This window comes from Miscanthus floridulus, chromosome 12 (genome assembly GCF_019320115.1).
Source record: "Miscanthus floridulus cultivar M001 chromosome 12, ASM1932011v1, whole genome shotgun sequence".
NCBI lineage: Eukaryota > Viridiplantae > Streptophyta > Magnoliopsida > Poales > Poaceae > Miscanthus > Miscanthus floridulus.
This window is the reverse complement of record NC_089591.1, coordinates 38,842,673-38,914,761: the sequence shown is the minus strand read 5'-3', so window position 1 is coordinate 38,914,761 and position 72,089 is coordinate 38,842,673. Positions and strand designations below refer to the sequence as shown.

At 45.6% G+C, this 72,089-nt stretch overlaps 1 protein-coding gene, 1 long non-coding RNA gene and 2 pseudogenes across 10 annotated transcripts; 3 read left to right on the top strand and 1 right to left on the bottom strand.

Moving 5' to 3' along the window:
- The first annotated feature begins 19,944 nt into the window (after positions 1-19,944).
- LOC136495738 (uncharacterized) lies at positions 19,945-23,216 on the top strand (annotated as a pseudogene).
- A 440-nt stretch (positions 23,217-23,656) lies between these two features.
- On the top strand, positions 23,657-27,640 carry LOC136496916 (uncharacterized). Of its 9 annotated transcripts, none has more exons than XR_010769155.1 (6): positions 23,658-24,107; positions 24,665-24,762; positions 25,155-25,395; positions 25,494-25,603; positions 25,918-26,954; positions 27,273-27,638. It is a non-coding gene; the product is annotated as an uncharacterized lncRNA (long non-coding RNA). The 9 variants fall into 9 exon arrangements; XR_010769160.1 differs by having other exon boundaries at positions 23,661-24,107; positions 24,665-25,395; positions 25,918-26,111; positions 26,767-26,954; positions 27,273-27,635; XR_010769159.1 differs by having other exon boundaries at positions 23,661-24,107; positions 24,665-25,395; positions 25,918-26,111; positions 26,740-26,954; positions 27,273-27,635.
- Positions 27,641-30,767: 3,127 nt separating this feature from the next.
- On the top strand, positions 30,768-43,812 carry LOC136495737 (DNA cross-link repair protein SNM1-like; annotated as a pseudogene).
- Positions 43,813-45,590: 1,778 nt separating this feature from the next.
- On the bottom strand, positions 45,591-50,742 carry LOC136496915 (potassium transporter 19-like). The gene is made up of 10 exons (XM_066492696.1): positions 50,587-50,742; positions 48,765-48,947; positions 48,442-48,664; positions 48,086-48,334; positions 47,953-48,003; positions 47,604-47,864; positions 47,473-47,525; positions 47,220-47,334; positions 46,883-47,137; positions 45,591-46,794 (listed from the first exon to the last, which is right to left on the bottom strand). Exons 2-10 carry the CDS (start codon positions 48,879-48,881, stop codon positions 45,851-45,853), a joined length of 2,268 nt encoding a protein of 755 aa, XP_066348793.1. The 5' UTR covers positions 48,882-48,947; positions 50,587-50,742; the 3' UTR covers positions 45,591-45,850.
- Between the last annotated feature and the right edge of the window lie 21,347 nt (positions 50,743-72,089).

The following is a 72,089-nucleotide window of genomic DNA, read 5'->3' as shown; positions in this document are numbered from 1 at the left end:
CTTTACGAACTCTTGGAACCAACCCCATGCCTTTCGACATCTCTCGACCAGTCTGAGCTGCAGCGTCCTTGGTGCTTCCTCTGTAAGTGCTAGGTCGCTAAGGTCGAGGACGGGCAAAATGCCAGTTGCCACCTCCTGGCACCGGTTCTTCCATGTGTCTCGATCCTCGGTGGTCTCTAGGCATCGCGCCTTCCAGCCATCACGATCTTTCATCACGGCCTCCAGATGTTTCTTGGCATTTACTTTTAAAACTGCAAACCGTACAAGACATCAAAATGTAATGGCACGACAAGATAAGGCGGGCAATAGAATAAGCAAGGTGGTCTGGAACACTTACTTTTCAGTTCCTCCGTCATCTTGGTTGTGTGGTCCCGTAGTTGAGACTGGTCGCGCACCAGTTTCTCGTTGTCCTCCTTCAGGCGACCACACTCTGCGGTCACATGGCTATTCTCCTCTTGGAGGCGGGTTACTTCGGCTTCTAAGCCTGCACTACAGCAGTCACTACCAATAATGCAACAACACGTGTCATGCACTTGCTGTGATAAAATGACAACTTACTTGTTTTTTCCTGCTCTTTGTTACTGAGCTGGACGACCAGGTTCTGGTTTTGTGCCTCTTGCTCCGTCCTCTCCTGGTCGACAGCTTCAAGTTGGTGGCGCAAGCGTTCCACCTCGGCCGCCGGTTCTCTATTGTTTGCCGTGATTCCCTCAATCTGGTCGAAGCACCTTTTTCGGTACTTTGCGGTCTTCATCAAGTCCTGCATATAAACAAGCTAAGTCAGACAGTTCGACTAAATAGCAGGATCAAGTGGTCAAGCTGTTGATGCAAAAGTGGATCTGCAAACACAAAGGGCTAATACCCGAATCGATATCCAAAGCGTGCCAGTCGATTTGACCTGTTAATCGACAAGGATGAAGATACGAGCACTTTGGTCCTGACAACAGTGATACGCCCGGAAGTCACGGCCAAGAGGTACTCACGCGGAACTCGAGAATCGCCGAAGGTTGCACTGAAGCGATGCAACTCGCCGAATCAATGAGAACTCGTAAAAAGGAAAAATATGCAAATTGATGAAGTCGCCGAAAAGTAAGTAGATACAAAATAGGAGTAAAAATTGGTTTTGATATTGATTCTTTTTTATTACATTGCCCCTCAATCTATATTTATACCCTGATCTAAAGAGACATAACCAAATACGACTAGGGCACCAAGTCCATATCTAAGGAAACACGTGACTCTTACATGAATCATACTCTAACAAATATAGAAAAGGAAATCAACTCCTATCTATTTCCCTGTCCGCCTCAATTACGATGGAATCCTCACCGACCTCCTTTCCATCGGCATACTTCCTGTTTCATCGGCAGTAGTTTTCAAGCCTTCCTTCATTGGCATCGACAATAACATCTCCAACCTTATCGGCAACGCCCGAGTCTACATCAACCTTTCCATCAATCACCACCATTCATCGGCAACCATCTTTACAAGCTGATTTTCATCGACTGTCAGTGTATACAGTAACTTTCCTCCTGCCGATTAGCCCACTCTGATCATTTTGACACGTGCAAAAAACGGTGTCAACACATGCCCCCCAATTTCAGAGTATAAAACCATTAATGCTCCGAAATTTACTCCAGATAACATTTGCCTTCGCCCAATTACCGTAACTCATCCTCCAAGCCAAAACTTGATCTGTTATCAAATCTAATCAAATCTAGTCCTGATTCACGCACCTCAGTAAATATCGCACAATTTCCAACCACTCTTGCCCTGATTATGGTTAAGATACCGAAACAATAATCCATCGGCAAGATCCTAACATAATAATGCCGCCATTTCAGAATTAAAATATCCTGTACCGAGATCTCTTCCAAGTCATGATTACTTGCCATCAAATCATCTGTACAATCCCTTGATTATCGTGTGAACAGTTACCATATCCATCTGAACCACCTCGACCCACATGCGCGCGGCATAGAGATAAGTCCAGAATACCCCTACTCCAAGCGGCTTATAAATAGATTTCTCCAGAACGCTCGTCTTCTACCCTCAGATTTCAATCTTTGGCATTCTCTCTTTCCAGCGGTGACTCCGACGAACAACTGCGCGACCTCAACCAACAAGAACTTTTCTCCAGCGTCAACCTCGAGTCTCCACCTCGTGCCCCCATCTACCTCAAGATAATGGCAATCAACTTCGACGTCCCTGCAGTTCGTTCCACTTCCGTTACTTTTTACCTCGATTCCTCTGGTCTTTGCGAGTTCATACAGTTGGTAATTTTTTCTCTTTTTCTTTGTTCTTCGGATCCTCTAAACTTAGGAACTTCGCAACAAATTAGTTATTCCAACCGATCAGCCGCATTTCCAATGCCTTGGACCAATGGGTAACCTAGATCCAACTGATCTGATTAATGCAGAGGTTAACAGAATCCCTTTTAGAGCCCAAAATTTCTCTCTGAATTTATGGAAAGATACATTCCGATCTTGGCCCAAAACCACCAAAGGGTGGAAAGATTGGTACTTGAGGGTCAACAGGTCGATGCAAGTACACTGGGCAGAACGGAAGCTAGACCAATGCATTAGGCTATCCATTGCCGATATGCAAAAGAACGAGTCAATGATGATTGCAGCTGCTTACTTCTGGTCAGACACAACAAACACTTTTATGTTTGGACATGGCCCAGCTACTCCCACACTTGCCGATGTCTACATGCTCACTGGCTTGGACATTTCAACTACCGATGAAGGCTCCATCTATGGCAGAAAATCTGAATATAGGGTGAATACCCGCAACATCGGCAGTTGGACAGGATATATTCAAGAATGTCAGAGGACCGGGACAGTTAACCAGAAGGAACATGCCACATTCTTGAATATGTGGTTAGAAAAATTTATCTTCTGTGGTCAATCAGTAGGACCAACCAACGCCTTCCTCCCCACGGCTGAACTCTTGGCCAATGGTGTAAGGTTCCCTCTTGGCCGATACCTTCTGAGCTCCACTTATCATCTTCTTCATCAAGTGTCTCAGAAACTTTTGCTTGGCGAACCCATCGGCAACTTAGGAGGCTCGTGGTGGTTTATCAACATGTGGCTGAATGCCCATATGCACAAACGTTTGCAATGGGACTTCTTTGCCCAACAATTCCCATGAGAAATTGCTGAAGACCACGTGCTTGGGGATGAGGAATCGGCAACACGCTCACCCCTCAATTTTGGTGAAGCCATAATTGTCCTCCCTGGAACAGAGGCCAATGAAGACCAGATCGGCACATTCTTCCAAAGCTTCTACAATGGTCTTTCTCGTGATCATAGGGCCTGGGTACCTTATATTGACGAAGAAAACATATTCCCCCTTCTTTTCAACTTTGCCGATGACACTCTGAATCAGGATAATGAACTCATGATGGCCATCATTACTCCCAGGGCAATCCCAGTAAACACATTCGGTAGCGGAAAAATACCAATATCACGTATGAATTTTACAATCCATCGGCAGTATCCTGTCAATTGACTTTTGGGCAACTGCCAATCAAACTTTGTTTTGCCAATGTGATCAAACCCAGAGAAACAATCACCTGCGGAACAGATTGGAGCAGGGTAGTGCGACTCTCCCCTGATGCCGATACTACAGATGTCGATCTATCCATCTGGACGCCAGCATCTTTCATCACCGAATCATATAAGCAATGGTGGTGAGAGTGGAGGGAACAATTGTTTGCAACATCTGCTCACACATATCGGCACATGATCGACCCTGAATACGCCATTCCCGATGACGCGGTAAGTTTCTTTTAACTCCCTTCTGCTTTTTCCTTTCATATATCGGTAACTAACTTTCTCGTGACAGGTTAACAACACAGCACCATCTATGAGCAAAAGTGGGAAACCCTTCGATCTTCGGCCTGTTTCCCCGATATCACCAATCGGCTACAACGCCCCCACCTTAGCTGCTTTGACTCACCAGAAGACCCGTGCCAAGACCATCACCTCCAAGTCCAAATTGGCTACAGCTAGGGCCACTCCATTGGCTGCTGCTACAACCCTGATCAAGGCATTCAAGGTAACAACCCTGTTTATTTCTACTCATGCCGATCACAGACTGTATTAACATTAATCATCAGGGTGTAAGAGCCGCTGCTGGATCGTCATCGGCAATTCCTCCGACATCAAGCACCACTACCTCTGACAAACCTTCAGAGGTATTCCTTTGATTTTACATTTTATCTGTTAAATATTATACCTTACACTTGTTTTGCAGCAACAAATGGGTACATCGGCAAGCGTACCAGATGTTCAAGCTCCACAACCAACAAGTGCCGATGCCCCCAATCCAACCGTTGCTGAGGCCTAAGCAAAGCACAAAGCCTTAACAGATGCCGAGGCACAGCCAAAATGATAGAAGTCCATGCTGATCCCCACATCTGCCCCAATGTCTGCAAGCCGGCAAGAATCAGTCGATGCAACTGAGCAAGCAGTTAATCCTCTTGTACAGGACATACCATCGGTCATCATACCCCAAGGGCCAACCACCGATGAGGCCACAGAGGAAATCCCATCGGCAAGCTCAGCCGATCCTCCACACGGCAAACTCCAGGTTGCTTCCTCCAGCCAAGTACAGGAAATTGCCTTGAAACAGGTAAGCCAATTGACCTAGTCGATTTATAACATTCATACTTATCCTTAACTGACCTCTTTTTCTTTTTCTCAGGAACAAGACTCCCCAAACAGCCTATTTTCCTTTGCCATTGACGTTTCTGATGATGATGGAGAGGAAGCAAGTTCTTCCCTTGCACTGGGAACAATATCGGTAGAAATTAAGTCCAAGTTGGAAGCTCTCCTGGACTTGTTACAGCAGGATACCGCCCAACTGGTAGATGACTCGGACCCCACAAAGGCAATTTTCAAAACAATCCGTGGCCAGGTCCCTGCCGATGTTGAAGAAGCACTCTTCCCAGCAGCCCATTTAGAAAGCCGCCAACTGCAATATCAACGGGCTGCTCAACGCATTGCCGATAGAGCAGCTCAGGCTCAACTCAAAGAAGAGATGCTACAACTGAAACAGATTGCCGATGAGAAACACAAGGGCATCGGCAACTTGCAGACTTCGGGCGCCGAACTTAAGCAGAAAATCTTAGATTTATCGGCAAAGAGGATGGCTCTATTGGCTGAATTGAAAGAACTCGAGGCAGCCTTAACTCATGCCCAACAAGAAGAAAGCCAGCTACCCGATGCCATCAAGGCCCTTCAGCAAGAAAGAGACATCCAGGCTCGCAAAGCCTTGGCCATGAAGAAAAAACTCAAGCCTGTGGAGGGTGCTGTCGATGAAGACATCAAAGAAATGAAGGAAGCCACCCAGATTCGCCTGCGTGCGATATTGGCTATCCAATCCTTGTTAAACTTATAAATCTTGTCTATTGCATCAGCACTTTATGAGACATTGACATCCTTGTATAATTCTAGCCGATAGGACTGTTATCAGCACTTATACTTTTATGCATCCATCCAGATACTAGGGTAATATTTCTTTAAATATTTTCCATTTAATGCTCTGGGAAAGACAACCCCTTCGAGGGTTTCTAGAATATATGCATTACCAGGAATAGACTGATTTATCCGATATGGACCTTCCCAATTAGGAGACCACTTTCCAAACTTTAAACTTTTAGTCCCAATCGGTAAAATCAATTTTCAGACCAGATCTCCATCGGCAAACTCCTTTACCTTCACCTTCTTGTCATACCATTTGGCTACTCTTTTCTTATTTTCTTCGATGCTAACTAAAGCCCTTAACCGATGACCCGCCACATCTTCCAACTCATCCTTCATAAGAGTATCATAATCATCGGCTGTCAGCTGATTTTTAGAACGTATTCGCCTAGAGCCAGTTTTAATTTCCCAAGGCAATACTGCATCGTGTCCATATACTAACTGATAAGGCGTTACTTTGGTTGCACCATGACATGACATCCGATATGACCACAAGGCTTCATTTAATACTGTATACCACCTCTTAGGATTTTCTTTAATTTTGCGCTTAATGAGTTTGATGATCCCTTTGTTAGAAGCCTCAGCCTGACCATTAGCTTGAGCATAATGTGGAGAAGAATTTAAAACTTTAATTCCCATACCTACAGCAAACTCATCAAATTCTCCCGATGTAAACATAGTACCCTGATCGATAGTGATAGTTTGAGGAATACCAAATCGGTAAACAATATGCTCTTTCACAAAATCGATCATATTAGCCGATGTCACCTTTTTTAAAGGAATTGCCTCAACCCATTTTGTGAAATAATCGGTAGCAACCAGAATAAATTTATGTCCTTTGCTCAATGGCAGATAAATCTGACCGATGAGATCGATAGCCCATCCCCGGAACGGCCAAGGTTTAATTATAGGGTTCATAGCCGATGCAGGCGCTCTTTGAATATTACCAAACTTTTGACACCCCTGACATCCTTTAAAATATTTAAAACAATCTTCAAGAATAGTCGGCCAATAGTATCCATTCCTTCTGATCATCCACTTCATCTTGAAAGCCGATTGATGCGCTCCACACACTCCTTCATGAATTTCACCCATCAAGCTTTTCGATTCATCACTGCTAACACATCTGAGTAAAACTCCATCTATAGTTCGATAATATAATTCATCATCGAGGAGCACATACTTGGTAGCTTGGAACCTTATACGTCTTTCAACCTTTTTATATGGATCCTTTAAATAATCGACAATCTCCTTTCTCCAGTCATCGGTATCGACTGCCGATGTTAGCACTTCCTGAATAGGCTGATACCCTGAAGCATGCTGAGCTAGTCGATTAGCCTCTTCTTTATGCAGTCGAGAAATATGTTCATGATGAAAATCTCTAAACCCTTTCAACAATTGCAAACATCTTTCATAATACGAAATTAAAACTTCACTTCGGCATTCATAAATCCCAGCCAATTGATTTATAACTAGCATAGAATCACCAAAGATTTCAACAGCATCGGCACGTATCTCCTTCAGCAATTCTAACCCTTTTATCAAGGCTTGGTATTCAGCCTGATTGTTTGTCGATGTAGCAACAATCGGCAATGAAAACTCATACTTCCTTCCTTGAGGTGAAATCAACATAATGCTGATACCTGCTCCTTCACCACATGTGGACCCATCGAAGAAAAGTGTCCAAGGAGCAACCTCCAGAGAGTCCACTATATTACAATGCTGAGTGACAAAATCAGCCATAACCTGCCCCTTAACTGCCTTAGTCGATTCGTAACATAGTTCAAATTTTGATAATGCTAAAATCCACTTGCCGATTCTACCACTTAATATCGGCATCGACAGCATATACTTGACTACATCGTCTTTGCATATGACCGTACATTCGGCAGATAACAAATAATGTCTTAATTTGACACAAGAAAAGTATAAACACAGACATAATTTTTCGATGGCCGAATACCTTGTCTCAGCATCCACTAATCTTCTGCTCAAATAATAAATAACACGTTCTTTCCCTTCAAATTCTTGAATAAGAGCTGAACCGATAACGGTATCATCAGTTGACAAATACAATCTGAAAGGTTTCCCGTGTTGAGGTGGAACTAGCACTGGAGGATTTGTTAAATATTTCTTAATTTCATCTAGGGCTAACTGCTGCTCAGCTCCCCATACAAATTCCTGATCGGCTTTCAATTTAAGTAATGGACTGAAAGCCTTGATCTTACCCGACAGGTTAGATATGAATCTTCTAATGAAATTAATCTTACCGATCAAAGATTGCAATTCAGTTTTATTAGCAGGAGCAACCACCTTGTTAATTGCATCAATAGACTTCCTACTGATTTCGATGCCCCGCTGATGCACCATAAAACCCAAGAATTGACCTGCCGATACACCAAATGCACATTTATTAGGATTCATCTTCAATCCATGCTTCCTTGTGCACTCCAGTATCTTTCGTAGATCGGCTAGATGTTTTATGATATCTCCAGACTTAATCACTACATCATCAATGTAGATCTCCACTAATGTGCCGATGTATTCATGAAAAATAAAGTTCATAGCTCTTTGATAAGTAGCGACGGCATTTTTCAAACCAAATGTCATGACTATCCACTCAAACAACCCTACATGACCTGGACATCTGAAAGCAGTCTTGGGAATATCTTCTTCAGCCATGAATATTTGATTGTAACCTACATTACCATCCATGAAGCTGATAATTTGATGTTCGGCTGCAGCATCAATCAACAAATCAGCAATCGGCATTGGATAGCCATCCATCGGTGTGGCTTTGTTGAGATTCCTGAAATCAATACAAACACGAAGTTTTCCATTTTTCTTATAAACAGGAACCACATTAGAGATCCACTCTGCATATCGACACTGCCGAATAAACTTTGCCTCAATTAATTTAGTTATTTCGGCCTTAATGTTAGGAAGTATATTAGGGTTGCATCGGCGCGCTGGCTGCTGATGTGGCCAAAATCCAGATTTGATAGGTAACCGATGTTCAACTATCGATCGGTCTAATCCAGGCATCTCAGTATAATCCCAAGCAAAACAATCTTTATATTCTTTTAACAAATCAGTTATTTGCTGCTTACACTTGGAATCTAACTTAGCACTAATAAAAGTAGGTCTTGGCCAATCGCCATCACCAATATATACTTCTACTAAATCATCTGCCGATGTGAACCCTTGACCTAATTTTCCATCATCGGCAAACCTATCCATTAAAACTCTTCTTCAGAACCGACTGCTTGGATCGGTGGAATTTCATAATCAGCAACTCTAAGGAACTCTTTTTCCCAAACTTCTCCTGATATGCATTTAGTTCGCTCATAAGTATCTGATTCTGCCAATGCGATGATATAAGAAGAATCACCAGGGACAAACTCAATCTTATCCCCAATCCACTGTACGAGGCATTGATGCATTGTAGAAGGAACACAACAATTAGCATGAATCCAATCCCTCTCTAGAAGCAGATTATATGCACCCTTGCCATTAATAACAAAGAACGTCATCGGCAAGGTTTTGCTGCCGATGGTCAATTCAACGCATACTGCCCCTTTAGCCGGTGACACATTGCCTTCAAAATCCTTCAGCGTCATATCGGTTTTGGTCAAGTCTTGATCTCCCTTACCAAGTTTCTGATACATCACATAAGGCATAATATTAATCGCAGCCCCTCCGTCGATAAGTATCTTAGATATAGGCTGCCCATCAACTCTGCCTTTCACAAACAAAGCCTTAAGATGCTGTCTCTCGTCATCGGTAGGTTTCTCAAAAACAGCCATCATTGGATCTAGTGTCAACTGAGCTACTTGATCAGAGAGAACAACTTCTTCCTCATTATCAGATAGTGCCAAAAACTCCATCGGCAACATGAATACCATATTAACATCTGCCGATGGACCCTTATTTTTGTGTTTTACCTGCCACTGCTGATGACCAGACCTCTCATTGGAGGAATTTTCCTCTCGGTATAAATCCTCCTGATGCTCACGTTGCATCCTCCTTTTCTGTGTCTTTGTCAGACCCTCCGGGCACCATCGAGGAAACTTGTTTTTCCAAACCGGCTGATAACAGGTCCCAGTTGATTCTACACGGTGTATATTAGGGTCCCTGTAGAATATTTCTTCATCGGGAACTCTTGCGTTTGCCATCTCCTCAAGCTCCTCTTGATTCCTTGGAAAATATCCAGCGCGTTTACCAAGCCTCTCATGTACACTAAGTCTGCCCCCTAGCCGATCATGCACTGATGCTCTGTCTCTGATCGGCTCATTGATAAATAAACCCTGATTGCCAGGTTGAAACCTCCTTTCTGACCGATTGACCCCATAATAACCATTGCACTCAGGGCAATTTTCAACAGTTGGCAATTTAATACCTTCTTCCCAGCAATGGATGAAAAACGGGCACCTCCAATGATCTTTATGCCGATACCATTCTTCCCGACGTCTCTCTTTTTGCTGTTGTCGATATCGGTCCTTACGCTGACACCAACCCTCCTGTTGCCTTTGATGGGTAATCACATTGCCAGGTCGAGGAGGGTTTTTGGAACTACTGCTTTCTCCCAGCAAACCCTTACTTTTTGCATCATCGGTAGTTATCCGATGTTGGGGATCCACTGATGCGTTTTTCTCAGCAGCCTCTGACGTCAATACCTTGGTCTTCCCTTTGGCCTCCAACATATTTGCTGGAAAAGGGTGTTGATCAATTTTCATCGGCTTCTGGGCCTTGGAAGTACCAAACTTAATTCTCCCAGATTCAATAGCCGATTGTAGCTGTTGCCTGAACACCTTGCACTCATTTGTACTGTGTGAAGTTGCATTATTGATGTATCATCTTACCTAGAGAATTTAGTGAAATCTGGTACCTTGTGCCGATTTGGGAGAGGAATTAAATCATATGCAGGAGGGTATGGAGTCCGATAAGAATAAGTATTGACCTTGGGCTTTATCCCAAACTGATCCTTCATAATTTTTGCTATCTTATCGGCCCAAAAAGCATCAGCCTCCTGCTGACGAACTGGCTAAATTTCTACAGGAGGTGCCGGCTGATATCCCTCCACATATCTTTGTGGCCCACGATCTCCAGCAATCAGCATATTTGCCATTACTTGTGGTCCATTAACCTGTTGGAAAGGATTCATCGGCTGAGCTGCCGATGCTTGATTCTAGAAACTAGCTTGCATATGACCTTGTTGAATCCCTGCAACCTGCTGATTTTGCTGAACTATATGTTGAACAGGTAACTGTCCTGACCAACCATTATTAGAACTCATCGGTACAAAACTTACCGATGGCTGGTAATTTGCTGACATTGTTGGATAATTATAACCAGCTTGAGGCATGAACTGAACCCCAGTTTGACTCATAGCAGGGGCTTTCTGCTGCATCGGCAGTAAGCTTGCCGATGGACTTGAATTGGGTGTTTGAACCAAAGGCATCTGGAAACCTCCTGGAGTTGGTTGCACAGTAGTTGCTGTGGCATATTGAGGCACTTGAGCCATCGGCGAAACAGCCGATGGTATAGGAGCTTTTCCTACTGCATCAAACACTTGAGGTAACCCAGGATTGAAAGCAGATGACTCTGGAGGCATACCATATCCCCACCAATTAGCAGGAATCTGGCTATTCTGAGACACAGGGCCTGACATAGCTAATGCCGATAGATCTGTATTAAGCTGAACTCGTCCTCCTGGTAGTACCGGATCTGATCATATCGGTGTAGATTGAATATTAGGTAAGCCTGCCGATACTGGAGGAGAAGTAACTTCTGTACCCACAACGGCCGAGGGAGCCGATGGAGTATTGACAGATGCCGGCTCTGGTTGGTGATAGGCAGGCCCAACGTAATGCGGTGACGCTCGTCCTTCTTTGAGAGTTCGAACCACAGCATTATGAACAGTATTGGACAGCACATTGAAATGATTAATCAAAGCATGATTTACTGCAGAATTAACCATCTCTTGAAGTTTACCAGGATTGGAGTCAAAGGTAACCTACCGAGGCAACGACAAATCTTGCTTCTAGATGACTTGTCCACTCTTGTTCAGGCTAAACGATTTTAGACAAAGCTGTCTGTATTCTTCTACAGCCTTTTCCATAGCCTGCCTCTGCTCTTCCTTAAGATCTTCTTCTGATACCGCGATAATGTTCCCTGAATTGATCTCGGGATTGAACATATTGATCGGATTGATTTGTCCCACTGGGCGTGCCAAAAGATGTGTTGATGCAAAAGTGGATCTGCAAACACAAAGGGCTAATACCTGAATCGATATCCAAAGCGTGCCAGTCGATTTGACCTGTTAATCGACAAGGATGAAGATACGAGCACTTTGGTCCTGACAACAGCGATACGTCCGGAAGTCACGGCCAAGAGGTACTCACGCGGAACTCGAGAATCGCCGAAGGTCGCACTGAAGCGATGCAACTCGCCGAATTAATGAGAACTCGTAAAAAGGAAAAATATGCAAATTGACGAAGTCGCCGAAAAGTAAGTAGATGCAAAATAGGAGTAAAAATTGGTTTTGATATTGATTCTTTTTTATTACATTGCCCCTCAATCTATATTTATACCCTGATCTAAAGAGACATAACCAAATACGACTAGGGCACCAAGTCCATATCTAAGGAAACACGTGACTCTTACATGAATCATACTCTAACAAATATAGAAAAGGAAATCAACTCCTATCTATTTCCCTGTCCGCCTCAATTACGATGGAATCCTCACCGACCTCCTTTCCATTGGCATACTTCCTGTTTCATTGGCAGTAGTTTTCAAGCCTTCCTTCATCGGTATCGACAATAACATCTCCAACCTTATCGGCAACGCCCGAGTCTACATCAACCTTTCCATCGATCACCACCATTCATCGGCAACCATCTTTACAAGCTGATTTTCATCGACTGTCAGCGTATACAGTAACTTTCCTCCTGCTGATTAGCCCACTCTGATCATTTTGACATGTGCAAAAAACGATGTCAACACAAGCCAAACATACCTGGACTTCTGTCACCAGACATTTTGCCGCTCGTTCAACTTTTAGGGTCTCTTCGACCTCTAGGATTTCCTCATGCATAACCCACTCGTTGTTCCGCCAGCGCGACACATATACATGTTGTCTTTTGTCTTAGGGATAGCCCAGGACCTCTTCTACTTCGTCCTCTTCGGCCTCCTATTTAGGAGTCGGCGCTGGTCTGGAGTTTGTAGTCTCTGCGACCACTATGGCTTTCCCACGAGCCGTAGCATTGGCAAGCGTGCTCTGTGCCACCTCCGGCTGCTGCTCCTTGGCTTGGTCTGGTCCCCTTGGCGCCGAAGTATCCCCCTCAGTAGGGTTAGTGCTCGGAGCACTTGTGCTTGGCTCAGCTCTCTTCTCGACCAGCTGCTCGAGGACTGTCATCTGGCCACTCGTCTGCTGAGGTTCTGGTGGATTTTCATCTACAGGTTCCTCCACAGCCGGCTGTTGGGCAGTTCTTTCCACCATTGCTGGCGAAGCCATTCTGCACCCGGCTAGCTGGTCGGGATTTTCGGTGGATGCCGACCTAATATATCAGAGATAAGTTCAGAAGACAATAGTATTCAATACAAATTGTAAGCTTACATCAAGGTTACAAATACTTACAGCTTGGAAGCACGGAATGACGTGGCAAAGGAGCGCCTCTTTGACCGCGCTTGCTCCACGTGCTCGGCGGGTTCCACCAGGTCTTTTTCCACGACCGGTACCGACGCTGGGGCTTGGTGCTCGACCCCTTTGCCGCTTGTCCTCTATGTTGTAGTGGTCAGTGGTGCGATCCCTGCTGGCATAGAGGAGCCACCCTGCTCCGTCGACTCTAGTTGTCTCCTCCTCTTTCGAGGGACGAGTCGGAAGATATCTGCATCCTCTGTTTCATCATCTGACAGTGGGAAGATGGCCTGACGACATTTGTTGGCCGCCGACCTCTTGCCAGCAGCCCTGGCCGTTGCCTCCTCCCCAACCCCGAGTACGACCCAGTCGACATCTTCGGCCCTGGCACTGGTCTGAGCGGTTGGGCCGGCAACTTGTGGCCAATCCACACCAGGGGGTGGAGACACGAACACTGCTGCCCTGTCACGACCATTACTCTGGGAAACATAAAGGCGACAACAAAGTCAATTTTTGTTACAACATAACTTTACAGGTACAAGGAAGCATAATTTACCTTTGGGGGAGGTTGGGCCAGCTTGAAGGCGTGCTCGATGTCGCTTAACCTGACATAATTGGGATCGGCTAAGTTGAATAGCTCCTCAATCCTGGCCTTGACTTCGATCTTGTCAAGCGCCTCTTTTCTAGTCCTCGTTGGATCTGCGCTCCCCTGGTATTCGTAGCCAGGATGTACCCTCCTCTGGTAGGGCTGAATCCTTCGGCTGATGAAGTTCCCGACCACGCTTGGACCGTCCAGCTTCCCCCATGGGATCATCCCGAGCAGTTCTGTGATCTGTTCCAAGTGCTTGGGCTTCTTCGACCAGCTTTTCTTCTTCTCCGGAACGAACCCCACGTCGCACAGGGTGATCGTGTTCGGCTCTTCGTGGATGTAGAACCACTTCTTGTACCATTTGTCCAGCGATGTGTTCCAAGGGCAGTGCAAGTACTGGGCCTTCATCCCATCACGCAGATTGAGGTATACGCCTCCGGCTATCTTCAAGCCGCCACTTCCTTTCTTCCGTAGACAGAACAGATGGCGAAAGAGGTCAAAATAGGGCTGGAAGCCACCATATGCTTCGCAAAGATGGATAAAGGTGGAGACAAGAAGAATCGAGTTGGGATGCAGATTGCAAATCCCAATCTTGTAATACAAATAGAGCCCCTGAAGGAAAGGGTGCACTGGAACCCCAAAACCCCGCTTGAAGAAATCCTCGAAAACCACAATCTCACCTGGTTGTGGATCAGGGTAGCTTTCTCCTTCTGGCGTGCGCCATCCCGCGAGTGCCTTGTTGTGGAGCACTCCCATGGCGACGAGGTCTTTGATGGTCTGCTCGTTGCTCCTTGACTTCCACCACTCCTTCGCCATGACTCTGGCTTTCTTCTGGGCGTCTCTCTTCGCCATTAATCCGACCTTGCTAAAAGGGTGGATACGGTGGAGGGGTGATTGGTGATGATTTCAGAGGTATAGGGTTTGGCAAGAGGAAGAAGAAGGCTGCGGCGGCGAATGATAATGGGGATCGGTAAAAAGTAACTTACCAGTTCTATATTATAAATAACTAAGGGTTCCATCGTTTCGTCTGCCCGAGATTCTTGGGAGATGTGCGCACGCGCCGCAGACGATTGTTTTCACAACCTCGAGATCTACACCAATAAACGCGCCCCTTCATCACCAGTGTACGCGCCTCTTCATTGCTAGTGTGAGAGGGCCCACACTGACGCACTTCTTTACAGGTGCCAAGTGACTGTTTGCTAGAAAGGGCAAGAAGACAGTATGACGTGCTATATCTGTCTGCTTTTTTGACCAGACGTGTCAGATTGGACTTGACAGAGTAAGGAGATAAATAAATACACCAAATAATAGTACAAGTGGCGTTCGTTTCTTCGCCGCATGTCTTGTGCTCAAGGATGGTGTAGACCACTACCGTGCTCGGGAACTGCTCCGACCACTACAATACTCGGGGACTGCCCAGACCACTGTCGTGCTCGGGGACTACTCCGACCACTGCCGTGCTCGGGGACTGCTCCGACCACAAATGTGCTCGGGGACTGTCCCGACCACTGCTCGGAGAATGTTCTCCTCGGCTACATGTGATTTGTACTCACATACAGCTGAGAGACATTTATTTAGACCTTGCTACAAGGCTCATACTTCGCCTTCCAGCAAGCTCGGGGACTACATCGGTACGATGCACCTGCCGGTGCATCTCGTATCGCCTGTACGATGATTGGATTCTCAACTTAACTAGGAATTCTTTTTAGACCCTGGCACCACGTGCCTACGTCACCTACTACCAGCCTCGGGGACTAAGTGGGCACACTTCACCTTGCGGTGAATGCGTTTATTTAATCGGACCTTATGCTTTGACTGATTAAACGGATTACTATCGTGCTCGAGAACTGTCCCAACCACTGCTCGGAGATCGTTCTCCTCGGCTACATGTGATTTGTACTCACATACAGTTGAGAGACATTTATTTAGACCTTGCTACAAGGTTCATATTTCGCCTTCCAGCAAGCCCGGGGACTACATCGGTATGATGCACCTGTCGGTGCATCTCGTATCGCTTGTACGACGATTGGGTTCTCAACTTAACTGGGAATTCTTTTTAGACCCTGGCACCACGTCTACGTCACCTACTACCAGGCTCGGGGACTAAGTGGGCATACTTTACCTTGCGGTGAATGTGTTTGTTTTTCGACCACTACGCCTCTGATGATCAAGGATGCTACGCTTCAAGATTCACTTACATTTCTTTTCAGAAATACAAGTGGGCAAACTTCACAGGATGGAAATCTTTTTCTTTTTTCTTAAGAGCACCATACATTCTTCGGACAACCTACTTCTCCGGCGACAACGGTGGTCAGAGATGTCAAGGACTCAATCCTTACTTGTCGGAGAAGGTTAAAATGGCGTGTCGCAGCATAATACATGGTGCTCGGGGACTAGCTGTGGGGGTATTAACCCCTATACCCTTACAGCTAGGCTTGGGTCGGCCCAGATCAGAGGGTCCGGTCCATCAAAAGACGACGCGCGGCCCGGCCAACCTATTTGGAGTCCCACGCAAGGAGTCAAGGCAGATTTGGCGATCAAGAAAGATCCTGGTCGGTTAGAATAGGAATCCTTATCCGGCCACATATGGCAATTGTAACTGGCTAGGATTAGTTTCCAGATCTATAACCCTGCCCCCCGGACTATATAAGGCGGGCAGGGGACCCCTCTAAAAAACATCTCTCATTGACATACAGCAATACAATCAGACGCAGGACGTAGGTATTACGCCTTCTTGGTGGCCGAACCTGGATAAAACCTCGTGTCTGTCTTGCGTCACCGTCTTGTTTGTGGCTTGCGCATCTGTCTGCCGACAATCTACTACCTTGGGCATACCCCTAGGTAGACTGCTGACCATATTTCGTCGACATTCACCTTGTGTAGTGCTTGTAGCTTGTGTAGCTCTTTAGTTGTAGTTATCTAGCTTGCTTTGTTCACCTAGGTGTAATTTAGCGACATAGCTCTTGTATGACGTACTAGAGATCATAGAAATTAGAATTGGGTAGGTGGCTTGCAACCCCAAGTGTAGTGCTAGCGTAAAATTCGCTTCGCCATCTTATTAACTAATCACTTGTTGTAGTGTTGTTGTAGAAATTTTTAATAGGCTATTCACCCGCCTCTAGCCATTAGGACCTTTCACTTTGTGACTCTCTTGGTGAAGTGCTTGAGGCATCTATCGGCGGAGGTCGTCTGTGGGGATGGAGTGTTGTTGGTGGCTTCTGCGGTAGCCACGATCGTCATGTCTCCTGGGTGGCACAAAAGTGCTCTTTGTTTCACCAAATGTTAAATTATAATTTCATAGGAGAGAAGAACAACTGTTGGCTATGGCTAAATCTATCAGGAAAACATAGCTTGACTCTAAAACAATCAATGATTTTATATACCCATGGTGCCTGCATAGGTTATCAAAGCCACAGTATTTCTTTACTGAAAAAAGCATGGGTGCAATACCTTAGCAAAATTCTTTGCTGGTTTTCCGCGCATCTGAGGATAGTCAAAAGTGCAAATTCAAAGTTTCCAGATGTTTCACTCTTGATAACCTATCATATATAAAGGGCACCGAGAAAAATTCCTAAGAATAAAAAAATGCTTATTCCAGAAGTGTACTAAAGAGAAGTGTTACCGTTTCTAATTTCTGGTCATACATATGATAAGCAGATGAAACAGATGCCAAGTGTGCCCAAACAAGGACTCAAAACCACCGCTAATATGAATCCTAAACACAAAGATCCCTCATATAATAAGCGAAAATCCATCAACTCCGTCTAGAGGCAGATACGAAGAATAAAAAGTGAGATTTGCCAGCGATAATGGTTATACCTGTGGTAGTCGCCCTTCATCTACCACAGGTGCGGGAACTCCATCGTAGATGCGGGCGAGCTCGGCCTCGATCTTGGAGCGGTAGGCGTGGATGGAGGCGGCATGCGCCTCGTTCCCGCGGCCCTCCTCCTGCTAGATGGAGATGATCCGCCACGAGACCCTACGGGCACCGATATAGGATCTCCGTCGACAAAAATAGTAGAACAGTAACTCATAGACATATCACACGTCTTTGCTCCAACTGAGGATGACAAGCTCCTTTGAACAAAGATCTGCAATAAGTGTGAGAAATAGAAAATATTGCTATGGCCCAGTTTAGTTCACAAAATATTTTGGCCAAAACCGAAATTTTTGGCGTTTTGGCATTTGGGAACTAAACAGGCCCGAAAAATTTCGGCCCAAAAACATTTGCGAAATCGGCCTGCTATGGCCTGCGTGCCCAACCCTATCCCTCTGTCCCGCAGCCGACGCCGAACCCTATCCATTCACTTGCTCGCCCAACCCTATCCGCGCCTCTCTCGCCGTCTCCATCACAACACCGCCGCTCTCTTCCTCGCCATCCCAGCGCCGCCGCACTCACTCCATTCCACCGCCGGCATTCAGATCCAGCACCTCCACCTGTAGATCTACCCCGGCGTGGTCCAGATCGACAAGTTCCTTGCGCGGATTCGATGGCAGGACATGACGACGACTTCAATGGCGAGCCCGCCGCATATGGGGCCGCCGACGCCGGCTTTACTCTGGATTTCTTGGGTAATGTCGGAGCCAGCCTCGTCTACAACGACGCTCCGGGTTCTAGCACGTCACACGCCACCGTCGGGTCCAGCAGCCACCACAACCCCAACGAGCAGATGGTCGGCTTGACCTAAACGGCGGCCTCTCCGGTGTTTACCAACAGTACGCGAAGCACATTCAAGGAGGCCAGGATGTCTTGCCTCCTGTTCGCGTTCCGAGGGGCGGCGTGTCTCGGAGCCTCAGTTTCCGGGCGCCTAGCCACGTTAGAGTAGGTGGAGCTGCAGAAGGTGCTGCCTTCGACGGTCCATCCGCATCCGTCGGGGGTGCCTTCGTCTCTCCTCTACCGCGTCCAGGAAGCAGTTCGTTCCGTCGGCGGGCCGGCCGCCCGCGTGCATGGGGGCCGGGGCCAGCCATCCACGGCGACAATTTCGACGGCTCCTACGCTGTCCCTAACCAGGCAAGCACCTTCTTTGATGCGTGTCTATTGTTCAAGGATGATGATGTATGTTGATGTGTTTCACGCTCAGTTAGATTCATGTTTGCTGATGTGTTAGAATCTCAGTTTATGAGTTGTTCATGTATGCTGATGTGTTAGAAGCTCATTTTTTGAATTGTTCTTCTATGCTCATTAGTGTTACCTACATGTGTATTATTCATGTATGTTTGTTAGAATCTCAGTTTAGCAATTGTTCTTGTATGCTTGTTAGTGTTAGCTGCAGGTCTATTGTTATAGCTTGTCAGTGTTTATTGTTCAATATTGCTGTCCCTCTTCACCGTTTAGGTTCAGAAGCATAAAGCAAATTGGTTACCAGACAACATAGAGAAGTTCTGTGACTCCTACCTTGCCGAGATACATGCTGGGAACTGTCTAGGAGGACAGATGAACAAATTTGGGTGGAAGAACGTTGCTCGGAGGTACTATTTAGCATCAGGCTTGATGCATGACAGAGAACAGCTTCAAGGCAAGCTGAGGACACTGAGGAAAATATGGACATTGTGCGACAAAGCACAAAACCACACTGGCTTAGGTATAGATGCAGATGGAAAGATTCATGCTTCTGACCAATGGTGGAATGACAATGCTCAGGTAATTTGTTATATAGGTTGCTCTGTTTTTAACAAATGTTAATTCCCTAATTGCTTGACAACTACATCGGTCCATATTGTACAGGGTGACACTGATTTGCTGAAGATTAGAAGGGATGGTGTGCCTGCATACTTGGACCAGCTGCATGGCATGTTCAAAGGAAACATAGTTGATGGGACAACCTCCTTTGTTCCTGCTGCAAGAGAGTCCATTGACTTGAATGATGATGATTCTGATGAAGAAGCAGGACAAGAGCAGGAAGATGAACTGACCCCTATGAGTGTTGGGAACAAGAGGACTAGCAGTACAAGCACAACTGCATCCAGCCCCAGCAAGAGGTCAAAGAGCCCAGCAGTGAGGGCAATGACCATCCAAATGACCACACACAATGACTTAAGCAGAGAGAGGCTACAGTTCTTCAAGGATAGAGAAAGCAGAAGGGAGGAAGTGCTGCAGAGATTAGTTAAGGACAAGTCCTGGAAGATAACAGAGTGCACCAGGATAGCTCTGCAGGAGCTGGGCATCAGTAGTACAACAAAGACCTTGTGTTTCTGGGTTGCACAAGCTAGTGCAATCAGAAACTGAAATGGACTTCTTCCTTACCCAAGACACAAAGGAAGGGAAGATGCACGTCATCGAGCTGAATATCCCGCAGCCTGGCCCGGTGGACAACTAGAAAACTTAGCCTTATTTGCATGTAGGGCATTTGGTGGAGGGCGTAGGAACTGGTTGTGTCCTGTTGTGATGTGTCAGTTAAAATTGAACTTGTTATGTAGTACGATGGGTTTATTTGTTGTTTTCGTATATTAACTTGTGGAATGGATATATGTGCTGTTTTGAAACTTGATCATGTGAGATGGCAGGGAGTGATGCATGGGATTCATGGACTATTTGATGAAATGACTGACTTGCTCTTGTCTCTGTCCATGACAGGTTGGTGATGATGATCAAGATACAAGAAGACAACAGTTGCTGCAGATGATATTGGATGATGATGATGAGTTGATGGAAGAGCTAATGAATGATGACGAGGATGATGAGTTTGTCCATGGTATGTACCAGTTTGTTGTGCACATTGACAAGTATATGAATAAGGCTCAGTATAGGACTCCAAGAGTGAGTGGTTTGCAGTGGGTGCATGATAAGCTTGACAACATTAATTCTTGTTACAACATGTTTAGAATGACCCCAACAATGTTCCATATCCTTCATAACTTGTTAGTTGACAAATATGGGCTCAAGTCTACCACTAAGTCCACATCTGTTGAGGCTTTAGGGATGTTTCTTTGGATGGTAGGAGCACCACAGTCTGTTAGGCAAGCAGAGGACAGGTTTGAGAGGTCATTGGGCACTGTTTCAACATTGTTTACCAAAGTTTTGAGGTGTCTGGTCAGGCTTGCTGCAGACAATATTAAGCCAGTAGATCCACAGTTCAGAACAATGCATCATACACTAGGAAGTAGTAGATTTTATCCCTACTTCAAGAACTGCATAGGGGCTATAGATGGGACTCATATCCCTTGTGTCGTGCCAAACCATTTGTTTATTTAGCACTTGTGCCGCAAGAGCATCACTACACAAAATGTAATGGCCTGTTGTGACTTCGACATGAGGTTTACATTTGTTAATGCTGGCTGGCCTGGATCTGTTCATGACATGAGAGTGTTCAATGATTCTACAACAACATACTCCGCAGTCTTTCCACATCCACGAAATGGTACGTAGGTACACATGAGTGCAATTCTTCCTTGTTGGTTATGTACCTGTTGCTCATAATTCATTTGCTGTTGTAGGCAAATACTATATAGTGGACTCTGGGTATCCTAACCGGCTCGGTTATCTTGCTCCATACAAGGGAAGTAAGTACCATCTCCAGGACTTCCGCGACGGCCCCGAGCCACAGGGTAAAGAAGAGCTCTTCAATTACACACACTCTTCTCTTAGGAATGTTATTGAGAGGTCATTCGGGGTACTTAAAATGAAGTGGCGGATCTTGCAAAAGATCCCTCCTTATTCACCTGAGAAGCAAGCGCAAATCATTTGTGCATGTATGGCTCTTCATAATTTTGTGAGGACTAGTGGCTTACCCGATAAGCATTTCGGTAGATGTGACCGAAATGAGGACTTTGTGCCGAGACAAGCTTATCAAAATCAACCTGAACCCGAGGTAGTGGAGGATGAGGAGTGGTCGTGCATGAATGCCATACGTGATTCGCTTGCTAATGCTTTGATGGATCGTAATTGACAGTTTTGTGTGGTTCATTACATGTATGTACAGTACAGTATGTTACGGCTTATGTGAATGCTTGAGCAGTATGTCATGTAATAGGGATGAATAATTGTTGTGAATGTTGCATGAGATAATTCTGTTCATTATGTGTTTGAAAATTCTTCTTTTGAAAAATCTGCATGCAAAATCTGCATGAAAAAGTCTGCACCAGCAGTTTGCATGGAACACATTCAATGCAACCGAAATCTACTATTCATAGCTGATTTCGATGCAAAATTCTTGGAAAGTAAACAGCAAAATGCAAAACTTTTGGTGTCAGCATTTTGGTGTGCTGCTACCCCTTTTTGGATTTCATGTATTTGGCAAAATATTTGGGGAACTAAACTGGACCTATGAGGAAGCATAGGGACCAACAAAGTAAGAAATCATGCTTGTTTCAAAATGCAGCCACATTAAACATTGAGAATAGTTTGTTTTTGAGGGAAACATTGGGAATAGTCACCTCTTTGTTGGCAAAGAGGGTCCAGATGCATATGGTCTAGCTGTTGTTGTTGGGGCAAGCAAGGACCCTCACCTGTCATCTCGTGCTATGCAGTAACACTTTTTACTCATCAATCCTGCCAAAATATGATGATGAGCTATATCACGATCAGATCTGAAACAAAGGCGTTCGTTCAAATAAAAAGAATCTAAAACAATAAAAAAAAATAATAGATTGGTGCTAGTGTGGAGCGGCTCACCTGCATAGACTGCATACCTTTTTCTTCACAGCTGTTCGTCGGAAGCTCGGAGCAGTGCGGATCAAGTCGTCAAGGCTACTTCCTCGGTGGCCTTGAGGCTCCGCGCTGGCAGCACCAGCCGCGTGCTGTCTCTGACCTGATCCCCAACGTCGCGTTCGTGGTGATGGTGGTGATGTGGCGGAGGTCACGCCCGCCGGCGGCCATGACCTCCTCAGCCGTGGGGCACGGTTGGCGGAATTGGCCCCGGCGTGGGATTTGGGAGCGCTCTGTCGCTTTAGCGACGTCGACGAGCGCTCCCTCGGCCAAACCCTCAGGAGGCGGCCGGCGCAATAGGAGGCACCCTGATGCCGTGGTTAGGTTATACAGTTGATGAAGAATATGAGGGTGTGCTAGATATAATTAATGAGGATCAATTGTTCTGTCTTCTAGGTGTGAGAACTGATGATGATCAGCATGATAGGCCTAGTGAGGCTGAGGCTCAGGCTGCTGCTGAGAGGGACAGCACAGCTGAAAATAGAACCACTGACATTGATATTGACACAATTGGTGCTGCAATTCTTGTTGATGATCATGTACCAGGGGAAAGACTCTATGCTTATGATCCTAACCAGCCTTGTATGGATATTGGCACCGTGTATCCAAACATGAAGGAATTTAGACGGGCCATGAAACAATTTGTAATAAACGAGGAGTTTGAATTTCACTTAGTCAAAACAGATAAGAAGAGGTACATTGCTTATTGCGCTGGTGTTGATTGCCTATGGCATATTAATGGGCGAACACAACTTGATGGGACGACCGTGAATGTGTATAACTATTTGCTAACTGTATATCACCATTTTTTGCTGTAAATATCTAATATTTTGACTATTGGCTTGTTGCAGGTAACAACTTTGATTGCTCTGCATACTTGTACTTCTAGCGCAAGGACGAAGACCACCACTCCATCAGCTGCCTGGGTGACATCAAAGGCCATTCATCACCTCAGAAAGAATTCCACAATATCTCTACAACTAAAATATTTGTAATAGAATCATTGACAGGCATGCCAAACAAATCATGGCTCGCCCTCGCTCCCTTCATGCGACACAATCCCCGGCCCAGCTCCCTCTATCGCCCCCTCTCCCTTACCGACGTGGAACCGCCGCCCACACATAGAGGCGGATCTGCCAGGGGGTTGCCGGGGCTCAAGCCCCCCTACCCTAGCTGCGCCATTGGAGCCCCTTAGCCTCTCTATGAATTTTTCAGCCATTAATAATAGGGAAAAATGTGCTAGAGTGCTCTTATGGAGGTTGAAGATGAGTTTTGTATTAGAAGATAAGTTTTCAGCCCCGTCTAAATGTATTTTCAGATCCGCCGCTGCCCACACAATGCCGACCTCGCCCCCGCGGCCCACGCATGACACCCAGCTCTCCCCGGGGCCTCCTTTCCTCTCGCCCGCACAACCGCAGACTCCCGTGCGCTAAGAAAGAGGCATATCGGCGTCCTAGCGGAGGAGACAGATCGGCGTCCCAGCGGAGGAGACAGATCGGCGTCCCAGCGGTGGCAGCCCGGAGGCGGAGTGGCGTCCGAGTGGAGGAGACGGCGGAGGTAGAGCGGCTTCCCAGCCGCAGAGGCAGAGCGGCGTCCGAGCGGAGGAGGCGGCGGAGGCAGAGCAGCTTCCCAGCTGCAGAGGCGGAGCGGCAACGACGACGTCGGCGAGCCTGCACCACGAACAGGTGGTGCTCCTCCGCTGGACGCTGGAGCTGGTTCTCATCGGAGTCAGGTGCCCTGTCCCCGGTGAGCTCGATCCTCTCTCTCTCCTGCCTCTGTCTTTTGATTGTCCAGATCTGCCAACCTATGCTCCTGTGCTGTGCCAGAGATTGATATTTGTGTTGATTATTATGGATGTGAAAATATGGAAAATGAGATTGGGATTGTGTTTATCGTTGATTTTTAAGGGGGAAGTGCTTATTAGTTGTTCTAAGCTACGACCCTACCACTTCTCGTAGTTTAGGTGTTTGAAAAAATGTCTATTTTAGGGCAGATTCGGTTTTCATTTATTTGATCCGTGGGGAATATTTTAGGATCCATTGCACTCTTCATTCATGGATGCATCTTCTTTTTTCCCTTCTAGAATCTTAGAGTTTCCAGATTGTACTGTGAATTCAAATTGTGAGATCCATTATATCGAGGTCCCTAACACTATTTCTTACATTTTGCAAATCAAAGAACAACTCATATCTGGAAGTATCACCTAATACCTACACACATGAAAAATGTGGATGATAACCTACTGCTCTTCACTGAAAAGAACCTATTTGACCTTATATTGTACATGCCACAACATAATCCAGGAGAAGGAACGCCGGCGTCGGCGGTGACCCTGTCCCCATGGCCGTGATGTGCAGCATTTGGTCCAAAGCGCTACGAGCACAATGCAACTGCCTAAGAGGTACATCTTCCTTACTCTGACTTGCTTTAGAATATCTCCCTTCTATCAAAAGCTCTGCCATATCCTCAAAGGAGAGGATGGATGGACAATTGAACAGAGTTTCCTATGTAGTCCACCAAATCTTCTTAATTGATGTGCAGCAGGAGTAAGGCACACTAACCTCCACTCTTTTTTTCCAATTGGATCTTTTTTTTTTTTTTGCAATTGGACCTGTTGAATACTGTCCCCTGATTCCTTTCCCTGAAACAAATAGATCTGCAAATATTGGCTGCACACCAAGTGCTCGAGAAAATGCCTCACTGGAATTAATTGAATATGAATGTCAAGCCTCATGAGATTTAGATTTTTTTATTTCTTATTTCCTTTTCACGTGGTGTGGACAAGCACACCAGAGCGAGAGAGCCTTGGTGGTGTGGAGTGGACAAGCACTAGCTGCTGCTGCCCTCACTTGCACAAGACAAGACCAGGGGCATGGGAGCGGCCGCTGCTGGGAGCCGGAAAGCTTGGAACAGAAGAGTACAGAGTAGAGAGATAGTGTGATCGTCTTTCTCATGTAAAGAGCGTAGAAGGGGAGTTCTTGTTGTGTGTTGATGGTGCATGGTGCGTTAATGATCTTGTGTAATGCAGATCCAGGTAAGGAAATTACCTCTTCTCTATATGCATACAAGCACTTATCCATATCTCTTTTGAAACCGAAGAATGTGTGATCAATTAACTACTGTGCTTTTCAGTACATGTTATTTTTTGCTTCAGAAGGCCATGCTTTCAATTAGTGCTTTTGGCTTGTGAGAAATGGACGAAGTCTAGATGCTAACTCTTCGTGCTTCTCTTTCGAACAAAGGTCAGCTCATAAGTCAGAACATAGTTTCTTCAATAAGGAATGTTCAATCCAGTGTGGAAATTATGCATGCTGACAGTAGTAGACTGTCAGATTCAAGCAGCATGAAATTCTTTTTACGTTGTATGATGTCTAAACTATGTTTTCATCCTTGGAAATCTGGTTCATCTGCCAATGCCTACATGTGCCAACTTAGGAGGAACTAGGTGGTATTTTATTAAGATTAAGAAGAAAATAGGCACCCAAATTCGCCTCGATGAGGATTTGAACCTAGGTGGTCTGGGTATACACAATTGATCTAGCTCAGCTTTCTGCAGTGCGGAGAGCTTACTGGACTAGATGCCGAAATTGGTGACATCATCATGTCTAGCCATGAGAAGGCTGGACTGGTCGATTTTTTTTTCTCCCCATCTATCTTCATCATTTTAGTGGCATATTATTGAAGGTAAGGTCACCTAGATCAGTTCCTCACCTGCGGTTTGCTATCACCACACTACTCGACTTCTATTAGGTAACTATGTAAGCACTTGTTTTTTGTCACTTTGCTTTGAATGTCCACTGTGATCCATTACTGAAATGCGTTCACGACAATGACCACATACACCTCTGTTCCATATAGGATCACAAAAACTTAAAATGAAATACACTACAAAATTAGACATGCTCACCTAAGAAGTGAATATGAAAACAGTCGGTGTCAGGAAGATCAAAACTCAGTTTTCTCTATTGCGTCTAAAGTTTTTTCCATCGGCTGTATCTTTTCTCAATCTGACCAGTCTTTAAACAAATTGAATTGAATGTCGAACCATTGTTCGATGAATTTTTTTTTTCCTAGGACAAGTTATTGCAGAGTGTTGGGCTATAGGCTCATGAATCAACTGATGATTGAACATTGATCATGGCTGCACACACTTTAATTTACTTTGGAAAAGAGAGAATCTCTTTTTTTTGTTGAAAGCATAATTGGTGCACACTTTATTGTGGTGTATATGTGTAACTTTCAACTTCAAATGTCAGCATATCAAATATCTATGGAAATCTATCTGAAACCTGTGAAAGGATAAATACATCTAGCATTTCAGTTGGCAAAAAATGTGTGAACTTTGGCATTTTCTCACGACTAACTAAATGGTTTATAGACTGCTTGTCTGCTAATTTCTTGTCAGGTCTGATCCATCACAAATACTGGGATATTTGGGTCTAAAAGGTTTATGCTGCTTTGTCCTTGTGGCTAGCAGGGGAGATGGAGATCTCAGAGAGAGAATGTGGAGGTGAATGAGTGAGAAAATGTTACCATAAGATGGAGGGATGATTATTGGAAGTTAATCATTTGCAGGTGCATTCCTGCTTTTAGGTACCTCCATTCTAACTACATATTTGATTGGATACGCAATATATCTGCATGCAAATTGCTTTAGGGGTGTTTAGTATCTGAGGCTCATGATTTTTTTCTAAAATATTGTGACTGATGTGTGTGTTGGCTGTGGGATCTTGGACGCGGATCCAGCTACCCCCCCCCCCCCCCCCCCCCCCCTCTCACTCTCACCCGATTGATTTTAAGCTACTCACAAAATTCCATAAATCGTGACTTATATGAAAGCCATCCCATGCTATTATATGATACTTTTAAATTGCAGTACTAATTTTTTGTGTTGCTTTTTTCCCTTGACAGATGGATGGAGACTATTGGATGCTATTAAATTGGTCATTGAATTCAAGGAAACCGTGCTGAAACTTGATGTTTATTGTTATCTTATATTGGTTGACTGCCTTGGTTAGAGTGAAGGATGGCTCAATTTCTAAGCTAGATGCTGAGAGCATGCACAATATTGAAAAGTGTTAGACAGATTTGTTAAGTGATGGTGTTCTTTTATTGAACTAGGCAGTAAGCATAAACGAAGTTCTAGGACTTCTGACATTGTCATTTACGTAAACCAAATATTGATCTTTGACTTCTGACATCGTTTAGACATGCAAGATCATATAGCACAAGTAAACTTTGACATATCCTTTACCTAAACCAAATATTGAAATTTCTGCATGTATGTTCAGTTGATAAGGAAATGTATAGAATTAGTGCTTTGCTAACTGCACCTAAACTGTCCACAAATTTGCATTTGCATCGCTATCGATTCTACATAATTGAATTGGGAAGCCGAAAATTGCTACACTGATTTTTTGGAGCCTCTCTGAGCTTCTTTTCCTTCTCATGCACAATTCTGAATGTATCTATTGTATCTGAGCAAACTACCATTGCTGAACTCCGTTAGGTCCAGAGCTGCAGTTTGCCGCACCAATCAAGACAGCATTTCAACGTTTGCAAACTCATGGGCATCTAAACTAATTCAGTAATTGTTCCAGTGTCTTCGCTTTCTAGATTTTCATGCAGCATAACTTAGGACCTAAATAAATTACTCATTCATAGGAGTACATAATTATTGTCCCGCTGCAGCGCACGGGCACTCAACTAGTGTGTGTCTATATATATATATATATGCGCTCCGGTTGGTCGAGCAGCTAATAAAGTGTGTACCTCGCTCCTCCATATCGCTGATCTCTGTGTGCACGCGCGGGTTTTACTCGACGTACAGTAGCTGGTGCATATATATAGTACAATACGGAGTATATGTATGTTATAGGTTGTCCGATCGATCTAATCCATGTATAAGTTCCCTATCATATACGTGAAATAAAAGCTTGCACAAGTCGTGTTAACTTCGAGCTAACTTCGAGCTTGATCAGTCCATGATATGTCGTCATGCATGCGTGGACAACCAGCTAAGGACAGCAAGGACCCAAAATGCTCATATTGTTGTGTTTTTTTCTGCAGGGAAAAGTGAGCTTTAATTAACTAGACGAGAAATTACAACCAGCGTTGATGAGGTCTAGAACCCACGCAGGCGCGTGCCCCTACATCATGTTGCAGTATGACTATTCCGTCTAGTTAGGGCAGTCCCAATGGTACATTGATGATGGTTTCTATCCTCATTAAATGACTTGCCACGTAGGCAAAACGCTGACATGGCAACGTAATTAATGAAGAAAGAGAGCAAAAATCATAGAAATGGTTTCTTCATGAAGAAATCAGGTCTACTCTTGACCCAATGCACCAAGAAACCATGAAATCGTCATTGGGAAGAAACCACCAGTTTCTAGGGAGCTCGTGTCGCACTCCCATTGGAGGAAGAAGATAGAGTTGGGAGAGAGAAAGAGAAAATAGTTATTACTCATAGAAACTATGGGTTGGAAAGCAGTACTTTTTTGTGCGGTATCCTATGTTATAGAAACTACTAGTTTCTTTCATTGGGACTGCCCTTAATTGGACTAATTTATGGGGCCGTCTTGTTGCCTTTTCGCTTTACCTTCTGGTGTCCTGTTCACTTAGCTGATAAGCCATGGCTGAAAATACTGTTGGCTGATTTGTTGTGAGAGAAAAATATTATTCGTTGACTGAAAAAGTACGGCTTATAAGCTAAGCGAACTGGACGCCAACTTCTATTCTACCAGCAGCTGCAAATATTCTTTTGCCTCCATAACAGTTAGCCCGTTCGGCTGGGCAAAAGCGGCTGGCTGGGCCGCTGTTCGCTGGGCTGATCAGCCCAGCCGTTCGGCTGGCCCAAGTCTAGCTGAACGGCTGTAAAGCCAGCATCCCTCCGCGTCTGAGCCACTCGCTCACTCACTCCGTAGTCCTCCCTCCCTCACTCCGTCCCCCGCGCCCCCACGCCTAGGGTTTCCGCCGCACGGGTCGCCGCCGGTGTGAGCTCCGGTTCTCCATTCCTTCCCCGGCGCCGTCGAAACCTCCCACACTCTGGACTCCACTTCATCCCCGCCGAGCCCTCCCTCTCTCTCCTCACTCCTCTCCACAGCACTGCCTTTCTCCACCACAAGAAAAAGGCGAAAAATCATACGCAAATCCGTCGTCCTCTCCACCGCCGAAGCTTCTGGGTCCTCGCCGCCGCTATGCGTTAGATTGGCTCGCCGTGTTCGGTAAGCAGCCCAAAGATCCCTGCTTTTTTCCCGATTCTTCTTGTCCCCCGTCCTTGTTTTTGTTTTACCGTTTTCTTCGAGGCCGTGGGGGGGGGGGAAATGCTGTGGCCGGTGGCCGCGCCCGCGATTCCTTGGTCCATCCCTGTTTTCCAGGTAGCTGCGGGATTGGCGCTTGCTCGGCTGGCATAGCACGGCGTGGTTGAAGCAGTTAGGCCTTTAGCCTTTACCCCGCAGGTGGTTTCTCTATGACCCGCCTTGCGGATCCGACGCCGTCGTCGTCCCCCCCACCCCACCCCCACTGGATCTGACACCCACGTGCTCCTATTGCCGCTAAGGCCGCCCGCCGCCAACGGATCCGCCTGTCAGTTCGCCGGATTCGGCAGCCTTCTCGTCGGATCTGACACACTGGCAGCATCGTCCGCTTCGTCCTGCTCCTCTCCTGAAGGCAGGCACTGCATCCGCCGTTCAAAACACGCGAGGACTTCTGGCAAGGCAAGTCCCCTTGTATTACGACCTAACTCCCCTGTTTGTCACTCTTACAATTGCTGCAAATTTGCTTGTATGCTACAATCATCATACCATACAATTTTGAAATGCCAACAGATGTCCACTGACCGTGCTAACTGGGATGAAGCCACCTTGAGGATCTTTCTCGAATTAGTCATAGAACAGAAAAACCTCTTGCACTGGAGCCAACGAGGCCTCACGACCGTCGGGTGGAACAATCTTTACCCACAATTCGAAAACAGAACAAAGTTGGGTTATGACAAGAAGCAGCTTTAGAACAAGTTGAGTGGCTTGAAGCGGTCATATTTCGCTTGGCGTGACCTTCAAACCCACACTGGCCTGGGCCGTGACCCGTTCACAGGAGGCGTCGCAGTTGACCCCTCATTTTTTGAGGATGGCAACGGGGTACTTCCTTCAACCTTTTTCTTTCTAACCCACTGACTACCAATTACTACGGACGCTCCTATTCTATTCGGCCTAACTTGTGGAACCATGGCACGTGTGCAGGAAACTAGCCACTCGGCTGTGCAGCGGACCAAAGTTCTCAAATGCCTTGACTTACTAGTCACTCTTTGGGGACGCACCCCCCGTGAAAAGGGGCACCCTGCTCGCTGCTGGTGGCCATCAAGGCAAGAGGACACCGAGTACTCCTACCAATGCAAGTCCACACGACATGTCCCAGGAACCTGTAGGTACACACAGTGTCGGCCAGTCCTCCAAACGAACCCATAGAGAACATTCCATCAACAACCCCCCCAGTAAGAAAACTGTTTCCATTGAAGAGTGCCTTGAAGACCTGACCCAATTCATTAAGAACCAGCAGCAGCAGAAGGCGGGGTCAAGCAAGCAAGAGGAGGAGATGGCCAAAGTGAAGCAACTTATGAAACAAGATGGGGTCGCTGAGTCTGATCCTGCGTTTGCTCATGCGTTAGTTGTGTTCAAGAACACAGTTGACCGTAGGAACTTTCTGACCATGGAAACCAAAGAGGGCCGCATGAACTTGATTGAGGCCTGCTGGGAGGTTCTGAGAGCTAGATCCAAGTAGTCGTTATCCCAACGAACGTTCCTACTGCGCCAATCTATGTAGTTTTATGTTCGAATTGTGCATGTTGAGGATGTATGTTTGCCCTATGTTCGTTTCGTTTTTTAATTGTAATTGTAATGTTCCCTGGACATTGTTTGCTTAGTTGCATCGATGTGTTGTGGCCTGTGGCCTGAACTTTGTGTACTCGTTTTTTTTCGCTAATCAAATAAATTGTGTACTGTCATGTAAATGCGTTGGTTGTAGGTTCACCTACAACTTGTAACAAGACAAGACTCTATTAATTGGAGTTTTATGTTATCTTGCTAACTCTCTTACTGTGACTTCTCACATTAACCTACTTTTCCAGTTTGTAGCGGTGGTGCTGTTTTTCTGGGCAATCCCATCGGCTGCTGTGGTCACTTTGAAAAACTAAAGGTATTTGTGTCTGCAGTGCCATTCTTATACAAATCCAAAGTATTTCAGTTTAGTTTCATTGTTTTCATTGCCTTTTAGGTCAGTGGCAGTGTGGTTGACAGGGAGCACATTTAGGTATGAGTTCAGATCCTTGCTTTTCTATTTGCCTTCTTTGTGTTTCTGTCCATGTTGCAAAAACTACATTTTTGTGATTTGCTCTCTTTTTTTAGGTCATCAGTTCTATTTTGTTTTGTATGTTGGCATAATTTTTATTGGCCACCATGTGTCTTCAGTGTTATGTGTTAGATCTGCTATAAGCTAAGCTATGAAGCTTGAGTGCTTTCTCAGTTTTCAAGATCTATGGTAGATATGAACTGGACGTCTACAGAAACATATTATGTTCAGCTTTATTGTCTTAATTAAGTTCAATTGTCAGTTTTATTTTTTATTCAGTTTCATAATTTTTAGTATTCAGTACGTCATGCACTGAACCTAGATTGTACTACTTAGTCAATACTGCACAGCTTAGTCAAAACTTCTAATGGGCTTGTTCGCTTGTCTTAAATTTGGCTTGTTCGACTTGTTTTTTCAGTCGGAACAGTGTTTTTCTCTCACAACAATTCAGCCGGAACAGTATTTTTCAGCCAGTTTCAGCAAAAATTCAGACCAGCGAAATATCTGATCTATCGACGTTGCGATTATACATTGCCTTCACAATCCTAGCACTGTCAGACTCCACAATAACCGGACCCGGGCACCATTAATTGTGAAGCCAATCAGAGGCCCTCTCCACAGGCCAGCGCTTCGGATCCATGCTGTCAGGACTCAGGATCACCTCGCCCATCATATATTGTGTTGTGTTTGATTACTCGCTCTCTCTCTTTCAATAAATTAGGCTTCGTTCGGCTGGCTGGCTGGGCTGACCCTGGCTGGCCAACTCATTCACAGAAATACTGTTCACATCTAGATAGAATAGTATATTTCTTTCACAACAATTAGCTGGGATAATATTTTGGCTTATTTTTTAGTCCTGCCAAACAGGCCCTTAGTTCTTAGAGTTACCTTAAGTCAGACTTTTAAAAATTAACTAATTTATAGAAATAATGTCAAAGTTTATGACATAAAATTAATTAGTATAATTAGATACACCAATAGACTATTTTTATAATATGCTCATTTAGGCCCCGTTCGTTTGTCTTAAAAATGGCTTGTTCGGCTTCTTTTTTCAGCCGGAACAATATTTTTCTCTCACAACAATTTAGCCGGAACAGTGTTTTTCAGCCAGTTTCAGCCAAGTTTCAGACCAGCGAACGGGGCCTTAGTGTCAAGAATATTTATACTTATTTCTTTTCAATTTGGTTAAAGTAAAAAAATTGACTTAAGATAACTCTAGAAAATAATTTATTCAAGGATGGAAAGAGTACTTAATTTGAGGCTCTAGCTATATTCTTGTACATCTTTAATTATTGTCAACCAAATATACAGTGCGCAAACTAAACCAACCCAATAGCCAAAGCAACATTTGGTTAGCGTCTTTTCGCTAGTTTTTTTTTCTAGCTTTCTGTTTATTTTGAGTACTCCTCCCTCCGTTCTCCCAAAAATTATGTTATGGTACATATACTGGTCAAACTTTCTCAAATTTAACTAGCTTTATAGAAAATACTAACAATATTTGTTTCACTAAAAAATGTTATAAAAATATATTTCATGATTTATCTAATGATATTAATTATACGTTATAAATATTAATACTCTTTTATATATAATTAGTGAAAGTTAAGAATGTTTGACTTCTCAGGAAGTGAGGAAGACATTCTTTGTTGTGGCTCGAAGGGAGTAGAAAGCCATGTTTGGCTTACTACCGCAGCCCGCCATGTCGCAAGTCTGGCGTACAAAAACAGCGCCGCACTTTTGGCGAGTTTTGGCATGCAAATGAAACCTAAGCCAGGTGTGGCACACCTGCAGTAAACGCTAACTGAGGTTATACGAGATAAGGATGGTCCCAACCTTGAAACCACGATGGTTTTCGTAGCATTAAATAGACTGTCACGTCATCGTTTTGCTGACGTGGAAGCAGAGTTATTAAGAGGAAAGAGAGAGAAACGGTTTCTGACATGAGAAACGGTGTCCGCTCTCGTTCCTACGCACCGCAATCATCGATACAGCGCGTTCGGCTGGGGCTGGCTGGCCAGCCCTTTCATGCAGACACTATTTATATGAATCAGCCAACAATATTTTTTTCTTATATAAATAAACCAGCAACCATACGAATCAGCCAACCGGACTTGGATGAGCCGTGTCATTTCTATGCCCTTCCGATGGGATCCGCTGTTTCTGACTTCTCCGTGGCTTAGCGTTGACAGCGACGCTCCGCCACTGCTCGGCGCTCTCTCCTAGGCGATGCTCCGGCGCGCGTGATGGTCGGCTCCGCCCTCTGCTCCCGCGTGCAAATACTCAATCCGGCCCTTCATCCTGTGCGACAGTTTATGTGGACGGGTGTCTTTGTTCCGTCGGCTCCTTTGTGGTATGTTCTGTCCAGCTTCAGATTTCTTCATGGGTGAGGCATTGCAAAGGAAGGATCCCACCTGCTTTGTTTCTTGCTGCACATTGATGACAGGACAACATCATCTTGCGATACTGAGGCCTTGTTTAGATGGAAAGTTTTTTCAATCTGATAAATAGTACCACTTTCGTTTTATTTGGTAAATATTGTCCAATCGTGGACCAACTAGGCTCAAAAGATTCATCTCGTGATTTTCAACTAAACTATGTAATTAGTTATTTTTTTTACCTATATTTAATACTCCATGCAAGCGTCTAAAAATTGATGTGATGGAGAGAGAGTGAAAAAACTTGGAATTTTGATGGAAACTAAACAAGGCCTGAAATACTATATAGGCAACAACAGGTTTTAATTAGTTTTCTGTATTGGCAACTTCACGCAAGCAACTTGGATGCTTGCCAATAGTTGATCAGCGTTTTTTTGATGCATGTACGAGGCTATTAAATTTTTCTCTACATAGAAACTCCTATGAAAACTCTGGGTCGTGAAGGTTAGTTTCTATATAGATCATTTATTGTTCTATTTTGTCTTGAAAACTCGCCATAGAAACTATGGGTTGGAACTGTCCGTGATGACCTGTCGCAAACTCTACTGAGGATCCGAACACGCCCTAAAAAATTCATATAGCCGGAAACATTTTGACAAAAAAAAAAAATCTATACAAAAGTCTCAAAATCAATGCCGAGTTGGACGGTCAATACAGCATCAGCATCTCTAATTACAAGATGGATCCCATGCCGTCCGATCCGAGTCGGGGTCAAAGTGTCAAACTGATCGAACGGTTCACGATCAACGTGTCCCGTTCACATTTGCCAATCTTCTTTTGTACGCTTCCCAACTTCCGGGCACCGCCGAAGGCGACGCCGACTGGTCCCTGCCCTCCCCCGCCGACCTCGAAGACAACGGATTCCTGGCTCAACCCTCCTCCCCCGCCGCCTCTAGCAGTGGCTTCGCGGAGGACTTCTACCGCAGCGGCACCGACTGGTCCTCCCTGCGCGCCCCGCCGCCGCTGCGGCCGCCCGGAGGACCACCCGGTGTGAAGGAGAAGGAGAGGGGAGGCGGCTTGCTCGTGCAGAGCAGCCTCTTCCAGGCTTGGGGGATCGAGAAGCCGCGGCGGGAGGTTGGGGATTCATCGCTTGTGCAGAGGAGCCTCTTCCAGGCGTGGGGGATCGAGAGGCCGCGGAGCGAGGGGCTCGGGGCTCGGGGCTGCGGATTCCTCCCCCTCCCCCTACCTTTCCGGTTCTTGGTTGGGAAGGAAGCGGAGGCGAGGAGGCACCGAGGAGGCGGGGGTGACGGCCAAAAAGCCCCTCGCGTGCCCCTTCTACAAGAAGATTCCCGGTAAAGGCCGCTGCGTTTCATGGTTGGATACGAAATTAGTCCCAAATTAGTTTGTTATAGTTTAGGCATTTTTTTCACTAAATTGAGAATATATGGTATGCCTGTTGAGCTACTGCCTACTGAGGATGGCATACATTGAATTGCTGAGCATCCATTGAATTGCTGTTACCGTCAATTTTTTAATTTGCCAATCTTGTTCATCCACCTGCAAATTTAATGAACCTAGGCACATTCACGGTGGATGCATTTCGGTATGGACAAGTTGAGGGATGCTCGGCATATTTCCTTAGCCACTTTCATCATGACCGTTACGGTGGATTGACCAAGAAATGGTGTCATGGCCCCATCTATTGTTCTGCACTCACTGCACGCCTAGTGAAGATGTGTCTGTCAGTAAATTCCGAGTAAGGCTCCCTTCTATTTCCCTCTTTGAATTGTTTCATGGTGATTTCTCAGGCCCCAGCAACATGTATTCAAATCAATGACTGCAGCTACATTTGTCCTTTGGAGCTTGATACCGAGTATGTCGTAGAGGGAGTGAAAGTTACCTTGTTGGAGGCCAACCATTGCCCTGGTGCAGCTCTAATCCACTTCCGTCTAAGTGATGGAAAGACCTATCTCCACACTGGGGATTTTAGAGCATCAAAATCTATGCGATTGCATCCACTTCTCCAGAAAGGCCGGGTAAATTTGGTTTACCTGGACACAACATATTGCAATCCCAAATACACGTAAGTATACGACCCTCAAGTTTTAGGCATTTTCTCTTTTATCAGCACTTTGCTGAACATGGTAAACTGTAGGTTCCCACCCCAGGAGGACGTTATTGATTTTGTTGTGAGGACAGCTCGAAGATATCTAAAGAAGCAACCAAAAACCCTAACTGTTGTTGGGGCATATAGCATTGGGAAAGAGAATGTGTATCTAGCAATTTCCCAAGCTTTAGAGGTACTTTACAGTTGAACTTTACTATTAATTTTGGAACATGCAGACCTTATTCTCTGGTTAATATATTCATGAAAGGTCCCTATATACACTGATGCATCAAGGAGGCGGATTCTTCACTCATTTGGCTGGTCAGACTTATCCAAAAGGATATGTTCATGCAATCAAAGTTCACCACTTCATGTTCTGCCCCTTGGATCTGTAAATCATGAGGTTTGTTAATGAATCTCATATGAATTCAATGAATTCAGCAAGTGAACCTCTCTGACTACAAAGTAGCATTTGTCAGAACTTGAAGAAGTACTTGGAGACTGAGAGCGAATAGGTCTCGGGAGTTGATTGATAGATTAGCAGCAGTACAGGGTACAATATATAGGCAAGGATCAATAGGGTTTATAGAAACACCCAATCAACGGTGATCCTTGCCTTATCAATGTAATCTATCTATCTTAACCCCTAAGGCAGCCAGCCTAACAGGCTAGGCGCCAGGCCCAAGGCCAGCCCATTAGGGCGCCTATTCTAACACGCCCCCGTAGTCGAATCGTCAGCCACTCTGCACGTTTAGACTGGACCTAAACTCCGTGAAAACTGAAGTAGGTAGCCCTTTGGTGAAGATATCTGCATATTGCGAAGAGGTGGGAACATGCATAACACGAAGATCACCAACGGCGACTCGCTCCCAGACGAAGTGAAGATCGATCTCAATGTGCTTGGTGCGCTGATGCTGAACCAGGTTGGAGGTCATGTAGACGGCACTGATGTTGTCACAATACACTAGTGTGGCGCGTCGTAGAGGGGCATGCAACTCCAGAAGTAGCTGGCAGAGCCAAGTAGCCTCTGCAACTCCGTTGGCCACCGCGCGATACTCGGCTTCAGCACTGGATCTTGACACTGTGTTCTGGCGCTTCGAGGACCAGGAAACAAGGTTGTCGCCAAGGAACACCGCATAGCCTGAGGTAGACTTGCGAGTGTCCGGACAACCAGCCCAGTCAGCGTCGGTGTAGACGACAAGATCAGTCGAAGTAGACGGTCGCAGCAAGAGACCAAGGTGAAGAGTGCCTCGAACGTAGCGAAGAATCCTCTTCAGGGCAGCAAGGTGAGGCTCACGAGGATCATGCATGTGGAGGCAGACCTGCTGAACTACATATGCAATGTCTGGGCGGGTGAACGTCAGGTACTGGAGAGCTCCAGCAAGGCTGCGGAAGTCTGCAGCATCAGACACAGGGGCCCCATCAGCTGCAGCAACCTTCAGATTGGTGTCAACTGGAGTGGAGCACGGCTTGCACTCTGTGATTCTTGCACGTTCCAGAATATCCAGCATATACTGTCGCTGTGAGAGGAGGCGGCCATCACCACTTCGCTGAACCTGCATACCAAGGAAGTGATGCAATGCACCGAGGTCTTTCATGGCGAACTCCTACTAAAGCGCTGAGATAATCCGCCGAAGGAGACCGGGTGAGGAAGCTGTGAGGACAATGTCATCCACATAGAGCAACAGGTAGGCTGTATCTGATCCACGCCGGTAAATAAAAAGTGAGGTGTCTGACTTGGCTTCAACAAACCCAATAGACAGCAGGAACGAGGCCATCCGGCTGTACCATGCGCGAGGAGCCTGCTTTAGACCGTAAAGGGATTTCTTCAGAAGGCAGACAAAGTCCGGGTGAGCTGGATCTTCGAACCCGGACGGCTGCTGGCAATACACAACCTCTGACAGATTGCCATGAAGGAAGGCGTTCTTCACATCTAGCTGGTGGATAGGCCAGGTGCGAGAGAGCGCCAAGGAGAGCACCGTGCGGACAGTAGCGGGCTTCACTACAGGACTGAACGTCTCATCGAAATCAACACCAGGCCGCTGGGTAAAGCCACGAAGAACCCAGCGTGCCTTGTACCGCTCAAGGGAGCCATCGGACTGAAACTTGTGCTTGAAAATCCACTTGCCAGTGACGACGTTTCCCCGAGGAGGTCGAGGCACGAGGTCCCAAGTGTGATTCTGCAAGAGAGCACTATGTTCTTCCATAGCCGCTCGCCAATTGGGGTCAGCGAGAGCGCTACGAAAGGTCTTGGGCACTGCAGAGAGGGGAGCGGCATGGTAGGAGGCAGGCATCCGATAGCCGCTCTTCGACCGTGTGCTCATAGCGTGCTGGTTCGTCACAGGAATGATAGCGACGGCGCCCTTGGGTAGCGGGGCGGCCGGTGCAGGAGCAGCCGGAGCAGGCGGTGTCGGAGCCAGCGGTCGGGGTCGACATGTGTAGTGGTACGTGAAGGCCCGATCCGATCGGAGAGGTGGGAACCCAGGCGGGGGTCCTGCGCCTGCACGCAGGGCAGGCGGGATGTAGAGCGGGGAGGCCTCTCCAGGCATGTTGGGCAACGTCGTGGCCGCGCGTGGCGCGGGAGAGCTGGTCCTGGTGGCCGCGCGTGGCGCGGTAGGTGTCCCCGACGCCCGCAGCGCTGGTGGAATGTAGAGCGCGGGCGTCGGTGGACCATCAGCAGTCAGGGGCGCCCCAGGCACAGTCGCGGTGGGACCGGCAGGGGTGCTGGAGACATCAGCGATGCTGGGTGGTGTTCCTGCAGACAAAAACTTGTGCATCGGTCCAATAGGAGGGAGCACAGGGTCAGTAGTATCGTCATCGAGGAACTGTAGGTCTGCTGGGGCACTAAGACCATGGCGCTCAGCAAAGGGAAAGGCCGTTTCATCGAAGATGACGTGCCGGGAGAAGATGACTCTATTGGAGGAGAGGTCAAGGCAGCGGTACCCTTTGTGATGAGCGGAATAGCCGAGGAAGACACACAGGACAGACCTAGGGGCGAGTTTGTGGGGTGCAGTAGCCGACATGTTTGGGTAACATTTGCAACTGAGGACTCGTAGGTGATCATATGCTGGTGGCTTGCCGAACAGGGCAAGGTGCGGCGTGGAAAACTGTAGAGTCTTGGTAGGCAGTATGTTGAGCAGAACAGTGGCTGTAGAGAGGGCCTCTACCCAGTAGGACTGAGGCATGGATGCCTGAAAGAGCAGTGAGCGAACAACATTATTGATGGAGCGAATAATGCGTTCAGCTTTACCGTTTTGAGACGATGTGTAGGGACATGACATGCGAAGGTGGATGCCCTGAGTGAGGAAAAACTGACGGGAGCTAGAGTTGTCAAACTCTTTCCCGTTGTCGCACTAAACAGCCTTGACCCGGGCGCCAAACTGGGTGGAGGCGTGAGCGATGAAGTGAGCAAGCGTGCTGAAAGTGTCAGATTTAAGCTGCAAAGGAAACGTCCACGAATAATGAGTGCAATCATCAAGTATGACCAAGTAGTATTTATAACCAGAAATGCTGACAACTGGAGAGGTCCATAAATCACAATGTATAAGATCAAACTTGGTGGACGCACGGGAGGTGGACTCATGAAAGGGAAAACGAACATGACGCCCTAATTGACAAGCATGATATAACTCTAAGCAATCCTGAATATGCAGGAGACACTAGACGCGAGCTTCGACAACGCCTCATGACCGGGGTGGCCAAGACGCAGATGCCACAGCGGGGAGGAAGCCTGGGCGACAAGGGAGTGTGCTGGGGGTAGGTGCAGAGGGTATAGCGGCCCAGAGCTATTGCACCTGACGATCTCGGTTCGAGATGGAAGAACCTTCACAGAACAACCAGAGGGGTCAAACTCAACAGAACAATTATTGTCGGTAGTAAATTGGCGAATAGAGATAAGATTCTTAATAATTTGTGACGATACAAGGACATTATTAAGACGTAAATTACGAGACAACCTTGTAGAGCCAGTGGCAGTGACAGGAAGAAGAGAGCCATTACCGATAACAATGGATGAAGGAGTAGGGTACCGCGGGAGAAGAACATGTGAAAGAGAGGAGGAATGAGATGTCATGTGTGAAGTAGCACCTGAGTCGAAGTACCACTCGTTGGACATAGGAGGGGTCAGCGACGTTGTGCTGAAGGCGGAGGCGAGGGCCGTCGGGTCCCAAGAGGGGAGGCCGGCCACCGGGTTGTAATACTCGGGGGCAACCCACTGTCCAGTGCCATCAGGAGCAGGGAGGGCAGCGGCCTGCTGGTGGACAGCAAGGGCGTGCTGCTGCTGTTGGGCGAGGAAGGCCTGCTGCTGCGCCTGCTGCTGCGCATGATGTTGTGCCTGCTGCTGCGCCTGCAGGTGAGGAGGCACTGGGATGGGTGCCAGCGGTGGACGAGGTCCCTTGGCCACATCTGAATGGTTCCAGTCCAGGGGTTGTAGACGCTGGGCCATGGCCGCCCGCCGGCCGGCTGCTGCTGCTGTTGGGCTCCACCAGTGGGGCGTGACCCTTGTCCAGAAGGGCCACCGCCGCTGTTGCCTTTGCTGCCACCTCCGCGCTTGCTACGACGGTTGTTAGGCGGCTTGGAGTGCCCACCAGCGCCCGTGCCGGAGGACGCAGGGGCAGGGCTGGGAGTGGTGGAGGCGGCGAGCGCAGTGGCAGGTGCGTCCTTGCGGGTCTCCATGGTGAGTTCCTCGAGGATGAGGTCGTCACGAGCCTCTAGGAAGGTGGGGAATGGTCGAGCTCGACGAAGGAGCGTCCCAACATGGCTGAAGCGCTCGTTGAGGCCGCAGATCACGTTGAGGACGAGCGTGCGGTCGGTGACGACCTCGCCAAGGGCCGTGAGATCATCGGCCATCTTTTTCAGCTTGCGGCAGTAGTCGGTGACGGAGAGGTCGCCCTGGACGAGGTTGCGAAACCGTGTCTCGAGGTGGATGGAGCGAGCCTCATGGTTGCCAAGGAACTGCGACTCGACGGCGAGCCAGGCATGGCTAGCGGTGGAGCCCTGGGCGGAGATGATCTCGCCAAGGTCGTCGGTGAGCGTGGCGACGATCCAGGACTTGACGACGCAGTCCATCCGGGCCCAATCAGGAGGAATTGGGGCTGGAGGTTCCTCTCGAACGTGATCCTGGAGGGAGAACTTGCCGAGGATGAGAAGGAACTGATCACGCCAGCGGTTGAAGTTACCGGAATCGATGTCGAGGATGATGGTGACGTGGTTCCGGATGTTGCTGACTGCAACAGCCTGAGCATGGAGCTGCAGAAGGGCAACGGCCTCGTGATGCAGCATGGTAGCCCGAAGATCGGGTGGCGGCGCTGAAGGGCCTCCAGGTGCGGCGCCAGAGGGTTCCGGAGCAACGGCGGCAGCAGCGGCCGCCCGCTCCTTGGCAGCGCGCGCCAGTGCCTCGCTAGCGCGCTGGGCAGCGGCGTCGCGATCCTTAGCCGCGGCTGTGGCCTCCTCCTCGGCCTGTAGGGCACGTGCTAGGGCAGCATCACGCGCAGCCTGACGCGCGCGCTCGAGACGCTGAGCAGCGGCGGCGGCGTCATTGGCCTTCTCCGCAGCGAGGCGTTGGGCGATGGCGTCTTCCTGGATGGTGGCAGAGGAGGCGGCCAGATCGTCCCCAGCCCTGGGGGTTGCTGGAGGGGTGGAGGGCATGGTGGCGCAGCACGGTGTGTACCGGCGCGCGGAGGGGCGCAGCGCGGCAAGGGGTCGGCGCGCGTGGAGTGGGCAGCGGAAGAGGAGACCTAAACCTAGGCGGCTGATACCATAAGAGCGAATAGGTCTCGGGAGTTGATTTATAGATTAGCAGCAGTACAGGGTACAATATATAGGCAATGATCAATAGGGTTTATAGAAACACCCAATCAACGGTGATCCTTGCCTTATCAATGTAATCTATCTATCTTAACCCCTAAGGCAGCCAGCCTAACAGGCTAGGCGCCAGGCCCAAGGCCAGCCCATTAGGGCGCCTATTCTAACAGAGACTCTTAATGGAAGATTTCTAGCTGTGCTGGCTTTTCGGCCTACAGGTTAATGAAGTTCGGGAGATAAATTTTTGTACTTCTGGAATACGCATCCACATCGTTCTCAGGATTATCTCTATTGTTTTATCAGGTTGGACTTTCTCTGAGGCAACTGGAAAGCATCTTGACCTAATAAAACCAAGCTCTAATGGCAGTGTAACAATCTATGGTAGGATTTGTTGGTTATGCTGATAATGGTTTTCCTCTTATTTATTGCTAATGAAAGGTCAATAAGAACCCAAACTATTCCAAACGAGGAATTCTTTTAGTATACACAGTCTGGACTTATTCTTTGTCAAATGCAGACTGAGTTTATTGATCTCCTGAGGGCACCACCAATGGAGGCTAACACTCCTAGCTAGTGGTTCTAGTACAAATAAAGTGATCCACATAGACTAGGAAATGTTGAGACTACTATTCACACAATGTAAACTATCACTACTTGTGATTTGCAAAAAAACTTTTTCCTTTCATCATACCTCACCTTTATTCCTCTCCCTCTTCTTTTTTAAGCATGGACCACCTTCTCTCTCCCCAAGCATATGTAGCTTCTGCAAGCCACTATAATAAGTATAGAGCACCTACTTTTTTTATCCGATCCTACATGGCACTTGAGGCTACTAGTAGAAAAACAGCATTGGGGAAGCCCTGAATTCAAATGGCTGATTTGCTAGAATATCCAAAACTTACTTTGGCTAAGTGCTATCTGCATAATGGTTATTTTTACCGATATGAAATATCTGATCTTCCATGCCAAATAGAGATTGACAGTTGCAGTTGCAGCTTATTAAGTCAAGAGAGGTGCATCCTACATTAGAGGTTCCTTTGATTATTTGAAGATTTTAAGCTCAATTTGTTTTAGAAGTACATGTGGTTCCAAACTGAGAGTCTTAATGCAAAACGATGGCTCCATATTGCCTTATTACTGTCCAATATGTATCACGTGTTCATGATAAACATTCCCAATACCAAACTACTATACAGATTTCATTCAATTATGAGTTGTTTCAAACTGATTTTCTATGCTTGTAGGTGTGCCTTATAGCGAGCATTCAAGTTTCACTGAGCTTAGGGATTTTGTGATGGTAAATCCCTGAACCTAATATTACATTGTTCTCATCTTAGCTGAATTCTAACTATAGGTTAATATTTGCATTGGTAGTTTCTGAGACCTCAAAAGGTAATTCCTACTGTTAATGTTGGCAACGCGACAAGCCGAGATAAAATGCAAGCACGTTTTCGGGAATGGCTGAAGAGCCTGTGATAAATAAAGCCTGATGAGTTTTTTTTTTCTATTTCGCCGGCAGCTTTACTCTATTCAATGTGGTACTGTTGTATACCATGCTTACACTCACAGTCGTCATGTTGAATCGAAATACATGATTTTAGTATTTTACTGGCTAGAGCAGTGGGATTTCCTAGATGCAATTGGGAGTTGGCTATGCTGCCTTCAGAATTCTGTGGAAGAAATTGATACATGACCCAGCTTCTGAATTCCAATTAGATGATAAGGTCTATAGCCTAACACCTGCTGGACTGCCAGTGTCACAGCTTCTATTGGCAACATAAGCACAAAATTCAGCTACTGTAGTGATTAAACTATCTGTTCTTATTCATCCCAGATGATTTTCTACAAGGTGGTAATGGTAATAGTACATATGTTGGTGAGATTTCTGCTGCTCATAAGAATAAGCTTAATGCTATTACATTACCATCATAGTTATGGGCAATCATCTAAATATTACCATTGCCTTCTAAGCCTAGAAAATCTTTGGTTAGTCCCACATCTCAGTATCTTCAAAATGCCTTGCTGTTGCTGATCATCAGAGACCATGTTAGCAGCCTGTTCGGTTGACTGGTTCGTATCGTTGCTGGTTTGTGAAGAAGTACTGTGGCTGGTTTGTGTGGGAGAAAAATACTGTTCCAGCTGGAAATTTACGATCGTTTACGACAAGCCACAGCCAAACGAACAGGCTATAGATCTTTCATTTTCTGTTCTAATGGGAAATGATGGGATTCCAATCCAAGGTACTGTACCTCTCATGCAGCTAACAACCCATGGTGGGTTTGTATGCACATCAGCTTGATCATGGGTGTTATTTGGCAGTCTTCATGCTAGTACTATTAGTTGATGAGTTCCCTTGGGTATATCCTTTGCCTCCAGAATATTTGTCGACTCGATCTTTAGCATTCGACAGATAATTTTGGAAACCTTGAGTAATGGTGATATAGAAATGTTCATTGGTCCTTTCTCCCATCTCTGCTGCTCTCTGGAGCAGTGATGTTACCGGCATGTATAGAGAGCTCATAGACATGTACGGATAGCTTGATCTACTCCCATGGAAGGGGGCGATGCTAAGGTCGACATAGTCAGGGTCGTCAAAGAAGTAAACGAAAAATAATGATGCAATCGAGGTAGACTGGACGTCTGGACGAGGACGAGAAGGTCAGTGCTGAAGCTGGTGCAGTCAAGCCACCATAGACAAAGTGTACGTCGGGTTACTTGGCCTTGGAACGCATCAAGGACAAAGGCATCCGCCATAGACGAATTGTGCATCGGGTTATGAAGGCATGAACTAGTGTTGCCAATACTAGACGTACTAGATAGAGGGCCCCAACCATACGCCAGTGTGTAAGGAACTAGCAGAGAGGGCCTTGGTGACAGTTGTGGTGTGCAACGGGGTAAAAGGTGCTGATGCAGCCCACTGTTGTTGGAGTAGACAAAGTAGGTGTGGGAAGAGATGGCGACACTAGCGACAAGGTTGTGCTGGATGAAGAAGCAGTGTAGGAGCAAACGCTCCTGCCTGAAGGCAAGTGGTCTGAACGCAAGGTTTGGCGACAGCGTCAATAGTACTTGATGTCGGCAACGAAGAACTAAAACAACTTGGCGAAGACCAAGTGTAGACAGTTGGCTCGGAAGAGGCGCAATAGTTGTCGATGCATAGGTGACAACTATGTAGATACAACGGAAAGTGCCATAGTGGATAAATGTGGTGGCGACCATGGGCGCGGCGATGGTGCTACAGACCGAGGAGGCGTTTTACTTGCTCCGTCCTACAATATAATATATATATTCTAGAGATTTCAGGACAAATTAAGAGAGTACACAAAAACACATACCCTTACTTCATTTCCTAATCAAACGTTATCATTAACGTGATTAATGCAGATTAGTTGATAAATGACAAGTAACAGTATAATACCTACCAAATTTGTGATACTAGTTAGTGTAAAATTCTCTCTTGTTTTCTCAAATCCCTTATATTTATATAATTTTTTTGAATACTTGAATACACTATATTAAAGAACAAAGGGAGTATATTAGAACTTTGTGCCTAATATTAGAACTTAAACTCATGATACCATGTGGAAGGAATAGAATTGAATGAAACTGAATGATTTACGTTGAGCCTCTCAATATATATAAAGTTTACATGACTTGAGGCTAAGTTGGTACACAGGATCGTAATCTCAACTAACTCTATCCTAGTTGTGATATACTTTAACATTGACAACATCATGCCTACAAAACTAAAAGAAAACCTTCATGTAAAATTCTCTATTGCTTGGATGGCCGCTAATCAGTAATTGCACTTCACTATCTTATTCAGGCCAGCATATGAACAAGAATGGCTTAGTTAGGCTCACCTATATCTCGTATGTGATCCCTACTTTGAGTAGTTGGTCTTTTGGAATGGAGAGCACCTTCTCCCCTTCCATCAAGTTCTTTCTCAAGAATGTGTAGACATAGTCTACCACTATCTTCTTTGCCGCAGATGATTTTGGTCCTGCTATGACATTGGTTTCCCCCATAAGGTAGACCACCCCTCGCTCCATCTCCGTGTCAATTAGTTGCTTTTCCTTTTCGACCCAAAGAGCCAAATCAGAGGTGATGTTCTCATCATGGCCACACACCTCGGGATCGATCACCTCATCGGGACTTGTCTGGGTATCTCCGGCTGTAGAGTTCGTCTCAAACACAGCCTCTTCCTGGATGAACATTTTTAGCCTCTCCGAGAGGAAACCTTTGAACAACACCGACTCTTCTAGCATGTCACTGTACCCATACCTCGCCACACACCGAAACATTCGGTGCTCCCTTGGCCCGACCTGCCGGAAGAGGAACCGCTCCACAGGAGCCACATGTGGGATAGGCAAGTGCTTGATCGACATGAACAGGAAGACCGAGTGCACAGAGGGTATCCTCTGCACCAAACGTGGAAATACAGGTGGAATACCTTGAACTAGGTCTGAGTAAAGGAGGCCCACCCCAGGGATCCGCCGCACTTCATGCTTCTCAAGCAGTGCTGTCACTTCATCCGCTGGCACGATATGGTCCAGCTCATACCAGTATTTCATGACTTGGACGTAGTGCCATGTTATCATTAAGGCCATGAGGACAAGCGAGAAGCAGAATGGCAGGTACCCACCTTGGACGAATTTCGTCAGTATGGATGAGAGGTAAATCAGCTCTATGGAGCTGAACACCACATAGAAAAGCAAGATGAAGATAAACTTTTTCCTCCATACGAGTAACATCACAATAGTCGTCAAGTGGGTGGTGATTGAGAACACAGTCACCACACAGATCCCTGCACATCACCAAAATAAAACAACATAGATGTGATTTCTATCTGTTCTGGGTGTCAAAAACAAATTTTGGATCTTCTAGTTGCTTACCATAAGCATTGCCAATTTCGGTGGTGGTTCTGAAGGTGATCGTGACTATGATGCTTGCTAATCCCATCAAAAAGTTCACTTCAGGAATGTAAACCTGGCCCGCGTAGCTCTTCGAGGTATGAATCACTTGAACACTGGGGAAACAGCCAAGGGATAAAGCCTTGGAGAGGATGGCGAATGCGCCTGACAGCATAGCTTGGCTTGCAATGATAGCCGAAAGAATGGCAATAATGAAGGTTGGCCAGAACATTAGCTCTGCATTAGAACATAGAGTTTATCTTGCTCGTTATGCGTTCTCATTTCCATGAAGAAAAACTGTACGCCTAATTCGTTATACCTGGGATTGATCTAAAGAAAGTGTCTGCGACACTCTCTGGGAATTTTCTCAGATAAGCTGTCTGCCCGATGTAACACAGTGCCACTGAGGGCAATAAGACAGTGCTAAAGCTGATCTGTAGGTGAAAACACAGCGAACATTGTAAGTTATTTCTGTTCTACAAACTTGAAAATTGCTTCCTGTAAAATTGGATGTAGTGTTGGGAGAATCAACATGGTGAAGCAAAGAGCATGGGTGTGAATGTCCTTGTTACCTGAATGGCCTTGATACTGAAATGGCTTAGGTCTGCATACATTCCTTCTGTGCCTATTGCATATGATAGACCATTGAGATTGTAGGCTATAGACTACCATTGCAATTGCACTTTTTTGATGAAAAGTTTACCTGTGACACACAAGATAACACCACCCAATGAAACCCATCCTTCCTTCCCGTTTCTTCTGAAGTAATCTACTATGTACATTGGATTGAAGGCTCGAAGAACACCGATCTCATGTACAATGAGGTTATACACTCCAATGCCAGCAATAAGAAAAAACCACACTGTGATGATCGGAGCAAAGGAATACCCAACCTTGTCTGTACCATAGCGCTGGACTGAGAAGAGCACAAACAAAATTGGCACTGAAATCCAGACTACCTGGGCTGCACAAAAAATGATAGCAAACAATTTACATTTTGAACAAAAGCGTACCAACTGATCAATGTTTGTAGAAGCTCTTTTTTCACATACTTTCAGTTAAGCTTGGCACCTTCTCTCTGATCCCACTCACTGCAGAGAGCACTAGAAGAACAAGAAACGCATTAGGATTTTGCATACTGAATATGAATGTCCTTATGACTTTTCCATATGTTGTTTCTGTTACCAGAAATTGCTGGTGTCAAGGTTCCATCCCCCATCACCATTGATGTGCCAAGGATTGTAATGGTAAAGAGGCCAATCTTTGCTGCCTTGCTAGACTCGAGCTTCTGCTTCAGCCACTGTGCCCTCCTCAGTTGCGAACTGGGTGCTTCAATGCCATAATTTGACACCATAGCATCCTCAGCCTGCTGGTTTGGTATCAGCCTTACCTTGGCGTGCCGCGATATAAGTGAGTAGAGAGCAAACGTGCCACCTAGAACAGCAGTACGTTGCTGTTAAATGTGAAGTACCGAATAAACAGCAGGCATATGGTGACTATATCAGGTTGACAGGTTGAAATTTCCTGATTTATCAGCTTACCATCTCCATTGTCATCTGCATAAAGCACAATGAAGACGTACTTGACCATTGGTATTAGGATGAGGGTGTAGAGGATGAGGGAGAGGACGCTAAGGAGGTCATCATTGTTCTTGATGCCATCAGGGAAGGTGCTGGATATCGCATAGAGTGGTGATGTCCCAACATCCCCATAGATGATACCAACGCTCTGAAATGCAAGATGCAGCAACCGCGACCAGCCTCCCTGTGTTATCATAAGGTTTATTGTAGTAAAACTTTTCTGTCAGTGACAGTGCATATTTGCAACACGCTAACACAGTAACCAAGTTGCCTAGGAAGCAGACCTCAGAGCCATGATGCTTGAAGCTGGAGACCTTTTCTGCATCACCATAAAGCGAGTCCTGTCGTTTGAGCTGTCTGGTCGTCTCTATTCCTGGTGGGTTCTCAACTTCTAGAGACATTTGTGCTGTCTTGATACATATGACACCTCCGGGTAATTAGGGGGTTATTGGAATGTATGAAAATATCTGCATACATGATTTCAATTGTAGTGCTTCAATAATCAGGTGATGAATACAGTAAACCTAAGATCATTTTTTAGCTAATTACAAAGAACTACACGTAGTACAAAGTAACACACACAAAAGGACTTCTCAAAACACGGACTCTGGCTCTACATTTCTTAGGCAGCCTTGTTACATCATACATTATCTGACATCCCAAGCTACACTAATCAATCTACCATCGGATGCTCCCTCCCCCCAGTTTATTTCTTCCAGTGAAAATCCAGTCAGATTCTCAAACAGGTGATGGTGGCATCGAAGATGTCATGTCCTTCTTGAAGCTGTTGCATAGGAGGATATTTTTTGAAAGGACGACAAGTTGCATAGGAGGTTATTTCTGCTGCTTAGGGGGTCGACAGCTTGGTTCCAGCCTTGGAGTTCAACGGTGATGTTGATTGCTCCAGGCCTAGTTAAGCTAGGCATGTGGTCATGCAGTGGTGGTTTTGGATGCATGATGGTGATTCAAAAGATTCAACTTGGTTGTTGCTCCCTTGGAGTTGCACTCCATGTTTGGATGCACCGCTGACATGATGAGAGTGGCTGAGGTGGAGTCGGGGCTGCTACGCTGATGGAACGATGGAGCTTGGCAATAAAGTCGCGAAGTGGGTATCTCTTGCTATGTCAATGGTGGTCCTGGAACGATGGAACGATGGAACGCTGATGGAACGATGGAACGATGGAGCTTGGCAATAAACATGGACTCACTCTGTCATTGTTGCTTGCTCTGCTTGAGTTGTTTGGGTTCGTCCAACATAGTTTTTACTCTTGTTCAATTGTTTTCACTGGTTTCCCTCGGGTTAACGTGTAGTTGTAAGGTTTCAGGTCTAGTTTTCCCTTATAAAAGGGCTTCACTCTTCTACGGTAAACTTTGGGAACTCCATGATTCAAAGGTCCTTTGAAAAAAATGTTTAAAGAAATGACTAAACATATTCATATTAGTTTTGGGAACTCCATGATTCAAAGGTCCTTTGAAAAAAATGTTTAAAGAAATGACTAAACATATTCATATTAGTCACGAAGTTCTAGATATATTATGTTTCACATGGTTTCCTTGCAATCACTGAAACTGAAGACATTTGACAGTAATCAGCCAATTTTTTCATTGTTGCCCAAAATCGGGGTGATAAAGGGGCTGTTTGGTCTGCAGCCAACACCAGCCGCATGCGTTGTGGCGTCACCGAACATTAGGCGAAGAAAAGGGCCGCCACAGGTGTGATGAAGATTAACAAAGGAATGAGCCAGAGAATCTTGTGACAGCCACAACTGATTCAGGAAAGCCAAGTTCCTGTGGCAGACGTAGGTGTGGCGTGGCCGGAGACGGTCAGCAACCAAACAGCTCCAAAGTAACTAGCCTAAGCATCTCAAATCCTCAACTAGCCAGCAATTGAATTAACCGCTATTAGTCTCGAAGTTCTATATATATTGTGTTTCACATGGTGTCCTTGAAATCACTGAAACTGAAGGCCATTGACAACAGCCGGCCAATTTTTTTCATTGTTGCCCAAAATCGGGGTGATAAAGTAACTAGCCTAAGCATCTCAAATCCTCAACTGGCCAACAATTCAATTAACCGCTAAAGAAAGAGGGTAAGAGGATCACAAACCCTGTTCAGAAATCCGGAGCCGTCAAAGCTTTAGGAACCGAACCATCACTAGCAAATGCTGGGGGAGAGAGGTTAAAAAAAATGCTGGTGGAGACAACAAGTCCCACGGGCCACGGCGGTGAGAGGGGAAGTAGTCCGCGTCGTCTCGGCGGTAGGGACCGACAGGGGGCGGAGAGAGAGGAAAGCAAGAGGCGGACATGGGTGTTCCATACTAATAGGTCCGGTGGCCGTGCCACGATGCGCGGAGCTGGGGTCGGAGGCTTGGCCGAGCGCCCGCGAACCATGGGAGACAGAGGAATGGTTGGTGCCTATTTGGTATTGCCTTGCTCGGTGGCCAAAACAGTGGAGCGGAGCTTTTGGCGACTAGCCGACTGCAGGGGTGTTTGGATCCCTGCCATGCGTTGCCACGCCTCACTTGTGGCACGCCATGCATGCAAAAGCTGTTGTTTGGTTCAACATGGAAATGGGACAGCCACAAATTTTGCTAGTGTAAAACCACGCCACGGGTGTGGTGGCTATCTTGGGCGCCACAAATTGTGGCGACGCTATAGCGCGAATTGCCGGTTCCGGATGGGAACCAAACATCCCCTACGCTTCTCGAATCGGACACGTGTGGGCGAATGAAACTAATTAAACCGAGGATTTTTAATTTTTTAATAAAAATAATATTTACCATAAAATATTTGGACTCTATTCTAAAAGTAAAGAAGGAGCCCGTACAACGTGGTGAAGCCAGGATGGGGCGCATCACCCAAGCTTGTCGATTGCTCGATACGGCTATGATGCTATTTTTTTATTTCTTCGCATGGCCACATACGGTGGATTTAAGTTTTGATGAATTTTATCTTTGTTACTAGTTATGCTACAATAAGTGGTCTGGTCTGATTCTCTCGGTGATAAGAGACGAAGTCATATTTATTTCGTTTCTATCTAAAAAATCGGTGCAACTAGAGTTTATTGTTTTGGTGTGAGTTTTTATAAAAACGATTGTTTTTATCTCAACTTTTGCGAAAATGCATCTATTAGTGAATGTGTATCGTCTAAATTTGTTAAGGCTAAAGTATGCTTACATACACCAAATTCAAATCGCAATGCCTCATAAATGTGCTACTCACTATTTCGCATATTCTGACATTTGAAATTTGTCTCATCGTGAAATACAAGGGACTCAAGAAACATAAAGATACTGTTTACTAAATAGAAATATATGATTCAGCACATGCCATATTTTTTACGAGGAATCTAAGAGTCTCCTTTAATTATGGAGAACAGAATCAGATTTCAATAGATTAGGAAGTTCGCCCTGTTCGCTTGTCTTATAATCCGTACTTTTCAACTTGTTTTTTCAGCCGTGTAACACCCTGAAATTTGAATTTTTGGAAATAGAGCTAAAAAGCTTTAAGTTGGAATTTTTGTGCTCATAAAAACCTAGGAAAATAAAATTTTCATTAAATTAAAAATTCATCATAAGGTTTAGCAACATGTTTGTGCATACATGCCCTTGCATTTGATTTATTTGGTTGAGTGGGTTTCATTCAAATTGAAAACATTCAAAATGCTTTTGGAAAAAAATTAGAAATGGCTTTGAAGTAAAAGAAAATTTGAAAATAAAAGAATTTAAAAGGTTGTAAAATTTATTTTTTGAGAACTTACTAAAATTTCTCACTTTTAGTTAAGTTGAAAATGTATATTTGGAAACATATTTGAATTTGATTTGGTTTACATTTGAATTGTTTTTTTTAAAAACAAATTTGGAAAAAAAAGAGAAAACCCTCTCTCCTCTCCTGTTTCCCTTTCCCCTGCTTTCGGCCCAGACGGCCTGCCTCGCTCACGGCCCGTTCTCGTCCCGCGTGGCTGTTTCCCGCGTGGCCGTGGCCCGTCTCCTCCCGCCGGCCCACTCACGCCTGCTCCCTCCGTGGCCCAGCAAGCCATCCCCGCGGCCCAAGCCGTAGCCCACCCGCGTGCTGTCTCTTCTCTCTGGCAAGCGGCCTAGCGTCGCTGCGCCTCCTCCCTCCCTTGCTCCATCCGTCGCCGTCGCGTTCATCGCTCCGCCGCTCCTCTGTTTCCTCAATTGTGTCCCCAAGTTTCACCTGGAGGTAAGTAAACCTTAGGAGCCTCGTACGCCTGCCATCTCGGTCTCTATCTCTCTCTCCGACTCGTCGAAGCCTTGCCGGCGAGCTCGAGCCACCAATTCCAGCGTGGCATCGCCACTGTGACGTCGAGACCCTCTCTGATCCCTATTGAGTTCGCGATCAACTCCTCTAGCTCCCCGTACTTCTCTCGAGTCTAACCGTGGTCTGAATCGCCGAATTCAAGAACTCCGGTGGGCTCTCTGTTTTTTCCGGTCATGTGCCGCCGCCTAGGCTCGTCGTCGGCCACGCCTCCCCCTCCCGATTCAATTCCGTCCATCTGATTCAAGATCAAGAGCCAGGATTAGATCGTACCCCTTCGCTAGCGTTTTTGCAAAAAGGCTATTACAACTAATTGAGTCTCAACCCGCCGTCCCTGGGTTTTTTTAAAAAGGGCCCTCCAGTTTTCTGTTTTCAAACCCGCGGTCCAAAGTGTATTTTCAGGATACGTTTTCTTCTTTGGAAAGCGTAGTTTCGTCGGTTTAGATCCAAAATACATTTTCAGCTATTTACAGTTTTGCCACTAGATTTGTTTAGGCCATAACTTTTCTGTTTTAACTCCGATTTGGTCCGTTCAACTTGTGTTAGGTTCGTAATTTCATAATCTACATGTTCATACTACTGTTAAATATGTTTTCAACTTTTAAAATTTGAGGTTAGATTTAATCTATTATTTTAATAAAGAAAATCTTATTTAATTCATATCTTCTACGTTTTAGCTCCGAATTGACCCGTTCAAGTTGCGCTAGATTCATTACAACGAGATCTACGCGTTAGTAACAATATTTATCATGCCACTATTTTTAGAATTTCATGGTTTAACTTCTAATTTAGATAATAATTATGTAATTGGATTTTATAAATAAAATATGATTTGCTTTAGTTTTATAAATGAAATCTCAATTTGACTTAATTCGATTTATATTATTTTCCATAGTTAAAATAAATGAAGCCCATAATTTTCTTTTCTACGTATAAAGCATATCTTTCGGTAGTTGTATCTTTTCAACTGTAGCTCCAATTAGCGTGCCTCTCGTGTCTGTGTGTTCGTAGCAATGCGTAGAATCGTGTTTCAAACTCTTTTACTTATTTTCTATGATTGGTGTATTGTTCTAATTTAGATCTATTGTTTGTTTCATGTATGATTGTATGGATGCTTGTGTGGTGCTTTATGATTACGTCCAGTCGGTGAGATATACGTGGTGATCAAGAAGAAGAAGAAGAACGTTGAAGATTAAAGCTTACCGAAGGATCGGTGTTTAAGGCAAGTATAGCATGGGATCTTTCTTGTTGTCCTATACACCTTTAATCATTTAATACATATTGCATGTGTCTACCTTGATTACCACTAAGGATTTCCTAGTACTTTGTACCTTGTGTCTTATTACCTATGGGGTATTGCATTGGGTAGTATGATGCTAGTGCTCAACTGAAACCATGATCTTGTAACTCGACTAATGGTATATGCAATAAACACTAAATGATGCTTTTTAGCAACATGGAACGAGGGGGCTAGAGCATTGGGCTGCTTTTATGGTGCTCTAGATTCCTCTCCCTAAGGACTTATCTGTGAGTGATCATCCGGGACTTACAGTACAACTGTGAGGGCTATATGGCTCTGGCTTTAGCTCAGTATGAGGACATTTTCTAGCTTGTTAGAGGTTACCTTTATGGCGCAAGAGGGGCTCCAGTTTGTATGATCTTGGCCTACCAAGAGGGTGCACTTTGGTTTCTTTGTATTTTGTTAGTCACTCCTTGGAGGGGGGTTCATGCTTACTGATGGGGAAACCTTAGCGGCCCTAACTTGTTAGACGAACCTTTGAAAGGCTTCATAGTGAACCCTGCCGACCTTTCTTGGTAGTGGGTCAAGAGGTTGGCCGCCTCGGGCGAAAGGGTAAACCACGACTCACAGTGAAAGTGTACAACCTCTGCAGAGTATAAAACTAGTATATCAGCCGTGCTCATGGTCATGAGCGGCCTTGGAACCCTTACGGAATAGATGATCACTAATGGTTAATGTTGATAAACACTAATGATACTGATGATAAAGATGCTCACTACTGATTATTGTTTATGCTATTCATTATTCATGTTTACCTAATCATGTGTTTATATGGGCTTGTGGAAAAACTTGTTACTCAATTGCTAAAATCATGACTCATTAAAAGCTAATCGCAGTTGAACCAGTGTCAGCCTTTTGAGCCTCATGAACCCCATGTTATATTTGTTGAGTACGACATGTACTTACGCTTGCTTTACTTTTTAAACCTTTGGAAAAATCCCGGATGGGTACCATATTGCTAGAGTATGAAGGAATTAGGCTTGTGATCAACCAGTCAGTTGTCCCTGTGAAATTGAAGTCTTCACCCGAAGATCGGAGTTGTTTTTTCCGCTGTTTGCTATCTAAGGTTATATTCTTTATACTAAGTACGTTATATATTGAGCATTGTCTTTTGATATTACCCTTATTTGTAGCTATATGTGAGATTTGACTTTCTAGGCTCACATATGGTGTGTATCTGATTTTATTGTTAAAATCGGGTGCTACAAGCCAGAACATTGTTTTTCTCTCACAACAAATCAGCCGAAACAGTGTTTCGGCTTGTTTTTTCAGCGAAGCGAACGGGGCCGTTAAGCGAGGGATATATGTGTCTATTGCATCTCCCTTATTTTGTCTAATAATGGTTAGAATGAGCTATATTTCAAGATGGAATGAGTAGTTTTCAGCATTATATTATTTTCCACTATAAGATCTAAAAGTTGAATATAGTTACCCTCGGAAATGCGCGTTGCCTAATTGGCTTTAAAAGTTTTGCAGAGCTAAAATAATAACTTGGTTAGATCACTAAGAGAGAGGGAAAAATGATACACGGCCCCGTTCGCTTCGCTGAAAAAACAAGCCAAAACACTGTTCCGGCTGATTTATTGTGAGAGAAAAACACTGTGTAAGGTCGAGATGGCGGACTAGAGGGGGGGGGGTGAATAGTCCTTTCTAAAATTAATCGCGACGGCTAACCGAAACAAGTGCGGAATTAAAACTATCGGTCTAGCCAAGACTACACCCCTCTATCTATGTTCTCTAGCACCTTCCAAAGATACTAATTTAGCAACAAAGGTGCCGGACTAGCTAGAGCTCACCTAACCAATTCTAGAAGCAAGGTCATACAAACCTATGCCACTAGTACTTTAAGCAACAACGGAGCTCCTACACAAACTAGTAAGCAAAAGCACAAAGCTACCTAAGCTTACTAGCAATGCTCAATAACAAGGCAACCAATGCCAAATTAGAGAGAGCAATTACTTAGCTACACAAACTAAGCAATGTGACTAACAAGGTTACACAAACCAAATTAGCCATGCAAGGGAGCTACTTCTATGCTACACAAGCAAGAAGGTAAATAGTAAGCTACACAAGCTAACTAATTACAAGAGCAACTACACAAGCACAATGTATATGAAAGTAATTACAAGCTTGTGTAACGAGGATGCAAACCAACGGGAAGAACAAGGTTGTAACATCCCGGTGTTACGATCCTATTTAGCGCCATGATTAGGGCCTAAGAAAAATTTTCGTAATGAGTTTTTCTGAATTTTTAATCTAAACGTAGTTGAGGCGATATGCGAATCCTGTGTGACTTAGTTCCGTGGAGTAAATAAACGCTCGAGTTAATTTATGCAGTGCATATAAATATTTTAGGAGTGGTCGATAACAATTTTAGCAAGTAAATGACGGAGAGTTTGTTCTAGACTAAGCATGAAAATCGACTTTTATAAATAGAATAAAATCCATAATTAAATAAAATGATATATATATATGCGTTACGACAAACATACTCCTACGGTGGCGCTAGTACAGTTGTAGCATGTCCATATCTGTCCTCTCTGCAAGGCTGTACAAGTTGACCGCCCTCGTGCTCGCTCTTTCTTTTCTCCGCTCGTCTGTCTACTGATTATTACTGCCGTACTAGACGTTTGTTTCCTCGCGACCTCGTGCGCGTGGGCCTGTCGGCCTGGCTGCACTGGCTGCTTGCTCGCTGTGCCACGTGCATTTGTTTCGTTGCCTTGTCTTTGTGGCTTCGGTCTTGTCTCGCGCTGCCCTGTCCTTTTCTGTATGAGTGCCTTAATGAGTGTCCTTTTCTGGTAACTGCTGCTTTTCGCGCTCTACTCTGTTCCCCTCTGGTCCTTGTGTTCGCAAAAGCCAGTCTCCTTTTTTGCCTCAGAATCCGCATCCTGCTGGCCTGGGCTTACCTCCTCTCTCTCTCTTCATTGCCTCCGCCGTTTTCCTCTCTCTGCCTCCTCCACCTGCTTTTCGAGGAAGCCAACGCCTCCCTTGCTCTCCCACCGGTGCGCCGTGTCTGCTCGCGCTGCTCTTTCCCTTTGGCCATTGCCCACCATGGCCGGTCCATTTCCCTCCTCGCGCGCGCAGGCGCACCAGTGCCACAGGCGCCCCTCCTTTTCCCCCGCCGCAGCCAACTCGCCCTAGTGCTCCGCTCGGCTCTCCTTCGCAACCACCCGCGCATTCTGCACCGGCGCCCCTCTCCTTCCCCCTCTGCCGCGGTCCGCCTCTGTGGCTGAGCGCCCATGCCTAGCTGCCGCCCGAGCTCGCACCGCCGGTACCAGTCCTCCCCGCGAGCGAGTCCCCCGACATGCGCGCTCCGTCCCGCGCGTCGGTGCCCCGCCGTTTCCCCCCCCCGGGCGCCTGCAGTCGCCGATGCCCGGAGCTCCGCCGGTCCACGCCCCTCCTCGTGCTGAGCTCCGCAGCACCACGCCGCTGTCCGCGTGCGCCCTTGGTCCTACGCCAGACCCGCTGCTCCACCGCGCCACTGACGCCCTGCCTCCGCGCAGGTGCCAGCGCCTCTATGCTCCTTCCGCACCCCACTGCTGGCCGCGCATGCACGCCCGCCGTTCACCTCCCGTCATCGAACCGCAGTAGCCGCGCTGCCGTCCCGCGTGTCTTAGGTCCGCGCCCCATCTCCGCGTGCCGCACCACCGCAGCTTCCGACGCCGCCCTATTTCCTCGCATCGAGCCCCACGTGTCCCTCCTAGGCGCCTCCTCCGCCGTGCGTGGCCGCCGTGCCCGCCTGCCGCCCGAAGATGCCCTGCCAGCGATGCATCGCCACCGCCATACGCGCCTGCACGACTACCGTGCCCGCCTTGGCTCCACGCAGGTCTGCTGCTCCTTGGCACGCCCGGGTAGCAGCACCTTGCCTCCACCCGCGCCTCTCCACCAGAGCTCCACGCCGCTCGTGTACGGCCGCTCCACCACGGCACTCGCTGGGTCGCGCTCGCTGTCGCCCTGCCCGGCACACCATCCTCTGCTCCACGCTCTGCCCCTGAGAAGTAAGAGGAAGGAAGGGTGAGAATCCAAGCTAGAATTTTATACAGGGTTGTCGGTGCAAAATACTCGACTCATTTGAATAGTGCAAATTGGGTTTGGGCGACTAGACAAACATAGAAGGGGTTTTCTGCAAAAATGCGACGCGACTGGGCCGCTGCTGAGCGCTGGGCCGCACGGCCACCTTGGGCCGTTCGCGCCCTGCCCCGCGTTGGGCCTGCTCGCGCTGCTGGGCCGCCATGCGCCCGCGCCTGGGCCGACTCCCGTGTGTGGGCTGGCCGCGCGTCCGCTGGGCCACCTGCACCGTTGCCGCGCTCTGCTGGGGCCGCTCGCGCCCACTGGTCCCCTGCCTGGGCCACTCGTCGCTTGGTCCGTCATGCTCCCACGCTGCTGGGCCAGTAGTGGCCGCCGGTCCCTTTTCAAGTTTAAGGGGTTTTCTAATTAAAGCTGAAGTAAATTTATAAAATTTGTAGTAAATAGTAGAAAAATCGTAAAAATGCCAAACCAGTTTGGTTGAGTTCCTAAAATTATGATCCACCCAATAGTGTATTTTATTCGCATAGTTTGATTATATTCTTAGGAGCTATATAATTAATTTGGGATACTTAATATTGTAAAAATATAAACTTATAGGAATTGTTGTGATAAATTGGTAATAGTATTGGATCTGCAATCTTTACAGTAGGTTCCTAGCAATATTAACTGCTCCCTGTAATTTTTGTAGCCCTAGAATAATTAGTTGCTAGATAGATAATGATGCTCTATTTCGAATAACGATTAAATCGATAGAATGGAATAAAGAAACAACTTGGGTTTGTATAACTAAAATAATTGTTGGGAAATAACGTCTTATTCGATAACACGGATATGTAGCCTAAGTATGGCCGTCGTTAGAACTAGCCTGTTAACTCGAGTGGCGTAAGTCGTATTTTACGAGTCACGATTGCAGTCGATTAATTTCATCTATGCATTTGCATCAATGCATATCATATAGGTACGAGGATGGATCAACGGATCAATTGAAGGATGATTGGGAATCCGAAGAAGGTGTAATGGTATTCTCTCTAGGAGATGATGCAATGGGCTTTCTATCCAGTTGATGGTGGATGACCTGAAGATGCAGATACTAACTTTTAATATATATCTTACCTAGGCAAGCCCCGGTTCATAACCCCTACTTTCTACAGTTTAAATTATATTTGTGCATTAAGTTTTAAGGAGTTGAATGAAACCCACTTGCATATATATCTTTATCCTATGAGTCTTACTAGTATGATAGGATCGTGTAGAATGCTATGCTACAGGACTCCGGTAGAAGTCGAGTGATTGCCTGTCACTCGCGAGATATAGGAAATATGTACTATATGATTATCACTTGGAATATATAAAATGGTGGAAAGGAAAATGTTGACCGGGCAGGGATATGGTTTGGGTATTGGTGGGTGTAAGAAGTTGTGTCGCCGTGGATGCGGGTCATAGCTTGGTTACACCATTTTTCCCTGTCTGGTCAGTTAAGGACCAATCGTTGCATAAGACTCTAGGCAGGTCACAGACTTATGATCCCGAGCACATACTTGTGTATGGGCGCTTGGAAGACTTGTTTCTCTCTTGTTGTGGATCCGGCTCTTTCCGGACCGACTGTTAGGGTTTTATTTTGGTGGAGGAGGTCCTTGCACCGCATTGAGTCCGGGACTCAGGGGCGGGGGCTTGGAGTCCCAGTTTGGACGGGGACCTGGACACCTGGGACAGGAGAGTGATGGGTTGGTCCTGCTTGTGCCTGGGATACAAGCGGGGCGTGTGTTTTCAGGGTACCTAGCTGGGGGCATTGATTCGCGAATCACCGGGAGATCCGGTACGGCTTGTCTATGGTTTACCATCGTAGTAAGAACTGAAAGATGAAAGATGGAAGATGGACAAAGGAAATCTGATTGCTTACCAGCTGCTTGAAAGTAGCACAGGTGCTTACATAGAATGGTTAGTTAATGAACCAATGCGGCTTTTAATAAAAATCAAATATAAGGACGCACGCTTAGTAATGCTTCCTGCAAATGCAATGAACCCACAAGCCAGATAGCCTTGCATATCCTTGGAGTCTTTTCTTTCCTCCTGTCGGGTAAGTCTTGCTGAGTACAATTGAGTACTCAGGGTTTTATTCCCCCTGTTGCAGGTGACAGGTGGATGCTAGAGCTGACCTTTGTGTGTGGGTACCTCCTAGGGGGCTCAGCAAGGATTCCTTTACGCTGCGATCGTAGTTGTTATTTATAACTCTCACCAAATGTTTTTATAAATTAAAGTTTATAATTTGTTGTCATAGTTGTTATATATCAATACCTCAACATGTCATGAATAGATATTTATTTCCGCTGTAATTCTGATCATATGTTTATATTCCACTGTACATTAAATTATTCATAACTCTGATAATATAATTACATTCCGCTGTTATAATAAATGTTATACCCTGATGTACATGTAAAGTGATGTAAGAAATGGTAAAGAATGATGTAAGCTTTATTCTCTCATTTGTGATCTTGATGGCAAAAATGTGGATTTTCGGGTTCTCCCCTGGGGTGTGCCTGACGGAACCGAGTAATTTAGTGTTCTCCCCCAAGTGCTTAGTGTCTAATGGAAGACAAGCACTCCTGTGAGGCATTAGATTAGGCGATTCTGCCACAAAGGTTGACACGGTGATTTTTTTCTCCTGAGGTTCACGTGCTTGCCAACACGCTAGTCCCCGTTGTGTCAACCGCTCACTTGGTGGTTCGACGGCTAATTGGCATCACCCGCCAAGCCCGCACATCGGGCACCGCAAGAACCTACCCCAAAATTGAGGATAGCTCAATGACACGCTTTACTAGAGTTACTCTTCATGGCTCCCGCGGGGCGAGCACAATGCCCCTCACAAAGCTCTTCTCCGGAGCACCGCACACGCTTCTTGCGGGCTTTAACGAAGACCACCACCAAGCTGTCTAGGAGGTGGCAACCTCCAGGAGTAACAAGCACCACCGGCTTGCAACTCGATCACCTAGTGCCACTTGATGCAACCTCATGATGCAATCGCACTAGAATCCGTCTCTCACACAATCGGATGATCACTATCAAGCATATGTGAGATGGAGGGCTCTCAAGCACTACCACACAAGCCACCAAGGCTCTAGTGTGCTCAGCTGCCGGCCCAAGGCTAAGACCCTTTCTGTTTATAGCACCCACAAAAATAAAGTCATTGTACCTGTTCACTGGGCATGGCTCGAGGCGACCGGACGCTCCGGTCGTATCGACCGGACGCATGACCTCAGCGTTCGGTCAACGGATGCTCGCCGCGTGTTGCCTCCGTTCAAACACAATCGTTCGATCTCAACGGTCAAGTGATGATCGGACGCAGCAACCCCAACGTTCGGTATTTTCCAGTAAGGTACCAGTCACGACCGGACGCATCTGGTCAGTCAGATCGGACGCAGCATTAGCGTCTAGTCCTTCTCCAACTTTTCTATGTCGCCTACGTCACCGTACGTTAGCCTGACCGGACACACCCTGCCAGCGTCCGGTTGAAGACTGACGCCTGCATGCTCTCTGCTACCACTGACCGGACGTAGGACCCTAGTGTCTAGTCACCACATGACCAGCATCCGGTCCACTCTGTGAGACCCTGTCTTTTCTATATAGGGTGCCGGTGGCACCATCGGACTGTCCTCACTCTACGGGCGGACACTCCGCCGGTGGAGTTTCGAACCCTTCTCGCCACTGTTCCATCACTGAGTTGATCCACATCAACTCCAACTTCATCTCCTTTATAAATGTGCCAACACCACCAAGTGTACACCACCATGTGTATGTGTGTTAGCATTTTCACAATCATTCTTCAAAGGATTAGCCACTCAACTTGCCAGCCACTCAATCCTAGCGACGATGCAAAGTTAGATCACTCGAGTGGCATTAGATGACCAATATGCAAACAAGTTTGCCCCTCTTGATAGTACGGCCATCTATCCTAAACCCGGTCATAAACTTCTCTACACACCTATGACCGATGAAATGAAATGCCCTAGGTTATACCTTTGCCTTGCGCATTCCATTCCATCTCCTCCAATGTCGATGCAACACATGCACCAACATGATCAATAATGATATGATCCACTTCATATCATCACGTGATCATATTGGTTCATCGATCTTGACCTCACTTGCTCTTCACCGTTGCCTTCGTCCATCAGCGCCAAGTCTTGCTCAAGCTTCACCGCCACGTGGTCCATCGCTCCAAAGACTTTGACCTGCCCTTAACGCTTGCAATCGGTCCATCAAGCCAAGTTATGTCTTGATCTTCTCCACCTTGATCACATGACTCAATGTCATGTCTCATTTGCAATAAGCTCCTTCATCATCACATGTGTGAGCTTTGCAACATCTCCAAGCCATTTTCACCTTCATGGCATATGTTGCTCACACACATGTTCCTGTGGACTAATCACCTGTGTATCTCATATAAACACAATTAGTCCACCTAGGTTGTCACTCAATTACCAAAACCACACAAGGACCTTTCAATCTCCCCCTTTTTGGTAATTGATGACAACTCTACAAAGATATGGAAATTAAGCTCTTTTGGATTCATGTTGCTTGCCTAAGCAATTTTATCATGTGAAAATGATTTTGGACAAGTACCACAAACCCGAGATGGTAGTATTAGCTCCCCCTACATATGTGCTAGAGTGTTTGATTTGAAGCTCGCACATATGCATAGATTAAAATTGTGGGAGAGTAATTACTACTAAATGATGCTAAGATGTATAGAGTAAACCTTTGAAGTGTGACACCAATCGGAGTTGCACCTTTAAGTTCATCCTTAGCACCATGGTTAGCTAGATAACACTTGGAAATAAAAAGCACTAGATACCTCATGAGATCAACATTAAAAGCAAGGTACTAGCATTACTTGAAAAGCATACCAAGTGTCTAGCTATTATCCTATGCATGCTAGTTATCAAATCATCATTCAAGTTCTACAACTAGCATACACCACACAAGCATGCATATTGAATTTAAAAGTTTATGCAATGCAAGCAAGCACATGAATATGCACATATCAAATGCAATCAATCAAAGTTCATGAGCTTGCTCCCCCTACTTGTGTGCTTCTCTTGTAAATTTTTTTTGATCCATCTCTTTTCTTCAATGTTGCTCCCTCTTTGTCCATGTCCATGTCCTACCTCTACTTCTTTGAGCTTTCATATCTTATCTCTCCCCCTTGTACAATCTTAATCTCAAAGCTTTCATATCTTTGTACAATCTCTCCCCCTTTGTCATCAATTTCCATAAAAAGGTGTGCTTCTTATTGATGCAAAAGTATGCATTTGGGGTAGATGGTTGAGGCTTGAATCTTGCATTTTTTATGGACATCACTTGATTGTTGGAATGACACCACTTGTATCTTATGTGGGGCTTCTTGAGATACCACACATAGGATCTTTGATCTTGATATCAATTTGTGTGACACCTCCCCCAAAGTGATAGCATGGGTCATCTATTTGATACACTTGAGTTCTTGTAGGTGAGGGATGCATTCTTCATTTGATGATCACTTAAAGTTGAGGATCACTTGTGGAACCATCGTCTTGCATGATTGATACCATGTGTTGATGTGATACCACTTGAAAGAATCTTCTAGTATGGAACCACTTGTTGGATTTATCAATAACAACCATTTCTTGAACCTTTGTTATCTTCATAAGTACCACTTATAGGATATCACTTGTGAGTTGATCTAGACATTACTTGTGAATTCTTGATGAAATACTTGAGTCTAGATACCACTTGAAACAAACAAACTAGATATCCATTTGCATTATTGTCTTATGCTTGTACTCTTGTTACTTATCATGAGCCTCTAAGTTGACTTGAACTAAATTGATTTGCCTAAGCTTTCAAGTTCGGTTTGAGCCATTGACAAGCTTCTTCACATATCTTGCAAGGGTTATCTTGCCAATGTTGTACTTGTCACTTGTTAGCAATCCAAATTAAATCAAGTACTTGGGTTCACTAGCTCATGAACAAATTCATATACTAACCACTAGATCAATTAATCATTCAAGCAATAGTGGTAGGCTATGAATTTAAAACTTTCATTTGTTATGCATGATCTTATGAAGCATGTACTATATGCACTAACCGCATACTAGTAAGGGATGAAATGATCATGCACATTACAATGATACCTTTGCTATGTTGGAGTAGAGGATAGTCACATAGATTCCAATTCATTACTCCAATAGCAATGTGAAGTCCAATTATAAGCTTGGTGAAGACCAATAGATACCATTTTGAATTCCATTCTTCACCCATATGAAATGAATACCACTTATGATCAAGTGCACTTTCTTGTTGTGGTTGGCTTGCTTCATCTTTTGATCAATGCTTGCATGAGAGAACTATTTGGAATACCACTTGAAATAATATGATTAGCTCTCTTTTGGGTGTTGCTTGCTTTTCTTGATCAACCCTTTTGATTGCTTCAACTAAGCATCTCAAATGTTCCTCGGATCACTATTTCCATGTTAGCCTTCCAAGTACCACACTTCGTTTACCTACACATAGGCGGCAAGCCCCTACACTAGGGAGAAGTAACCTCTCTCCAAGAACCATTCTTGACACTCACTTGAAATAACTTGATTGATTGATCCAAGTGAAGGACTTAACTTGATGAGTAACCTTGATTCCTTCTTTAAGTCCTTTTCTTTCTACTTGTTTAAGTCCTTTCCTTTCTACCATGTGATCTCCAATCATATCTAGAACTTAAACTTCATCTTCAACTTGAGTTTGATCTTGATCTTCATCTTGAGTACCAAAAGTGTGCAAAGTACACTCCACAATCAAATGACCTTGTACTCTTTGCTTGTAATGCTTCTAGATCATCTCAAAACCAAACTTGGGTACCTCAACCACTTGTAAATATGTTTCCAACTTGAGGACCTTTTAATCAAAGTGACTTTAGATCAATCCAACATTTGTCACTTTTCTGGCAGATTCTGTACCCTTCAAAGAAATAAGCATATTTCCCAAAGTACAAATCCAAATACCATGAAATTTGGTGAAGATGTGCTTCACTAAGTTTTATAGCAGCTGTAAAAATTTAAGCTTCATTTGACTTCTAGATTGCTACCAGATTTTATTTATTCCACCACTGCTACATGCTAAAAACTGCTGTACTATAGCTGACAAGATCCACTCCAAAATAGAAGCATTTCTTATCCAATTCTCATCAAATTTGTACAGAAACATATACCATAAGTCTAGAGCATGTGTACCAATTTTTATGCCAATCCAATAAGTTTTGATCACTCAAACATGGCTAAGATCACAGCTAGCTTAGATTTTGTAATATAGGACAGATTTCAACAATTGAGCTATACTTCATCAAATATGAATCAAACTTGTTTGAATACTTCCATAAGACATATATCCATTCAAACCACTTACTAAAAGTCATCTCATGAATTTATCCAACACAAATCAATCCAAACTTGATTACTAATTAATTATCCATTCAATCAACTTATAGCAAGCAACTTTGCATATTTGTCCAATTCAATCAACTCATATGCACCCAAATGAAATGATCAACAAGAGATATACCTTGGTTAGCTCATGATCATCCAACTTGCAAGCTTCAACTCAATTATTTGCAAACCATCAAATATATCCAATGAATCACCAACAACTTGAATTTGACACTTGTATGTTGTAGCACATTTGGACTTCACTCAATTTGTCATGGCATTGGGATAATGATCATCACTTAGCAATACTTCGCTCAACTACATGATCAATAAGATGAATATCATTTGAACCAAGCCTCCAATGCCGATGGTACCTACAAACAATCATCCACCTTTTGATGGTACCCAAACAATTTTGGGTCCTCTCAAGTTAGGAGCAACATACTTAGGCAATGCCTTAGTATGAGTAGCAGGATGTTTTGCAATAGCAACCATAGAGGTACCATTACCATTCTTCCTAAGCATAGAATCATCTTCAATTGAAATAGGCTTAGGAGTGTTACCTAGGGGACATGAATGTGCCATGTGTCCCCTTTCCCGGCATGAGTAGCACTTTCTCTTTGCTTAAGCCTTTTCTTCCTTGCGCATCTTGTGCTTCTCATTGCCTTGCTTCTCCTTGTTCGCTTGAGCCTTCTTCTCAAGCTTGTTTGGACAACCCAAAGATAGGTGGCCCAATGTATCACAACTATAGCATCTCATATGAGCAATCTTCTTCATTTTCTCTTATTTGTTCTTGCTCACTTGCTTTGCATCTTGATTCATCCTTGGACGCATTGCTCTTTCTCTTGCTTTTCCACCCCTTCTAGTTTTCTTCTTCTTTATCATCAAATCACCACCACCTTCATGGTTGACCTTGATTTACTCTTGGGGTGCCTTCTCTTGCTCGACTTGTGGCTTTGGTTGAGGCTTCACTTGTTGCTTCACCAATTGCTTGGTTGGGCACATTGAGGTAAGATGACCCCAAGTGCGGCACTTGAAGCACTTAACATGCCTTAGCCTCTCTTCTTCTTTCTTCAACTTGAGCTTTTCTTCATTGGGGCAACCATTTGCAAGATGTCCCACTTCATGGCACTTGAAGCACATGAAATGAGAGAGATTCTCTTGTTCTTGCTTCTTCATCTCTCTTTCATATCTTCTCTTGCCCCATCTTTTGCCCTTGCTCTTGCTCTTATTGAAGCCAATGCCACTTATGTCATTGCGGCTTTCTTGATGATTGACTTTTCTAGTCTTGAAGCCGACGCCACTCTTGTCACCAAAGTTTCTTTGAGTCTTCAACAAATGCTCAAAGGTGACTTGAGAGTTGTAGCACCTCTCTAACTTATTGCTCAATTTCTTCACTTGTTCATTGAGCTCATTGTTCTCCTTCAGAAGGTTAGTTTCACAAGATATATAAGTAGAACAAGCATCTATATGTGAAGAGCATGGCATTTCTAATAAATCATCACAAGAGGTGGATACATGCTTCTTGCCTACATCACAAGGGTTAGCAACAATATGTGATTGATCATGTGACCCATGTGATGAGTTCGCACTATTTTTAGATTTTTCATTTAAATGTTCTTTAGTGAGAAAAACATGGTCTTGTACCAAGTAATCATGAGTAACACTAAGTTCCTCATGAGCTAATTTTAGCTCCTCATGTGAACAAGTAGCAACATAAAGTAGAAGCTTTTGATGTTCACATGTGTTCTTTAGAAAAGAGTTTTCATTTTTCAATTTCTTGGTTTTAGCTTTCTCATTTTCTAAAGACATGGTTATGCTAGCAAGTCTACTAACAAGCTCATCATATGAATCAACATGATCAACCATATTAGCATTTTGTACCTTAGTGTCACCTTGTGACATAAAGCAATGTGGTGATGGGCTTGTAGTAGCATCACAATCATCATCAAAGCATGAACCATCATCATCACCATCAAGTGTGCATGAAGTAGTATCATCATGTGCATCACTTGAGGCATCATCATCAATCTTGTCAAGTGATTTTGTGGTAGAAAGATCATCATCATCACTTGACCATGAGGTGGAGCAACTTTCCACAATCACCAAATTGTGGTCATGCTCGACACACTCATGCGCCACCTCCTTGGGCTCATCATCATCATCATCGGAGACACTCCCATATATTAAGTTGAGGTACAACCAAATATCATGGGCGGTCTTCATGTACATAATCTTCCCAAATATGTTATCTTACATAGATTGATATAAAATGTTAGTAGCTTGGCAATTGAGATGTAGGCATTTCTTTTGCGCTTTAGTTGCATTCGTTTTATCCAACGCATGAGAAAAGCCCACATCTACGGTCCACCACATTTGGGGGGAAATGAACTTAAATTTGCATGTCATCCAATTTTTCCATCGTGCAAAGTGTGTGCCATCAAAAGTTTATGGACACTCAACATCTAGCCCATAAGTCGCCATCCTCTCGGGTCGGTGAAGACCACAAATGAGAGACCTAGCTCTGATACCACTTGTAAGGTTGAGATGGCGGACTACAGGGGGGGTGAATAGTCCTTTTCTAAAATTAATCGCGTCGGCTAACCGAAACAAGTGCGGAATTAAAACTATCGGTCTAGCCAAGACTACACCCCTCTATCTATGTTCTCTAGCACCTTCCAAAGATACTAATTTAGCAACAAAGGTGCCGGACTAGCTAGAGCTCACCTAACCAATTCTAGAAGTAAGGTCACACAAACCTATGCCACTAGTACTTTAAGCAACAACGGAGCTCCTACACAAACTAGTAAGCAAAAGCACAAAGCTACCTAAGCTTACTAGCAATGCTCAATAACAAGGCAACCAATGCCAAATTAGAGAGCGCAATTACTTAGCTACACAAACTAAGCAATGTGACTAACAAGGTTATACAAACCAAATTAGCCACGCAAGGAAGCTACTTCTATGCTACACAAGCAAGAAGGTAACTAGTAAGCTACACAAGCTAACTAATTACAAGAGCAACTACACAAGCACAATGTATATGAAAGTAATTACAAGCTTGTGTAACGAGGATGCAAACCAACGGGAAGAACAAGGTTGATACGGTGATTTTTTTCTCCCGAGGTTCACGTGCTTGCCAACACGCTAGTCCCTGTTGCGTCGACCGCTCACTTGGTGGTTCGACGGCTAATTGGCATCACCCGCCAAGCCCGCACATCGGGCACCGCAAGAACCTACCCCAAAAGTGAGGGTAGCTCAATGACACGCTTTACTAGAGTTACTCTTCGCGGCTCCCGCGGGGCGAGCACAATGCCCTTCACAAAGCTCTTCTCCGGAGCACCGCACACGCTTCTTGCAGGCTTCAACGGAGACCACCACCAAACCGTCTAGGAGGTGGCAACCTCCAAGAGTAACAAGCACCACCGGCTTCCAACTCGATCACCTAGTGCCACTCGATATAACCTCATGATGCAATCGCACTAGAATCGCTCTCTCACTCAATCGAATGATCACTATCAAGCCTATGTGAGATGGAGGGCTCCCAAGCACTACCACAGAAGCCACCAAGGCTCTAGTGTGCTCAGATGCCGTCCCAAGGCTGAGACCCTTTCTATTTATAGCCCCCACGAAAATAGAGCCGTTGTACCCCTTCACTGGGCACGGCTCGGGGTGACCGGACGCTCCGGTCGTATCGACCGGACGCAGGATCTCAGCGTCCGGTCAACGGATGCTTGCCGCGTGTCGCCTCCGTTCAAACACAGTCGCTCGATCTCAACGGTCAAGTGATGACACGATGCAGCAAGCCCAGCGTCCGGTCATTTCTAGTAATGTACCAGTCACGACCGGACACGTCCGGTCAGTCACGATCGGACGAAGCATCAACGTCTGGTCCTTCTCCAACTTTTCTGCGTCGCCTACGTCACCGTACATCAGCCTGACCGGACGCACCCTGCCAGCGTCCGGTCACTTTCAGCGTCAGCGTCTGGTCGAAGACCGACACCTGCACGCTCTCTGCCGCCACTGACCGGACGTAGGACCCCAGCGTTCGGTCACCACATAACCAGCGTCTGGTCCACTCTGTGAGACCCTGTCTTTTCTGTATAGGGCGCTGGTGGCACCGTCGGACTGTCCTCACTGTACGGGCAGACACTCCGCCAGTGGAGTTTCGAACCCTTCTCGCCACTGTTCCATCACCGAGTTGATCCACATCAACTCTAACTTCATCTCCTTTATAAATGTGCCAATACCACCAAGTCTACACCACCATGTGTATGTGTGTTAGCATTTTCATAATCATTCTTCAAAGGATTAGCCACTCAATTTGCCACGCCACTCAATCCTAGCGACGATGTAAAGTTAGATCACTCGAGTGGCACTAGATTACCGATATGCAAACAAGTTTGCCCCTCTTGATAGTACGTCCATCTATCCTAAACCCGGCCATAAACTTCTCTACACACCTATGACTGGTGAAATGAAATGCCCTAGGTTATACCTTTGCCTTGCGCATTCCATTCCATCTCCTCTAATGTCGATGCAACACATGCACCAACATGATCAATAATGATATGATCCAATTCATATCATCACGTGATCATATTGGTTCATCGATCTTGACCTCACTTGCTCTTCACCGTTGCCTTCGTCCATCGGCGCCAAGTCTTGCTCAAGCTTCACTGTCACGCGGTCCATCGCTCCAAAGCCTCCGACTTGCCCTTCACGCTTGCAACCGGTCCATCAAGCCAAGTTATGTCTTGATCTTCTACACCTTGATCACATGACTCAATGTCATGTCTCATTTGCAATGAGCTCCTTCATCATCACATGTGTGAGCTTTGCAACATCTCAAAGCCATTTTCAACTTCATGGCATATGTTGCTCACACACATATTTCTATGGACTAATTACCTGTGTATCTCATATAAACATAATTAGTCCATCTAGGTTGTCACTCAATTACCAAAACTACACAAGGACCTTTCACACTATTCCAGCTAAAAAAACAAGCTGAAAAATACAGATTATAAGAAAAGTGGGCAATATGTCGTACTCAATTGTCTACATTAGAATTATTTAAGCTAAGAGGTTCGTGATTTGTGCAACTTTACACGTGTGTTTGCAGGAGAACGAGATAATTTAAAACAGCTTATCATTCTGGTCCGTGGAACGGATTGTCCTGGACTAATGTACGGACATATTGCGAATCTAGTAGTTACTTTTTATTCATCCTCACATTAGAAAATAACAGGTGCTACTGAGAGTTGACCTTGAAGCTTTCTGACCTTAAAAACGCTTTGACTCATTCCTTGTTTTTATAGCAAACAAGAGTGTTCATGATTGGTGCCATTTAATCGGAACCACAAAAAAGAAAATAATTTTTGTCTTTATCCTGTTAATACTAGATCAGATAGAATAATATACTAGGGGTTATCAATTTCTAAGGAAAGTTATTCTTGTTTTTCTCTTTCCGCCACTACGTGAAAAATGGTTTGTAGCAACGAGATAATTTTTTTGTAGGAGCGGCTGGTGATAGAGCCGCCCCTACAGTGGCATGCTCGGAAGCCATGAGACCAGCCGTCCCTACAAATAGAACAGCAGGGGCGGCTGGTGATACGAGCCACCCCTACAAATGGATCAGATTTGTAGGGGCGGCTCACTCACCAACCGCCCCCGGTGTTGAGATTTATAGGGGCGGCTCAATAACCGACCGCCCCTAGAAATCCTCCAACAAATAAACACCATTCGACTGGTATACAAGCCCCCGACGGCGCTGTGTCGTCTCCCTCTCTCCCATTCGCTTGCCCGAGTAGGGTTCCACTCCTTGCAGCGCTGCGCGTCTCCGTCCGCCGCTCCCCGCCACCCCCAACGCCTCCGCCTCCCGAACCAGACACCCTTCGGCCGTCAATCGACCGCAAACATCGGGATCCGCGCTGCCCCCCTCGACCCGTCGCCTGTCCCCGCCGTCGATCCGTCGTCGATTGGCGGCGGCGCCGGTTTCTCCGAGGTATTTCCTCGCCGTCGTCGCCTTTTCCGTCCCTCCCCCCTTCGGATCTGGCCGTTAAAGACCTCTGACATCCCGCTTTCGTTTCAACAGGATCCCTACGCGTCCGGGATCCGGCTGATTTGAAATCCGATCTGGTTGTTCACGTCCTCGTCGCCTCATTGGACCCGTCATTGGCCGTCGATTTTGCTAGATCCGGTACGTAACCGTTTTAAGCGCACCCTTCCCGCTGTTCTTACGACTCCGGTTAGTCTAGGTTTAGATTTGTTTGCAATCGTCGTCCCTAATTGCTACTACACTTCTTAGTTGCTCACAATCCCCCCTGCGTTGTCCTGTCCACCCTAGGAACCTCGTATCCATCTGGTGCTGCTCCTTGTTCCCAACACTGGCACTTTCGTCCTCCTCCTCATGCTCGCCTCCGGAAGGTCCGCGCTATAACCTAAGGCCCAGAAGACCTATGCTTCCAAAGAAGGCAAGTTCACATGCGTTTACATTCCGCATCTTGTCAAGGAGAGCAGGTTTGTGGATGGGCTTGCTAATATAGT

What these genes read in the sequence shown, in the direction of transcription:
- LOC136496915 (XM_066492696.1), bottom strand. Translation starts at nt 48,881, where the DNA reads ATGTCTCTAGAAGTTGAGAACCCACCAGGAATAGAGACGACCAGACAG. An exon ending in TGTTATCTTGTGTGTCACAG is followed by an intron (nt 47,526 to 47,603) that starts GTAAACTTTTCA and finishes CATATGCAATAG; the next exon opens with GCACAGAAGGAATGTATGCA. An exon ending in CGAAATTGGCAATGCTTATG is followed by an intron (nt 46,795 to 46,882) that starts GTAAGCAACTAG and finishes GGTGATGTGCAG; the next exon opens with GGATCTGTGTGGTGACTGTG.